This window comes from Vicia villosa, unplaced genomic scaffold, assembly GCF_029867415.1.
Source record: "Vicia villosa cultivar HV-30 ecotype Madison, WI unplaced genomic scaffold, Vvil1.0 ctg.000148F_1_1, whole genome shotgun sequence".
Lineage (NCBI taxonomy): Eukaryota > Viridiplantae > Streptophyta > Magnoliopsida > Fabales > Fabaceae > Vicia > Vicia villosa.
In genome coordinates, this window is record NW_026705039.1 from 1,239,194 (window position 1) to 1,311,282 (window position 72,089).

General features: G+C 34.5%; 1 protein-coding gene across 1 annotated transcript; it reads left to right on the forward strand.

The window, feature by feature from the left end:
- The first annotated feature begins 49,415 nt into the window (after nucleotides 1–49,415).
- Nucleotides 49,416–54,388, forward strand: LOC131624706 (uncharacterized). The gene is made up of 3 exons (XM_058895629.1): nucleotides 49,416–49,617; nucleotides 50,467–51,133; nucleotides 52,439–54,388. Exons 1-3 carry the CDS (start codon nucleotides 49,544–49,546, stop codon nucleotides 54,344–54,346), a joined length of 2,649 nt encoding a protein of 882 aa, XP_058751612.1. The 5' UTR covers nucleotides 49,416–49,543; the 3' UTR covers nucleotides 54,347–54,388.
- Nucleotides 54,389–72,089: the final 17,701 nt, after the last annotated feature.

A 72,089-nucleotide genomic window follows, 5' to 3' on the forward strand; every position in this document is an offset into this window, starting at 1 on the left:
GGTTCGAGTGCGAGTAGCTAAAGTTCCTTGTTTGAGTATTTTAATGAAGTGTTATCTATGGTGATGGTAGCGATTTTTGGTGTGCTATGGTTCCAAGAGAGAATCGATCCTATGGTGGGGATCATGGAGGAAAGTGAATCAGGTGTTCATAAATGGTACCACGTGCATTTGAGTCAATGTCACTGCAATAACATTCTATGTGACATTGCCTATGTTGGATTGATGATATATGATGTGGTGATTAACGATGATTACTATGTGATTATGTGTGAACTATTTATGATGAATGAAGGTGTGAGTATATGTTGATTGATGGTGTTGATTTGTAGACTATAATTGTTGAAGTTTACGTTTCTCTTATGTTGTTTATGATTGATCATTATTACTCACCCCTTCTGTTTGAATGTTGCCTCTACATGGGTAACATGCAGATACTCAGGAGTATACTCCAAGGAAGTAAGTGGAAGCTAGCTATTGGAGGTTGTTTAAGTTTATCATTTTAAGTAGTAGGGATTCTACTCCAATTCATGTAACACTGGGTTGGGGTTGAGGCTTGTCTTTTTATTTCTTTTGTTGAGTATTTTGCAGTATTTGCTATTAATTTCATGGTGATACTCTAAGATGTTGAATTAAGTGTTGACGACACTTATCTTTTGTTGATGTTATGAATGTTAGAGTTTAAGACTCAATCTTAGTTGTGGAAGTATAAATTGAATTTTTATGATGAATCTGCTGTGCTGTTTTTTTATAAGTACTTGATCCAAATCAAATGTGTTGGATGTCGTGTGACATCCTAAGTACAAATCAGACATATTAGATGTCATGTAGCACTGCAAGTATAAAATGTGTAGTTTAATTATTCACTATGGTAACCCGTGTTACGGATTAGGATAATTGTGATGTTTTATAAAGTGTGACACCCTTGTGGTTGTGTTTATATGATTAAATTAATATTTATTTTTGTGGGGTTTTGAAGAGGCAACAAGCACCTTGAATTTTAAAATAGGATCACTGACATTCAATTATCTCGGTTTCCCAATCGATGCAAATCCTAAGTTGAAAGAAACTTGGAAACAAGTGGTAGATACAATAAGATCCAGACTATCAAGTTGGAAAAATAAACACTTCTCCATTGGTGGTAGAGTAGTCATTTTAAAATATGTTTTGACGGCGCTTTTGGTTTACTTCCTCTCGTTTTACAAGGCTCCATTAGGTGTCATATCTAAATTAGAATCTCTTTTCAAACGGTTTTTATGGGGAGGAAGAGAGAAAAATTAATTGGGTAAAATGGAAAAAGGTGTGTAGGCCGGTAGAGGACGGGGGGGGGGGGGTATGGATTAGAAATATAAGGCTTTTTAATGTAGCGTTGCTAGGAAAATGGATGTGGAAAATTAAAATTAAGAGGGGGGTTATGGTATAGGGCTTTGGTATATAAATATGGGTAACTTAATAATGTCCAATTTTGGGGGGCAGATACCACTCTTCATGGTGGAGAGAGCTCTGCAGATTAAGCATAAATTTTATGGAGTTTACAAATGAATACTCAGTAAAAAAAGAATTACAAGGGTTTAATCATGAATCTCCCTAATTATTACAATTCGTTGTGGTCAAGAGCATGGAATAAGGAGGTATCGACAAAAGTCGCGTGTTTTATGTGGAGAATGTAGAGGAGTCGGTTTCATATTTATTTTTTGAGTGCTCATATTTTGCAGGTATCTAGTATTTCATATGTTATTGTTTAAGAATGTCCAGTGTGTTACAAAGAGAAAGGCTGCAACACCTGTAACACCCGTATAATTTTAATTTTTAATCTAATTTGAATATTGAATTAATAATTAGAATTATTAAGGATTTTGTAAAAATAATGGAAAAAGATGATTTATGGCATTTGGGCCATGTGGGAGATTAGTAAAACAAGGGGTGTGGTGTAGTAAAGTCTTTACTAATTTTATTATTATTTTTCATAAAATAATTGGAATTGGGAAAAGAAAGGACAGAACGTGAAAAGAGAGACTGAAGGTTTTGGAACACGAAGAACGTGAAGGAGAACTGAAGAGGTGTTAGAAAGTCAATGATAAGTATTTCTAGTATCGTCTCCTCAGGGATTGATGCGATTCTATCGCCGTTCTACAGCTTAGTGTATTTTGAGTTAAGTTTTGGGTAACAGTTTGGTGACATGAAATATTAATAGCATACAAAGTAAGTAAAGACAAGAAATTAGGGTTTGAAAATAATTTGAGAAAACTGTGTCAAGATTAGTGTTCATTAGTTTGCTTCGTACGTAATCTAGTGATCATATATATGAACCTATTAATGATTAATACAATCACGTATCCTCTCGATACTGTTTATCTCTAAAGCAATATCGTGATTATTATCATATTAACCGTCAGATGATCTCTCATGCCAACAATCAACGTGATAATCTTAAAAGCTTGATACTTATGATTATCAACTCACAAATCTATCTCTAGAGTTTGTTTATTGATAGATGAATATATTTTAGGTCTGGCTTTGAAACATATCTCTCAATAGTGATCCAAAACAACAAATGAAACATAAACAACAAGATATTCACCATGTATTGATCATTAACCAAGTTCATACATACTAGATCAAAGAAACTACATATTTACAAACTAACTACCTCTAATCTTGACACAAGATGAAACTTAGCCCTCCATATCCATGGAAGCTTCAACAAGCAAGAAACAAACCAAGATTTAGTGACATCAAACTCAAGAAGATTGAAGAAAGATGTTTGGAAATCTTGATTTTCTCTTAAGATATGGTATTTTTCTTATTCTCTTGCCCTAGCTTTTCTTCCTAAGTGTGTGTTATGATAAAAGTTATGCTAACTACTCTTAATCATCAATTTTATGTGGTCCGCTGAGAACAAAAGTTGAAAAAGTAGGTCCGCTGAGCGGGACAGGTCCGCTGAGCGGAGCAGCTAAAATATCTGCTTTGTCTTCAAGGTCCGCTCAGCCGAGGGGGTCCACTGAGCGGAGCCAACTTTGTTGCTCATCTCTGCCCATGTCCGCTTGAACTCCGCTGAGCGGACTTGGTGATGGAAACTTTCTGTCCAGGTCCGCTTGGACTCTGCTGAGCGGACCTTCTTGCACAAAACTCCTTCTTTTGGTCTTCCAACCTCATTGCAAGCTTGTTTTGACCATTCTTTTCATTCCATCTTGCCAAAAATTGCTAAAACCTAAAGAAAACATTACAAAAGTTAATAAACTAACTTAATTAGAAAATAAACACAAAGTTATTTATTTACATACTAATATATCAAAAGGCAATCAATTTGGCACAAGAGTTTAAGAAATACCACAAAACTTATATACAAAATATACACAATTGGGATTCTAACAACTCTCCCCAACTTTGATCTTTGTTTGTCCTCGAACAAAGCTAGCTCAAAAAACACACATCAACAAATCACACAAGGTTAGTAACATCAATTGAATGGTTCAAACTTGAGTTACATACCTACAAGATAAGTCTTCCTTGCTTGTACAAGATTCTAACATGACTATGAACCACTTTCTAAACACAAACATTTCAACACAATTGCATTAAAAAGATAATGGTCATGAATGAATCTCCTAGGTTTCACTTCACAAAATAATTGAAGGACAATTGCCATGATAGCATAAGGGACAAGTCACACTCACTAGCAATGATGCACATCCAAAACAATTCATATATTCATCTATACTATGCACACGAGACAATAGAGACAAAGATCACTAAGGACTTCATTCGGTTGTAACTTGACCTGGGTTCCAAACAAGTGATATTATATGTACACGGCCATTGAAACAAAAAGGGTGAATGATCATGGAAAGCATTATTTATGTACAGAACTACTAATATGTTACCCTTTTGTTTTTCACCATACAATGCATTCCTTTCTTTTCTTTAGATCATTAAAATTTTTCTTTTTCTCTTTATCATCTGCTCTTTCTTTCTCTATTCTTTTCATTTATTTTCCTTTTTCAAAGAATGCATTGCACCACCATTTTCTTTCTTTTCTTTATCTTTAAGAAACATCTCTCCCCAACTTTAAACATTTCTATCTATAAAGACATCAATGCTTTCCATTCAAGGTTCAAGTACTATTGGGTTAAGTGTTTACCAAATAAATTGTCAAGTGAATCACTACTTCTCTTCTCTTTTTCAAAATTCATTGTGTTTTTATTTAATTCACTTGACAAAAACAAAAATTTAGGCTCAAAATTGGTTACAAAAGATCACACACTCACGGGTAGCCTTGTTTACGATGGTTTTTCTCATACTACTCAAAAAAAATGCCTCGATCCCTTCTAAGTTCTGATGTCTCATACAAAGCAAGATTAAACATGAATCATTTGAGTTAACATCAATCACTAGAACGCTCTTATTTTTGTACACAGTGGAAGTCCACTCACTTATCTAGTTTTGTCCTAATTTTGATTCAAACATAAACAAGATTTTCAAAATGCAATGTGACAAAAAATTTGTGTAAAGCCCTTAATTCATAGGCACATTATAATCTACAAAGCAACAAAATACTTACCTTGGTATGAACATCATCAAGAATATTATCATCACCATCCAAATTTTGATGTTGACACACCTTAGTACTTTTTTCTTCTTTAGATCATCACTTCTATTCCAAGACAAACACAAAAAAAAATTATGTACACCTTAACAAATATAATATATATGTACACTATTCTACTACTAAAACACAATATCATAACAACAAGGGCATAAATTGCCCACACGAGAACAAATTACTTAAACAAAATACTTAATCAACAAAGGCATAAGTTGCCTACAAAATATGTTCGGGTGGCACCCACGGCCACCAAAGTACATAAAACCTCATCCGCATACGGATGGCACAAAAGTAGTCAATAACAAAAGCAATAGAAAATTAACTTACTAAGTCAACAACTTAAACTAGGATTAAAGTACTATAAAACTAAACAGAAACTAAATAACCAACAACAAAAGTCTAACATTTGTTGACGTGAGGAGGACTTTGTTGAGATTCTGAGGGGGATGATATTTGGACGTGAAGGATGTAATAGAATTTGGATTAAAACCACGAGTTATGAATGTTGTCTTGGTCTTGCAGGTTAATTGTATGGTTCAAAATTCGAAGTGTTTAGTGATCATAAGAGTTGAAGTACCTCTTTGATCAGAAAGGGCTTAATATGAGGCAGTAGAGATGATTAAAGTATATTTTTTTAGGATTAGGATTTTGGTTTGAATTACCATCCTAATGAGGAAAATGTTGTGCTATTGTGTTGCGTAAGAAATCTTTAAAATGTCGGTGCTAATGATGAATGAGTTGGATTTAATTGGACAATTTAGAGACTTGAGTTAGTATGTGAAGGCACTCCTAATAGTGTTAGATTGAGTATGCTAGAGATGACTAGTGGTATTCTTGACGAGATTAGAGAAGGTCAGAAAGATGATGTTGAGTTGATCGATAGGTTGACTTTGAATTACCAAGGTAAAGGCGGTGAATTCAGAATCGACGAGAACGGTGTAATGAGGTTGAGTGATTGGATTTGTGTAACTGATGTTTTGAGCTTCAGAAGGATATTCTAGAAGGACACCGTAGTGAATTATTGGACTATGACGATGTTAATGAGTTTGGTTGCAAACTCGGAAAGGGACACTATTATGTAGTAACGACGGTTTATGCTTAAATATGATTTTCAACTAATATTGACAAATTTAGGACTTGATCACCCTAAATCTCTTGTTGGTAGTAGATGGAATCATATAGAAGAGATAAGCTTGTTTTGTTACCTTAAAGGTTTAAGATGTGATGAATACTAAGCCGTGAGAATAATCACTCACTATGTTGTGTGAACTTATGAAGAAGTGAATATGAAAGAGTGCAACATGGTGGATGATGACTTAAGACGGGTAATCAGAGTCGCGCAGCGAAAGTGTGATGTGGAGTAGTGTTATGAGTACTACTCGCGGGAAGTAAGGAATTAATATGTCGGAAGCCTACATAGAGAATATGTATTGATCTATATGTTGGATTTAGAATCCAATGGATGTAAGGATGTCGTGTCGAAGAATTATAACTCTTTTGAATAATTGCCGAGATGATGAATATGTTATTACGGTTCTACGTAGTTAACGAGTATGTATTCGGCGAAATTAAAACGAAGAGTTGATGCTATATGACGTTGTAATAATTTTGTTTTGTTGTTAAGGGGTTATTGTAGATTCTAGATATAATGAGGAATTATACTCTATGAAGGGAGGAATTGATTTAATTCTTAGAAAAGACCGAAACTCAATTTGAGTTGTTTTGTAAGAAATGGCGTATTGAGGCTGATGAGCGTGATTATAATTACTTGTGTGCACTCGTTCCGATGGCCGGAATGTTTAATAGATGTAGTAACTCAGGAATTTGTTTTGAGTGCGAGTAAGTATTACTGAGTGGTAAATTGGTACCATGAATGATGAAGAATGATTCTTGAACGAATAAGTAAAGAGAGTCGGGATCGGGTAAAGCTCAGAAGTCTAATTGGTATAGATGATTGTGATGAGTAGTCAGAGTAGTGCGGAAAAAAAACGGAATGTAAAGTGTTGGTTAATCGATGGCTTGACTTAAGAGGAGTCAGATAATTGGAATTCAATGGTATAGGAATATGAGTATTGAGTTTCTTGAAGGAAGCGGTTGGTGAAAAGTGTAAGTATTATTTTATCGCTCAGATGGAAGAGTATGTCTAAGGTTGGTATGTTTGGTAGATGGTATGCATTACTACAGTGTTGATCAGTGTGATCATACTATAGATTGTGTAATTGTATTACTCGGCTGTTGAGCATATTGTATAGGTTGTACCTCAATGTTCTGTTGTTGTTAACCTTTTGGAGCTATAGCGAGTGGTATACTTTTGGATAGTCAAATGCGACGTAAGAACTGGGATTTGAATGTATGAAACATGTTTCCTGTTGGTTATGTCAGATGGATTTTGAGGATTGACCGATGGTAATAATAATTGGGAGCTGGAGAGTCAGGTGGAGGACTCTTATACGAGCTGGTTACTTGAGGTATGTTTTCGAGGACGAAAACTCTTTTAGTGGGGGAGAGTTGTAACACCCGTATATTTTAATTTTTAATTTAAATGGAAATTTAATTTATAATTAGAATTATTGGTGGTTTGTGGGATTTAATTGGAAGAAAGATGGTTTATAGTATTGGGCCAAGTGTGGTGTTAGTAAAGAGGGGGTGCTATGTTAGTAAAGCCCTTTACTAATTAATATGTTATTTTTCATAAAAATAAGGAAAATTGGGAGAAAGGAAAAAGGAACGTGAAAAGCAGAGCAGAGGAGATGAGGGATTGGAAAGCTGGTACGTGAAGAGGAGCAATGGAGGGAGAGACCAATCAAGAATCTTTGGCTAAGGTAAGGGGGGACTCTTCGGTTATCATCTATTATCGTATTCTTGGATAATAATATTGATTAGGGATGTTGTTGAGTCAATTGGATTATATGTCGGGTTTAGGGAGGTTATGAATTGATGAAAATTGCATGGATTATTGATTGATTATGTGTTGTTTTGATGTGTGATGATGAATAATGATGCAATTGATGATTAACTGCCTGTATATGACGTTTAGAGTCAGTTTTGGACTCAGATTGAGTCAGATCGCAGGATCTGACGCAGACCCGAAAATCTGTGAAATCGCCAGTTCGCGCCGCGTCCCAGTGTTGGCGCCGCGAAGGCGTACTTGTTTTCTCGTATCGCGCCGCGTGCATAGGTTGGCGCCGCGAACGCGTTTGTGTGGTTCAGGTCGTGCCGCGAGTCTTGGTTGCGCCGCGTGCTATAGCGATAGTTGTTTTCTTGAAAAGTTAAATGATGTGTAACTTTCGAACCGTAGGTCTGTTTTTAGTGCCGTTTCGAGCACGATGAATCTTATGAGATAGCCTATGTTTTAAATGATGGAATGAGGTGTGAATCCAATTATTTTTAAATATGATTTTATTTCTTGGTGAATGATGTATTGTACATATATGTGATGAGATATGTTAAATACATGCTACGTTGAAATATTAATCATGTGACGATTTGTTTAATTGGATGATATATTGTTGACATATATGATGAAATGTAACAATATAAGATGTTGTTTTGAAAAACATTATGATGTGATGATTTGTTGAGAGTTGTATGATGATGACTGATTTGCTTTGGAATGATGTGGATACATGTGTGTTCTTATTATTGATGATGATGATTGATGTGGACACATGTATGTTCTTTAATGATGATGATGATGATGATTGATTGTATTTGAATGATGCTAATGTATATAAACATACTTTGATGATGATGATGATGAAATGGGTATTAGATGATGTTACTCATTAGACATGACGATGGTATAAGTATGTTGTATATGTTGCATTCATTCATGTTCGTTGATGATACTGTATCCATAAGGGTGTGTTGGATCAGTGAAGGGCATGATTCCCATTGTGTGGAATCTGTGCTGGCAGGGCCGTATCTGGATGATGTTGGATCGGTCATGGGTTATTCCCATTGGATGATGTTGGTACCACATGCATAGTGTCAGTTCATACATATGCATACTTTTATAACATGATTGGAAGTATTCCAGTGTTATAAATATTGATGATGTGTTGGTTGTGTGTTTTGTTGAATTAATGTTGAGTATGATTGTCTGTTTGAAAGATGTGTTTTGTTGACGTTTGTGTAAATGATGGATGTTCCTGATAATCTGAATATGATGAAATTGGGTGAATAATATAACTATGATGTGTTGTTATTTAAGATGCAATAACATTTGTTAACTGTGATGAGACTCACCCTTACTGTTGACATTTTCAGATTGACGATAGCTGCTTTCGACTTGGTGAGGATTAGCTCATAAGTCAGTGTTTCAGTGTAGCGTCAGGTGTCATGCTCTGATATTGTAACACTGGGGGAACGCTAGTTTAGAGTTTATGATGATACTCTATCGTGTTGTTATTGTATTAGATTCTGTGGGATATTGCATAGATGATGTTATGCTTATCCGTATGATGAATTTTCCGCTGTGTTAACATGAGGTGTTTATGAGTTATGATGAATTGTTCCTTAGTGAAAGCATGACAATGAAATTTATGATAAATTGTTTTAATTGGAATTGTGGCACCCTTGTTTTCATGTTTTACTCTGAATTATTTTATAAATTTCTGCGGGGGTTTAGAAGGGTGTTACAATAGTGGTATTAGAGCAGGTCGGTCCGTCCGGCCAATTGTCGAGTCAGTTGAGTTGCACGACAGTTGTATACTGTTGGTGTTTTATCCCTTGGTACACGACATGTGAGTGAATCACTGTCGATACTTGTTTGTTTTGTTGCAGGTGTTGGATTGAAACAAGTGGGGGAGAAGCTTGGCTTCTCGGTGATGTTTCAGTTGTAAGATGATTGATTCAGTAGGCTGTTGTTGGCAACAGTGCAAGCGTTGTTGGAGTTGTTGTTTCCCGAATCGAAGGTGACTTGGAATTAAGATTTGACTGGTAATTGAGTTGGAACATCTTGAAGGAAGATGATTAGAGGTATTTGGTGATTATTTGTAGGAGAGGAAAATTGGAAATTTGCGATGTGTCAGCTCTGCTGGTATGCTGCGAAGTTGTCAGTTGAGTAGCATTGGGTCTTAGAAGAGGATCAGTTGCAAGTTTGCAAAGAGGATTGCTGTAGTAACGTTTCAGAAATCGCACTTCGGCGATGGAATGTGTTGCTCAAGTTATAATAATGTTTGGAAGTGAAGAGATATGATAAAAGGCTGTCTGGAATGCGATCGAATTGAAGAGAATGAGTTTTCGAGTGAGATTTTCGTAAGCGAAACGCAGGAAAATTGCTGAATAGCTGCGGAACTTCGAAAATTCATAACTGGAGTTCTGGACATCCGAATTGGGTTCCATTTGAAGCGTCGGAAAGCTAACGAAATGAACTTTGTTATAAAAATAGTTGCAGCAGCTGTAACATATTTAATTGTGACAGGATGACGTTGGAAAGAGGTGGAGTTACGGTTACTCTTGTTCTTATTGAAGGATAGAAAAACACTTAGAAAGGGGGGGATTGAATAAGTGTGACTTTAAATCTTGGACGATAAAAATAAATGCACAAATATTTTTATCCTGGTTCGCTGTTAACGAAGCTACTCCAGTCCACCCCCGCAGAGATGATTTACCTCAACTGAGGATTTAATCCACTAATCGCACGGATTACAATGGTTTTCCACTTAGCCGCAACTAAGTCTTCCAGAGTCTTCTGATCACAACCTGATCACTCCAGGAACAACTGCTTAGTTCACTCCTAAGACTTTTTCTAGAGTCTACTGATCAACACGATCACTCTAGGCTTAGTTCACTCCTAAGACTTTCTGCTCAGCCAACTGCCAAGACTTCCTGCTCAGCCAACTGCCAAGACTTCCTGCTCAGCCAACTGCCAAGACTTCCTGCTCAGCCAACTGCTAAGACTTCCTAGAGTATACTGATCAACTGATCACTCTAGTTCCTTACAACTTAATGTAATCAATTCAAGAGTTTACAAATGCTTCTTAAAAGCGATAATCACAACTGTGATATTTCTCTTACAGTTTAAGCTTAATCTCACTAAGATATTACAACAGCAATGTAGTGAGCTTTGATGAGGATGAAGATTCTGAGTTTTGATTTGAACAGAGTTTCAGCAAGTTAATTTGAATTGTATTGGTGCGAAAATCGTTAACCTTGCTTCTCATCAGAACTTCATATTTATAGGCGTTGAGAAGATGACCGTTGAATGCATTTAATGCTTTGCGTGTTCCGTACAGCTTTGCATTTAATGTTATACGCTTTTGTCAACTACCTCGAGCCTTGTTCACGCTGAGTCTACTGACGTAGCCTTTAGTAGCTTTAACGTTCCTTTTGTCAGTCAGCGTAGTCTGCCACGTGTACTTCCTTCTGATCTGATGTTTGTGAATACGACGTTTGAATATCATCAGAGTCAAACAGCTTGGTGCACAGCATCTTCTGATCTTCTGACCTTGAAGTGCTTCTGAGCGTGATACCATCTTCTGATTTTCAGTGCTTCTGATCTCATGTTCTTCTGATGCTTCCATAGACCCATGTTCTGATTCTGCTTCGACCATCTTCTGATGTCTTGCCAGACCATGTTCTGATGTTGCATGCTGAACCATTTGAGACACATCTTCTGAGCGCTGAATTATGCGTACTCTTTATATATATTTCCTGAAAGGGAAATTGCATTGGATTAGAGTACCATATTATCTTAAGCAAAATTCATATTATTGTTATCATCAAAACTAAGATAATTGATAAGAACAAATCTTGTTCTAACAATCTCCCCCTTTTTGATGATGACAAAAACATATATAAATGATATGAATTTGCGATCAGAAAGAGTAGACGGCAAAAGACAAATTACACAGCTATAGCATAAGCATATGAATATGTCTCCCCCTGAGATTAACAATCTCCCCCTGAGATAAATAATCTCCCCCTGAAATAAATACTCGAAGAACTTTAATAAAAGACTTCCCTGATTATTTCGGTAGAGACGATCATATAAGCTTTTGCCTTCAGAGAATTCATAGCTTCTGACTTCTGCTTCCATTGGACAGCTTCAGAACTTGAATTTCTTTGATCTTCAGAACATTCACAGCTTCTGACTTCTGCTTCCATTCAGGACAGCTTCAGAACTTGAATTTCTTTGATCTTCAGAACATTCACAGCTTCTGACTTCTGCTTCCATTCAGGATAGCTTCAGAACTTTGAATGTCTACCAACATCACTTCATGCTAGATTTGTATCAGAACATTGTTGAATGTACCAGAGCATCATCTGAGCATCTCTACATCCTGAAATGTTACAGAACAAAAACTAAACGACAAAAGTCAGCATGAACGAGTTAGAACATAAAATGTATATTCAAATACATGATATGTATCAGAGCCAAATGTATCAGAGCATTTAGGCTAAAAACATGTATCAGAGCAAATAATGTATCAGAGCCATAACATTATATGTATCAGGGCAAATAGAATTTTGTCATAACAGGATAGACAATGATATTCAAATTCTATTATCAGTGCTTCTGATTCATTCTTCTTTCTTGCTTCTGATCTCTGAAGCTTGACAGCATTCAGCTTGCTTCAGTTTCCATGGTTTTGCTTCTAGTGTTTGCTTTGAAGATTCACTTCACTTCTCTGTACCTGCAAAACACTTAAACCATATAGAACTTGCAGTTCTTGTTAGTGAATGTGTGGGAGCCTTTACCCAGCAACTGATGGATTTAATCAAATCATTTATCATTTATCTTTCTCCCCCTTTTTGTCATAACATCAAAAAGAATATAAAAAAAATTCAGATGTATAAAACAGAACACATGGAGGAAGAAGATGATTTCATTAAGGTTCAACCAATGGATACAAAAGTACAGGATGAAAAGATCAGATGCACAGAAACAAAACAGATGCAAAGAAAAGAAAGAAACACCACAGACTCAATCTAAGATGGCCCTAGTCTTGATAAGATCTTGGCCAGCATCTCTTTAACATCGTTGTTGTGTCCTTCTTGCCTTTCAATGAAAGCATCATACTTGTCATTGAGTGAGCTTTGCTCATCCTGTCTCCTCTGAATTTCTTCTAGAGTCCTTGCGAGACGAGAAGGTTCATCAAGAGAAGTTTCACCGCTTTCAACCACAGGAATGACATGTTGATCTGCAGCTTCCATAGAAGTATCATTTGCTGGGATATCCTCAACAGGGTCTGATTTAGCAACATGATCTTCAGCATCTGCTTCTTGCATAGAAGCATCTCCATACTCTGCAGCAGGAATTTCCGAGTCGCCATTCTCAAGTGCCTGAAGAATGGCAGCTAGATTCCTTGGAGCAGAGGGACCTTCAACTTCTGGTGGGTCAACAACTTCTGGAATGACTAAGCTAGGGTCTTTCTTAGAAGGGTTTTCCCTCAGAAAGTCAAATAAGGTCTTGAAGTCTCCAAGCAGAACAGGATACTCAGGAATCCAGATAACCATGTCCCTGCATGGGTTTGCTTCCATTGCAGCAGCCAGTCTCAATACTTCCAATTCATCCACAAAGGGCTTCTCTTCCAAAAGATATCTTCCTTTGAGGCGAGCAAACCAGAAGTCTTCATAATTCCTCAGAATTCCACGAGGCCTTGGAGCAGCAGCTACACAGGCTTCTTGAAGTTCTAAAAACAGAGCATCTGATTTTCTGCGAAAGATCCTCCAGAAGTTCCGCATAGCAACATCATTCAATCCAGAACTTTCAGCAATTCTGAGAGTATCAAAGGTACTTCTGAGATTCTTCTTTATGTTTTCAAAAACTACACCAATAGGATATACAGGGCTGGATTTTATTTGGGTTTTTGAAAAGGCAGGGTTGGAGGTGAAGTATGGAAGAGGTTCTCTATCCAACCTATAAGAAGATTCTGCTTCAGTATCAGAATCTAACACTACCACTTCAGCTTCAGGACGAGGCTTGGGAGTGTAGTTGCAATCACGGAGCAGTTGCTCATGTGATGCAGAGGTTGGAAAAGGAGAATCACACGGATTGTTTTGAGAGGTGGAGGGAGTATGTTCAAGAGTGGTATTGGGAGAAGGTTGAGATGGAAAGAGAGTTTGAAGGGGTTGTATATTCAAAACCAGATTGTCAACAGCTTGGTCAGAGACAAGATTAGTGGAGGGTGAAGGAGACGGAATGGATTGAGGAGATGGTGGAGTTTTTGTAAGGGGAAATGGTGAGGGAGGAAGAGAATTGGATTTGTTTGCATGTGAAGAAGGAATGGTTATAGGGGAAGATGGTGGTGTAAGAATATGGACAACAACGGGTGATTCTGATGAGGCTTTTTCTGGTTCAGGGGTAGGTACAACTTCTATTGGTGTAACTTCTGATCGAACAACAGGAACAGAAATAGGTTCAGAGATGCATATACCTTTGGAACCTTTCAGAAGCGCTTTGGTCACATCCTCCGTTTTCTTCAGCTTTTTACTCTTCGGCTCTTCAATAATCTTTGCTTTGCCTCTAGAGATTTCTTTTCTTCTGGCATAAGCCTGAACTTCTTGTTGATTTTCAGCTTCTTGAGGGATATTGTCTTCATCAGAGCTTTGAATAATCATTTTCCTCTTCTTGGTTATCTTCTTTTCAACAACTTCAACTATCTCATCATTTTTGTTTGACTTCTTCTTCTTTTTCTCTTTCTCAAAGTCATCAGATACGGCCTTAACAACATTAGCAATCACCTTTTTAGAAACCTCTTGTTTCTTAGAGACAACAGAAGGATAATCATGCTTTCTTTTAGTTCTTTCTTCCCTCTTGCGATTTACTTTGAAAGGGGCACCTTTGTCTTGATCTTTAAAGCTCTTATTCTCTTCAAGAGATTTCAGATAAACAGTTTTTACTTCAGGTACCTCACTATTGAAGAAGGTTTCAAAGTCAGCCAGAACTGGTTCTCTTATGGTTCTTGTTCCAGCTAGAGGTTCAGGAACTTTGAGAAAAGTGTCAATGATTTTCATCTTCTTTAAAGAGAAGGCATTCAGACAAGATCCAGTGGTGACAGCAAGATCTTTGATGATACCTTCAGACTCCAGACTTTCCACAATCTTGGAATGTATCAGAAGGTTTGTAATAATCCTACCAAAAGGAATGGTTGTTCCAGCATTTTCCTTTCTGAAGGCATTTCTGGAATCCTTTACTGCTTTCCACATATGGTTGAAGATAATGTAAATCGCATCAACCTTCTTCTGAGTGGCAATGCAATAAAGAATATACCTTTGATCATTACTGATGAAGTCCGGGGCATGAGTTGATTTCCTATGGTAGAAACACCCGAGAAGGATCTTTGTCCAGATTCTAGGTCGGCGTCTTTTCAACTGCACGCTTTGTACAAACCGTACAGACACGTGTTCATCATTTGATAATAGATGACAGCTGTAAATATCAGAGAGATTTTACGCCTTCAAATTCTGATCACTGCTTCTGAGTTGATCAAGTTTCTCTTCTGGAAATACTCCTTCTGAAGTGTGCTGATATAAGTCTGAATGATCTTCAGATCCATTACTTCAGATGTACACAGCTTCTGGAGGTTTACTTCATTGTTCTGCAGCTTCTGATAAGACAAAACTGTATCTGCAGAAATTCTTAAGCTCTTTGTTTCATCAGAAACAAGTTTATCATCAAAACAGATGTTTACTGATTTGTCCACAATTAATGTTTCAATGTTGTATATTCTGTAGCATTTAGAGCAAACAGAAAAATCAAGAATGAAACACCAAAGCTATAGAGACAAACAAAACAGATGGTTCCAAGACTAATAAACTTTCTTTTCTGAATGCCTACAAACAAAGTTTCTTCAACAGATTTAAGAACCAGAACTTGAAAGACAATCTTTCTTCCCTTCAAGTGTTGAGACCAACTTGAATCCAGGTGTCAAGTCATGTTGAATGTTGTCTTCTTTGTTATCAAGAGAATCTGCAAAAGAAATAATCTTTTTCTTTGGTACCCACATCTTCTTGGGTCCTTTCTTGTTAGATTTTCTCAAGTTCTGATTGAACTTGGGTTTGACATTATAATCAATAGGAGGAACAGCATGATAATTCTTAATGTGAGTTTCATGATATTTCCTAGGTTGTGTCACATGCTTCCTAGTGTGTGTTATGTGAAAACTTTGTGCATGTGAGGTGTGCCTAATATCATGAGAGTGGCCATACTTGAACTGATCATACAATGGCTTGTATGTAATTTTCATTTCATCAACAGGTTCAAGTTTGTATGGGGTTTCACCCTCATAACCAATGCCAACTCTTTTGTTTCCAGACACAGCATATGTCATAGAAGCTAGCTGACTTCTGCCAATACTCCTAGATAAGAACTTTCTGAAACTTAAATCATATTCTTTCAGAATATGGTTCAGACTAGGAGTGGATTTTTCTGAATCAGAAGGAGATCCAACATTATTGGATAATTTTAAAAGTTTTTCTTTTAATTCAGAATTCTCCAACTCAAGCTTCTTTGTTTCAAATTCAAATTGCTTTTTCAGCTTTTTGTATTTGAGACTAATCTGAGACTTGAGTTCCAGAAGTTCAGTTAGACCGGAAACTAACTCATCTCTAGTAAGTTCAGAAAATACCTCTTCAGAATCTGATTCTGATGTAGATTCTGATCCGTCATCTTCTGTCGCCATCAGCGCACAGTTGGCCTGCTCATCTTCTGAATCATCTTCTGACTCATCCCAGGTTGCCATAAGACCTTTCTTCTTATGAAACTTTTTCTTGGGACTTTCCTTTTGAAGATTTGGACATTCATTCTTGTAGTGTCCAGGCTCATTGCATTCATAGCACATGACCTTCTTCTTGTCAAATCTTCTTTCATCAGAAGATTCTCCACGTTCAAATTTCCTTGAACTTCTGAAGCCTCTGAACTTCCTTTGCTTGGTCTTCCAGAGTTGATTTAGCCTTCTGGAAATCATGGACAGTTCATCTTCTTCTTCAGATTCTGATTCATCAGGATCTTCTTCTCTGGCCTGAAAAGCGTTAGTGCATTTCTTGATATTTGATTTTAATGCAATAGACTTACCTTTCTTTTGAGGCTCATTTGCGTCCAGCTCTATTTCATGACTTCTCAAGGCGCTGATAAGCTCTTCCAGAGAAACTTCATTCAGATTCTTTGCAATCTTGAATGCAGTCACCATAGGACCCCATCTTCTGGGTAAGCTTCTGATGATCTTCTTCACATGATCAGCCTTGGTGTATCCTTTGTCAAGAACTCTCAATCCAGCAGTAAGAGTTTGAAATCTCGAAAACATCTTTTCAATGTCTTCATCATCCTCCATCTTGAAGGCTTCATACTTCTGGATTAAGGCAAGAGCTTTTGTCTCCTTGACTTGAGCATTTCCTTCATGAGTCATTTTCAAGGACTCATATATGTCATAGGCCGTTTCCCTGTTAGATATCTTCTCATACTCAGCATGAGAGATAGCATTCAGCAAAACAGTTCTACATTTATGATGATTCCTGAAAAGCTTCTTTTGATCATCATTCATTTCTTGCCTTGACAGTTTTACGCCTCTGGTATTTACAGGATGTTTGTAACCATCCATCAGAAGATCCCATAGATCACCATCTAGACCCAGAAAGTAACTTTCCAGTTTATCTTTCCAGTATTCAAAGTTTTCACCATCAAATACCGGCGGTCTAGTATAACCATTGTTACCGTTGTATTGCTCAGCAGAGCCAGATGTAGATGCAGGTGTAGGTATAGTCCTTTCACTTTCATCAACCATCTTTTAAATGAAGCGTTTTTCTCTTCCTGAATCTTTTCTAAACACGGTTAAGTGCTTGCACCTTAGAACCGGCGCTCTGATGCCAATTGAAGGATAGAAAAACACTTAGAAAGGGGGGGATTGAATAAGTGTGACTTTAAATCTTGGACGATAAAAATAAATGCACAAATATTTTTATCCTGGTTCGCTGTTAACGAAGCTACTCCAGTCCACCCCCGCAGAGATGATTTACCTCAACTGAGGATTTAATCCACTAATCGCACGGATTACAATGGTTTTCCACTTAGCCGCAACTAAGTCTTCCAGAGTCTTCTGATCACAACCTGATCACTCCAGGAACAACTGCTTAGTTCACTCCTAAGACTTTTTCTAGAGTCTACTGATCAACACGATCACTCTAGGCTTAGTTCACTCCTAAGACTTTCTGCTCAGCCAACTGCCAAGACTTCCTGCTCAGCCAACTGCCAAGACTTCCTGCTCAGCCAACTGCCAAGACTTCCTGCTCAGCCAACTGCTAAGACTTCCTAGAGTATACTGATCAACTGATCACTCTAGTTCCTTACAACTTAATGTAATCAATTCAAGAGTTTACAAATGCTTCTTAAAAGCGATAATCACAACTGTGATATTTCTCTTACAGTTTAAGCTTAATCTCACTAAGATATTACAACAGCAATGTAGTGAGCTTTGATGAGGATGAAGATTCTGAGTTTTGATTTGAACAGAGTTTCAGCAAGTTAATTTGAATTGTATTGGTGCGAAAATCGTTAACCTTGCTTCTCATCAGAACTTCATATTTATAGGCGTTGAGAAGATGACCGTTGAATGCATTTAATGCTTTGCGTGTTCCGTACAGCTTTGCATTTAATGTTATACGCTTTTGTCAACTACCTCGAGCCTTGTTCACGCTGAGTCTACTGACGTAGCCTTTAGTAGCTTTAACGTTCCTTTTGTCAGTCAGCGTAGTCTGCCACGTGTACTTCCTTCTGATCTGATGTTTGTGAATACGACGTTTGAATATCATCAGAGTCAAACAGCTTGGTGCACAGCATCTTCTGATCTTCTGACCTTGAAGTGCTTCTGAGCGTGATACCATCTTCTGATTTTCAGTGCTTCTGATCTCATGTTCTTCTGATGCTTCCATAGACCCATGTTCTGATTCTGCTTCGACCATCTTCTGATGTCTTGCCAGACCATGTTCTGATGTTGCATGCTGAACCATTTGAGACACATCTTCTGAGCGCTGAATTATGCGTACTCTTTATATATATTTCCTGAAAGGGAAATTGCATTGGATTAGAGTACCATATTATCTTAAGCAAAATTCATATTATTGTTATCATCAAAACTAAGATAATTGATAAGAACAAATCTTGTTCTAACACTTATAACTAGACTTGTTTATTGGTACTGCACGGGATGTCAGTGTCAGTGTTGAATGGATCGAAGGAATAATTAGAAGGTTTGTTGAGGAGTAATTTTAAGAATTGAATTTACCAATTGAGGAGTTTTGGATATATCGTATAGAGTGTCGCTGCATGATGTCAGTGTTGCATTTTTCGGGCAGTGATTGGAAAATTCATATCTTGAGTTCCGAGTGTCGGATTAATGTGCCGTTTGAACCTACGAGGAGGAGGGATTGTGTTCTAATTTATGGAAGAGTTATAAATACAGTAGAGTCACCCTATGAGGAGAGGTTCTGAAGTCGGTTATGGAAGCGTGAAACTGGTTGAATAGGAATGCCTACTACCGTGATTGTTTGAAACAAAAATTGAGTGGAACATGTTGTTGATGAATAGGTTGATGAGATGTTCGGTAATAAAGATGGTTTGAGTGCCGATGAATTTTAGTGAAGAGTGCATTAGTAGTAAAGATGGAATAAACTTTAGAACTCTTGGAATCGTATCTGTGAAGGCAAAGTAACGATAAGTATAAAAGAAGAATTGTAGGGAATTTCTAACATTTGTTGACGTGAGGAAGACTTTGTTGAGATTCCGAGTGGGATGATATTTGGACGTGAAGGATGTAATAGAATTTGGATTAAAACCACGAGTTATGAATGTTGTCTTGGTCTTGCAGGTTAATTGTATGGTTCAAAATTCGAAGTGTTTAGTGATCATAAGTGTTGAAGTACCTCTTTGATCAGAAAGGGCTTAATATGAGGCAGTAGAGATGATTAAAGTATATTTTTTTAGGATTAGGATTTTGGTTTGAATTACCATCCTAATGAGGAAAATGTTGTGCTATTGTGTTGCGTAAGAAGTCTTTAAAATGTCGGTGCTAATGATGAATGAGTTGGATTTAATTGGACAATTTAGAGACTTGAGTTAGTATGTGAAGGCACTCCTAATAGTGTTAGATTGAGTATGCTAGAGATGACTAGTGGTATTCTTGATGAGATTAGAGAAGGTCAGAAAGATGATGTTGAGTTGATCGATAGGTTGACTTTGAATTACCAAGGTAAAGGCGGTGAATTCAGAATCGAAGAGAACGGTGTAACGAGGTTGAGTGATTGGATTTGTGTAACTGATGTTTTGAGCTTCAGAAGGATATTCTAGAAGGACGCCGTAGTGAATTATTGGACTATGACGATGTTAATGAGTTTGGGTGCAAACTCGGAAAGGGACACTATTATGTAGTAACGACTGTTTATGCTTAAATATGATTTTCAACTAATATTGACAAATTTAGGACTTGATCACCCTAAATCTCTTGTTGGTAGTAGATGGAATCATATAGAAGAGATAAGCCTGTTTTGTTACCTTAAAGGTTTAAGATGTGATAAATACTAAGCCGTGAGAATAATCACTCACTATGTTGTGTGAACTTATGAAGAAGTGAATATGAAAGAGTGCAACATGGTGAATGATGACTTAAGACGGGTAATCAGAGTCGCGCAGCGAAAGTGTGATGTGGAGTAATGTTATGAGTACTACTCGCGGGAAGTAAGGAATTAATATGTCGGAAGCCTACATAGAGAATATGTATTGATCTATATGTTGGATTTAGAATCCAGTGGATGTAAGGATGTCGTGTCGAAGAATTATAACTCTTTTGAATAATTGCCGAGATGATGAATATGTTATTACGGTTCTACGTAGTTAACGAGTATGTATTCGGCGAAATTAAAACGAAGAGTTGATGCTATATGACGTTGTAATAATTTTGTGTTGTTGTTAAGGGGTTATTGTAGACTCTAGATATAATGAGGAATTATACTCTATGAAGGGAGGAATTGATTTAATTCTTAGAAAAGAGCGAAACTCAATTTGAGTTGTTTTGTAAGAAATGGCGTATTGAGGCTGATGAGCGTGATTATAATTACTTGCGTGCACTCGTTCTGATGGCCGGAATGTTTAATAGATGTAGTAACTCAGGAATTTGTTTTGAGTGCGAGTAAGTATTACTGAGTGGTAAATTGGTACCATGAATGATGAAGAATGATTCTTGAACGAATAAGTAAAGAGAGTCGGGATCGGGTAAAGCTCAGAAGTCTAATTGGTATAGATGATTGTGATGAGTAGTCAGAGTAGTGCGGAAAAAAAACGGAATGTAAAGTGTTGGTTAATCGATGGCTTGACTTAAGAGGAGTCAGATAATTGGAATTCAATGGTATAGGAATATGAGTATTGAGTTTCTTGAAGGAAGCGGTTGGTGAAAAGTGTAAGTATTATTTTATCGCTCAGATGGAAGAGTATGTCTAAGGTTGGTATGTTTGGTAGATGGTATGCATTACTACAGTGTTGATCAGTGTGATCATACTATAGATTGTGTAATTGTATTACTCGGCTGTTGAGCATATTGTATAGGTTGTACCTCAATGTTCTGTTGTTGTTAACCTTTTGGAGCTATAGCGAGTGGTATACTTTTGGATAGTCAAATGCGACGTAAGAACTGGGATTTGAATGTATGAAACATGTTTCCTGTTGGTTATGTCAGATGGATTTTGAGGATTGACCGATGGTAATAATAATTGGGAGCTGGAGAGTCAGGTGGAGGACTCTTATACGAGCTGGTTACTTGAGGTATGTTTTCGAGGACGAAAACTCTTTTAGTGGGGGAGAGTTGTAACACCCGTATATTTTAATTTTTAATTTAAATGGAAATTTAATTTATAATTAGAATTATTGGTGGTTTATGGGATTTAATTGGAAGAAAGATGGTTTATAGTATTGGGCCAAGTGTGGTGTTAGTAAAGAGGGGGTGCTATGTTAGTAAAGCCCTTTACTAATTAATATGTTATTTTTCATAAAAATAAGGAAAATTGGGAGAAAGGAAAAAGGAACGTGAAAAGCAGAGCAGAGGAGATGAGGGATTGGAAAGCTGGTACGTGAAGAGGAGCAATGGAGGGAGAGACCAATCAAGAATCTTTGGCTAAGGTAAGGGGGGACTCTCCGGTTATCATCTATTATCGTATTCTTGGATAATAATATTGATTAGGGATGTTGTTGAGTCAATTGGATTATATGTCGGGTTTAGGGAGGTTATGAATTGATGAAAATTGCATGGATTATTGATTGATTATGTGTTGTTTTGATATGTGATGATGAATAATGATGCAATTGATGATTAACTGCCTGTATATGACGTTTAGAGTCAGTTTTGGACTCAGATTGAGTCAGATCGCAGGATCTGACGCAGACCCGAAAATCTGTGAAATCGCCAGTTCGCGCCGCGTCCCAGTGTTGGCGCCGCGAAGGCGTACTTGTTTTCTCGTATCGCGCCGCGTGCATAGGTTGGCGCCGCGAACGCGTTTGTGTGGTTCAGGTCGTGCCGCGAGTCTTGGTTGCGCCGCGTGCTATAGCGATAGTTGTTTTCTTGAAAAGTTAAATGATGTGTAACTTTCGAACCGTAGGTCTGTTTTTAGTGCCGTTTCGAGCACGATGAATCTTATGAGATAGCCTATGTTTTAAATGATGGAATGAGGTGTGAATCCAATTATTTTTAAATATGATTTTATTTCTTGGTGAATGATGTATTGTACATATATGTGATGAGATATGTTAAATACATGCTACGTTGAAATATTAATCATGTGACGATTTGTTTAATTGGATGATATATTGTTGACATATATGATGAAATGTAACAATATAAGATGTTGTTTTGAAAAACATTATGATGTGATGATTTGTTGAGAGTTGTATGATGATGACTGATTTGCTTTGGAATGATGTGGATACATGTGTGTTCTTATTATTGATGATGATGATTGATGTGGACACATGTATGTTCTTTAATGATGATGATGATGATGATTGATTGTATTTGAATGATGCTAATGTATATAAACATACTTTGATGATGATGATGAAATGGGTATTAGATGATGTTACTCATTAGACATGACGATGGTATAAGTATGTTGTATATGTTGCATTCATTCATGTTCGTTGATGATACTGTATCCATAAGGGTGTGTTGGATCAGTGAAGGGCATGATTCCCATTGTGTGGAATCTGTGCTGGCAGGGCCGTATCTGGATGATGTTGGATCGGTCATGGGTTATTCCCATTGGATGATGTTGGTACCACATGCATAGTGTCAGTTCATACATATGCATACTTTTATAACATGATTGGAAGTATTTCAGTGTTATAAATATTGATGATGTGTTGGTTGTGTGTTTTGTTGAATTAATGTTGAGTATGATTGTCTGTTTGAAAGATGTGTTTTGTTGACGTTTGTGTAAATGATGGATGTTCCTGATAATCTGAATATGATGAAATTGGGTGAATAATATAACTATGATGTGTTGTTATTTAAGATGCAATAACATTTGTTAACTGTGATGAGACTCACCCTTACTGTTGACATTTTCAGATTGAGGATAGTTGCTTTCGACTTGGTGAGGATTAGCTCATAAGTCAGTGTTTTAGTGTAGCGTTAGGTGTCATGCTCTGATATTGTAACACTGGGGGAACGCTAGTTTAGAGTTTATGATGATACTCTATCGTGTTGTTATTGTATTAGATTTTGTGGGATATTGCATAGATGATGTTATGCTTATCCGTATGATGAATTTTCCGCTGTGTTAACATGAGGTGTTTATGAGTTATGATGAATTGTTCCTTAGTGAAAGCATGACAATGAAATTTATGATAAATTGTTTTAATTGGAATTGTGGCACCCTTGTTTTCATGTTTTACTCTGAATTATTTTATAAATTTCCGCGGGGGTTTAGAAGGGTGTTACAATTTGAGCCACATCCACCTCTCCACCTGTCATAATCCAAAACAAAAGACAAGACATGTCAATGGTCAGGTCAGAAGTGTGGCTTCTCGGCATGACGTTGTTTAGGAGGAAAACTGTATACAGCTGCGCCATTTGAGTCATAATCTTCCTGTCCATCTTTTGGATATAACCGGAAGGGTTAAGAGTGAACCCTCAGTGCTCAAAAGATAACACATCCGCAATCTCCTGCATATTCCAAGATCTTGCAGCCTTTTTCCTTACATAAGCACACTTATCACCTGCAGCAAGAGGTGAAGGTCTTCCCAAAAAAGTGTTAACTGCATCCCTTGAAAAAGAAATTGCCCTACCTCTCACATAAGAAGTGTACGTGTATACCATTCCCTCAACCGGAACCGCATTAGCGTATAACTCACGTACAATATCCGCATTGATTTGAGTTTCATGGGAGATCAAGGCTTCCCACTTGCGTTCCGCAATGTTTTCCAGAAACTGATAAAAGTTACCGCTTTGTGGGAGATCAAACACTTTCTCGGGCCAAATCTTCCGACTACACAACTTCTCGAACCTTGCCTGTTGCACTGGACCTAGGAACCTATGGGAGTCGAAGGGTGGTTGTGGAGCAGTGCCAGAGCTTGAACCGGTCAATTGCCTAGCTCTCTTTCCCCGATCACTTCTTGACGACATCTGCAAAAAATCAATACAGCATCGAACAAACATCGTCAAAACAGCATTTATAGAATATTACATGTCCATTTGTAGCATTACACAAGGCCCTAAACCATTGCACAACACACAGATCACAGAGCTGAGATTCTGCACTCAGCAGGGTCCGCTCAGCGGAGGGGGTCCGCTCAACGGACCTGCGCAGAAAACCAAAAATTCTGTAGAACACAAGTCTGCACCAGAAGAACTATGGGGTTTCAAACCCCACTCCACAACACATGTAAGCACGCAAACAAGTAATGAAATAGAGAATATTAACATGCAATTGATGAAACCCTAAAATCTAAAATCTAATCTAACCTAAATCTAAAATATAAACAAGATTCCTTACTAAAATCAAACCTAAAACGCAATCTAATAGTAATTCTACTACTAAATCACACTAATTCCTAAAAGAAACATATCTATACAACCCTAATATACTTTAAACACAAAATCATAACATCAAACACCACATACCTTGTCTGGAACTGAAGAAAAACAAAGCACAACACTTGATTGAAAAGAAATTGGGACTTGAAGGTTTGAAAATGGTGGAGATGGAGAGGAGAAGAGGTGAGCACACAAATGTGGTGAGTTAGGGTTCTGAACCCGCTCAGCCACTGATTTCTGCCTTAAATGGGCCTTTGGACCGGTTTGGTCCATTGGGCCCTTTTTTATTTTTTCTGGTTTTTAGCAGGTCCGCTGAGCGGAGGGGGGTCCGCTGAGCGGATGACAGAAAACTGCATTTTTCTGGTTTTTTAGCAGTCTGTCTCACTCGATTCTTTCTCCACCGACTTTTCAAACGTCCCAAAACACATAAAACAGAGAATACTTACAATGTTGGGGTGTCTCCCAACTAGCGCTTTGTTTAACGTCGGTTAGCTCGACGGTCCGAGGCGGCTTTACGGATCAAAAATCGGAACGGCTTTCGAACTTCGATCGACTTCACCACCAAGATACGGCTTGAGTCATTGACCACTCACAGTCCAACTTTCATTTGTTGTCGGATTTTCAAGCACAACCGCTCCATAGTCTTTTACTTCCTTGATTCGGAACGGACCCGACCACTTCGACTTTAATTTGCCCGGAAACAACTTTAACCTTGAGTTGAACAATAGAACCATTTGTCCTTCCTTGAACTCCTTCTCCACAATCTTTTTATCATGATATCCTTTCACCTTTTCCTTGTATATTTTGTTGGATTCATAGGCTTGTAACCGCAATTCTTCCATCTCAAGCAATTGTAATTTTCTCTTTTCACCACTTGCTTTTGGATCAAAGTTAAGCAACTTCAAGGCCCAAAATGCCTTATGCTCCAATTCCACGGGTAAATGACAACTTTTCCCGTAAACCATTTGAAACGGAGTAAAACCAATCGGTGCCTTGAATGCCGTACGGTAAGCCCATAAAGCATCATCCAACTTGTGAGACCAATCTTTCCTTGATGAAGAAACTGTTTTTTTCAAGATTCTTTTGATTTCTCGGTTGGACACTTCGGCTTGACTATTAGCTTGCGGATGGTAGGCCGTTGTTACTTTGTGCTTCACACCATATTGTTCCAATACTTTCTCAAGTTGAGTGTTGCAAAAATGTGAGCCACCATCACTAATGAGAATCCTTGGTGTTCCAAACCTTGTGAAAATGTTTTTCTTCAAGAACTTGATTACGGTATTTCCATCCGCCTTCGGACACGCTATTGCTTCCACCCATTTTGAAACGTAATCAACCGCAACCAAGATAAACTCGCAACCAAAAGATGAAGGAAATGGTCCTACAAAGTCTATTCCCCAACAATCGAACACTTCCACTTCTAACATGTTTGTCAAAGGCATCTCATTTCTCTTGTTCACTCCACCACTTCTTTGACAATTGTCACAACTTTGTGCATGCAAGTAAGCATCTTTGAATAACGTTGGCCAATAGAACCCGGATTGGAGAACTTTTGCCGCCATCCTTTGTCCACCATAGTGTCCACCATAAGGTGAGTTATGACAATGCCACAAGATTCTCATTGCTTCTTCCCTTGTCACACATCTCCTTAACACACCATCCACACCAATTTTGAACAAGTATGGATCATCCCACACATAGAATTTGGCATCATGAAGGAACTTTTTTCTTGCACTTTTACTCCAATCTTCCGGTATCCATCCCGATGCCTTGTGACTAGCCATGTCCGCAAACCACGGTCTTTCTTCTACCATGAACAACTTTTCATCGGGGAATGATTCCAAAACCTCTTCTTCTTTGTTTGTTACCTCCTCATTCACTAACCTTGATAAATGATCCGCTACCAAGTTTTCCGCTCCTTTCTTGTCTTTAATCTCTAAGTGAAATTCTTGTAACAACAATATCCACCTAATGAGCCTTTGCTTTGAATCCGGCTTGGTAAGCAAATACTTTATCGCTGCATGGTCAGTGTAAACAACAACTTTCGAACCAATTAAGTAGGACCTAAATTTTTCTAATGCATATACAATAGCTAGTAGTTCTTTTTCAGTTGTTGCATAATTAGCTTGTGCTTCATTAAGAACCTTACTAGCATAATGTATAGCATGAAAAAATTTTCCTTTTCTTTGACCCAACACCGCTCCTACCGCATAATCACTAGCGTCACACATTAGTTCAAAATCAAGTTTCCAATCGGGCGCTATGATTATGGGTGCGGTAGTCAATCTTTGTTTCAATTCATTAAAAGCTAAAAGACATGCATTATCAAAAACAAAAGGCTTATCTTTGTTGGGCAAGTTGCTCAAAGGCTTTGCAATCTTTGAGAAGTCCTTGATGAACCTCCTATAGAATCCTGCATGGCCTAAGAAGCTTCGAATTACTTTGACATTTGTTGGTGGTGGCAACTTTTCAATAACCTCCACTTTTGCTCGATCGACTTTAATTCCTTTGGAAGAGACTTTATGACCAAGAACTATGCCTTCGGTAACCATAAAATTGCATTTTTCCCAATTGAGGACCAAGTTGGTTTCAACACATCTTTTCAACACAGCATCCAAATTTTTCAAACAAAGATCAAATGAAGCTCCAAAAACGGAGAAGTCATCCATGAAAACTTCCATTGTCTTTTCTATGAAGTCCGAGAAAATAGCTTGCATACATCTTTGGAAGGTGGCCGGTGCATTACACAATCCAAACGGCATTCGCCTATAAGCAAAAATTCCAAAAGGACAAGTGAACGCTGTTTTCTCTTGATCTTCCGGATTGACCGAAATTTGGTTGTATTCGGAGTAGCCATCCAAGAAACAATAAAACTCTTGACCCGATAACCTTTCCAACATTTGGTCAATAAAAGGTAAAGGGAAGTGATCTTTCCTAGTAGCTTGGTTAAGCTTTCGGTAGTCAATGCACATCCTCCATCCCATAACGGTCCTTGTCGGAATCAATTCATTCTTGTCATTTATGATCACGGTCATTCCTCCTTTCTTTGGTACCACTTGGACTGGACTCACCCATGCACTATCGGAAATAGGATAAATCATTCCGGCTTCCAATAGCTTTACCACTTCCTTCCTTACAACTTCTTTCATTGTAGGATTCAATCGGCGTTGAGGTTGAGTGACCGGTTTAAAATCCTCCTCCATCATAATTTTATGCATACAATAGGTCGGACTAATCCCTTTTAAATCGGAAAGAACCCATCCTATTGCTTCCTTGTTAGCTTTCAACACATGAATTAATTTCTCTTCCTCCTTGTTTGACAATGAGCCACTAATTATCACCGGCTTCTTACCACCTTCTTCGAGAAAAACATATTTCAAATGGGATGGTAACATTTTCAATTCTAACTTGGTTTCCTCCACCTTTGGCTCATCTTTCAACTCTTCCATCTTTGCTTCAAAAGGACTTATTTCTTCAAATGCATCAAGATCTCACAAGCACTCCTCAATCTCTTTTTCTTCTTCTTCATTGAGAACATCAAGAGCGTTGGTCAATGTTTTCTCAAGAGGATTGAACACATGAGCTCGACTTTCAACTTGCATGATAACTTCCTCCATAGCATCAATTCTAAAACAATCACCTTTATCATTTGGATGTTTCATTTCTTCCGAGAGATCAAAACACACTTCCTCATCTTGGAACCTCAATTTCATCAAACCATCATCAATGTCTATCATCATCCTTGCCGTCTTCATAAAAGGTCTTCCTAGAATCAATGGGGTATCAACATCTTCCTCCATATCAATGACAACAAAATCAACTGGAAAGAAGAACTTGTCGACTTTCACAAGCAAGTCTTCCGCTATCCCAAAAGGCATAGTTGTAGACTTATCGGCTAATTGAAGTGTCATTCTTGTATTTTTCATATCAACAATGCCTAACCTCTTAACCATGGATAAAGGAATCAAATTGATACTTGAACCCGTATCGACCAAACCTCTTCCAATATGAATGTCACCAATAGTAACTGGCAAAGTAACTCTTCCCGGATCTCTTTCCTTCCTTGGTAAAGTACTTTGAATGATTGCGCTACACTTAGCATCCAGGACAACCGTTTCGGGCTCAGTGTAACTTCTTTTCTTTGTGAGGATGTCCTTCATAAACTTGGCATATTTTGGCATTTGCTCTAAAGCTTCCCCAAAAGGGATATTAATTTGTAATTGCCGAAATATGTCCAGAAATCGAGCATATTGCCTCTCATTATCTTTCTTTGAGGGAGCATGAGGGTAAGGTAGATTACGAACGGGAGGACTCATAACTTTCTTCTTTCCCTCTTGAATCTTTCTCTTTTTCTCTCTATTTTTTTCTTTTTCTACCTTACTTTTTTCTTCACTCTCATTTTCAACTAAAACTCCCTCATCTTTCTTTGGTTCTACTTCACTTTCTACCTCTTTCTCCTTTTCTATCCTAACTTCCTCCTCCTCAACCTCCTTCTCCACTTCACTTTCAAGCACTCTTCCGCTCCTAGTTACAACCGCTTTGCAATGCTCCTTAGGATTGGTTTGAGTGTTTGCCGTGAATGATGGTCCGGTTTGCTTTTCGGCTAGTTGTTTCGCAAGTTGGCCGACTTGAGTCTCTAAATTCTTTATTTCAGCTTCATTACTCTTTTGATTCGCCATTGATGCTTGCATGAATTGATTTAGAGTCTCCTCCAACTTTGAAGACTTGTCTTGAGAAGGTGGTTGTTGTTGATAAGGACTTTGTCTTTGTTGATAATTGTCTTGCCTCCACCCTTGACCATATTGTGGTGCATTTGGCCTTTGTTGATATCCACCTTGATTTTGGTAAGGAGCTTGTCTTTGTTGATAGCCTCCTTGGTTTTGATTTGCCATGTAATTCACTTCATTCACCGGTGGACAATATCCGGTAGGGTGGTCTCCACTACAAAGCTCACACGAAGCAACTTGTTTATTCTTGTTAGGATCTTGTAGCTCTTTGAGTTGTTGAGGTAACCTTGCCATTTGCTTAGTAAGCTCCTACACTTGTTGAGAAAGAAGCTAATTCTGAGCAAGAATAGCATCATTGGTTCCTAATTCAATAAGCCCCAGTTTCTTTTGAACAACTCCTCGGTTATGTTGCACCTGATGATCATTTCTGGCCATTTTCTCAATTATTTCAATTGCCTCCTCTGCTGTCTTAGCCATCAAGGAACCTCCAATAGTAGCATCTAACAGAAGCTTAGGTTGTGGTTGTAAGCCATTACGAAAAATGTGAATCTGAGTGAGTTCATCAAATCCATGACTAGGGCATTTTCTCAACATTGACTTATATCTTTCCCATGCCTCATTGAGAGTTTCATTCACACCTTGAGAGAACACTGAAATTGCTGTTTTTGCTTCAAGTAACCGTGACTGAGGAAAGAACCTATCAAGAAACTTTTCTTCTAACTCATTCCAATTTGTCATGGTTTGAGTGGGTTGATCAAGGTACCAATCCTTTGCTTTGCCAATCAAGGAGTGAGGGAATAATCTCTTAAACACCTGCTCTTCCTCTCTTTCAGGGGCTCCGACTGCTCCGGCAATTTCATAGAACTTTGTCAAGTGTGTATATGGGTCCTCATGATCAAGACCTGCAAAGGGACTAGCATAAAGTAGTTGAAGAATGCCAGTCTTCATTTCAGAATTTCTAGCATTATTGTCATTTCTTACGAACTGGGCTGCTCTTCTTGGACTGTTAGCACATGATGGTCTAGGATTTGGTGGTGGTGGTGGTGGTGGGTCTTGGTCTCCATGCCCTGCCATCTCTTCTTCTATAACTTGTGGTGTTGATGAAGTAGTTGCTTCTTGGGCTAGTCTTTGTTCTTTGGCTAGTTTCCTTCTTCTCCTGGTTTTACTGTTCAGTCTCCTTGCAGTTCTTTCAATTTCTGGATCAAAAAGAAGCTGATCTGCTGGTATACTCCCACGCATAAACCAGAGCTGAAACACTAACCAAAAATTGAGGCAAGCCTAGATAATATTAATAATAATTATACTCAAAACACACAAAAGCTATTGCTATGCTTATAATATCTTAACGCCAATCGCCGACAACGGCGCCATTTTGTTAGAAAGTATATGATAAGTATTTCTAGTATCGTCTCCTCAGGGATTGATGCGATACTATCGCCGTTCTACAGCTTAGTGTATTTTGAGTTAAGTTTTGGGTAACAGTTTGGTGACATGAAATATTAATAGCATACAAAGTAAGTAAAGACAAGAAATTAGGGTTTGAAAATAATTTGAGAAAACTGTGTCAAGATTAGTGTTCATTAGTTTGCTTCGTATGTAATCTAGTGATCATATATATGAACCTATTAATGATTAATACAATCACGTATCCTCTCGATACTGTTTATCTCTAAAGCAATATCGTGATTATTATCATATTAACCGTCAGATGATCTCTCATGCCGACAATCAACGTGATAATCTTAAAAGCTTGATACTTATGATTATCAACTCACAAATCTATCTCTAGAGTTTGTTTATTGATAGATGAATATCTTTTAGGTCTGGCTTTGAAACATATCTCTCAATAGTGATCCAAAACAACAAATGAAACATAAACAACAAGATATTCACCATGTATTGATCATTAACCAAGTTCATACATACTAGATCAAAGAAACTACATATTTATAAACTAACTACCTTTAATCTTGACACAAGATGAAACTTAGCCCTCCATATCCATGGAAGCTTCAACAACAAGCAACAAACCAAGATTTAGTGACATCAAACTCAAGAATATTGAAGAAAGATGTTTGGAAATCTTGATTTTCTCTTAAGATATGGTATTTTTCTTCTTCTCTTGCCCTAGCTTTTCTTCCTAAGTGTGTGTTATGATAAAAGTTATGCTAAATACTCTTAATCATCAATTTTATGTGGCTAAGAACAAAAGTTGAGAAAGCAGGTCCGCTGAGCAGGACAGGTCCGCTGAGCGGAGCAGCCAAAATATCTGCTTTATCTTCAAGGTTCGCTCAGCCGAGGGGGTCCGCTGAGCGGAGCCAACTTTGTTGCTCGTCTCTGCCCATGTCCGCTTGAACTCCGCTGAGCGGACTTAGTGATGGAAACTTTCTGTTCAGGTCCGCTTGGACTTCGCTGAGCGAACCTTCTTGCACAAAACTCCTTCTTTTGGTCTTCCAACCTCATTGCAAGCTTGTTTTGACCATTCTTTTCATTCCATCTTGCCAAAAATTGCTAAAACCTAAAGAAAACATTACAAAAGTTAATAAACTAACTTAATTAGAAAATAAACACAAAGTTATTTATTTACATACTAATATATCAAAAGGCAATCAAATTTGGCACAAGAGTTTAAGAAATACCACAAAACTTATATACAAAATATACACAATTGGGATTCTAACAAGAGGGAGAGACCAATCAAGAACTTTTGGCTAAGGTAAGGGGGGGACTCTCCATTTAATCTCTATTATCGTGTTATGGATGATGATGTTGATTAGGAGTATTGTTTAGATCAATAGATTCTCTATTCTAATTTTACAGTTTGTGTTCATCATTGGGTTGAAATCTATGACTATAAATCCCTAATAACTAAGTAGAATTAGGTTGTGATGAGTAAAATCGAATATAGGGTCATATACTATTGATGTTGGATGACTCCTATGCTGTTTAGAATGTGGAATTTCTGGTTTTAGACCCAAATCGCAGGCTGAAACGAATGGATTCGCGAAGAAGACGAATGCGTAAGTTGCAGGTTTTGGAACTGCTGTCCATTCACGTATGGTACGCGTATGGGGGGGGGTGGTACACGTATGGTACGCTCCCCATTGTGCACCAGAATGTGTCCTTCTGCTGGTACGCGTATGGTAAGGTGCTGGTACGCGTATGGCTTTGTGATACGCGTATGTGCGTGTTTTTGTGTGGAAATATGATTCTGTTCATACGCGTATGGTGCGTGTGTTGTGAATTTTTAGCCCTGTTGGTACGCGTATGGCCAGCGTGAAATGCAAATTTTGCTGTTTGTGAATTTAAAAGTTTGATGATGAGTAACTTTTAACTGCTGATCTGTTCGGAATGATGTTTGGATTATGATGATTAGAATGAGTTAAATCGTATAATTAATTAATATATGATTTTATTGAATGATGTTTATATATATATATATATATATATATATATATATATATATATATATATATATATATATATATATATATATATATATATGTGAACATGCTTATGATGATGATGAATGATGATGATGAAATGAGTAAAGATGATACTACTCATAAAATGATGGTGATAAAAGTATGTTGTATATATGTTTGCATGCATTCATAACCATTTGATGAGGGCTGAATCCTAATGATGAGAGGATTCAGTGAAGGGCAAGATTCCCACTGTGTGGAATCTGTGTTGGCAGGGCCGTATCTGGATGATGTTAGATCGGTCGGTGGGTGATTCCCATTGATGATGTTTGGTACCACATGCATAGTTTCAGTTTCATACATATGCATAACTTTTATAATATGAATGATGTATTTTGTGTTATGGCTTGATAATTGATGAAGATGTGTATGGCGGGATGTCTGAATATGAAACGATTGGGTGAATGATATAATTATGATATGTTGTTATTTATGATGCAACAACATTGGTTAACTGTGATGAGACTCACCCTTACTTGTTGTCATTTTTCAGATTGAGGATAGCGGCTTGACTTGGTGAGGATTAGCTCATAAGTCGGTTTAGTAGTTGTGTCAGGTGTCATGCTCTGGTAGATGTAACACTGGGAACGCAATGTTTTGAGTTCTAGATGATAACTTTGTTTGTTTAAATTGTTTTTGAAGTCTGATACATTAACGATGTGATGTTGACTTAACGATTTATTTCCGTTGTGTAAACATGATCATTTGAATTATGAGTTATGTTTAGATGTTCTTGGTGAATGCATGACACATGACGAATGTGGTTTTCTTTATTTATGAATTGTGACACTCTTGTTGCATGTTACTCTGATTTATTTTTGTTAATTGTCGCGGGGTATTAGAGGGGTGTTACAACACCTGGAGCAATTTGAAGGTTTAATTGGTTATGGCATATTGATGTCAAGGAATATTGTAGTTGTGTGGTTTGCGTGTGTCTGGATTATATGGAAAGCGAGAAACAATAGGATCTTTTGAAACAAAGAAATATGTGTTGAAACGATGGCATAAGAGGATAAATGGCTCTCTTGGAATTGGTTGCGAATTGAATGTGATAATATCCATGTTAATATGTCGTAGTGGTGCATGAGTCCTAAAGCTTGTCTCGGAATTAAGAATGAATAAAGATTTCCTATTGGTAAAAGGTTCGGACTATTAGTTGGCTTAGGGCTTCATTTGCTTTATAAATCATCGAAATGAATAACTCAAGTGAAGAGTCAAAGTGGTTGTATTGAAAATGTCTTCGTAATTATACAACACAATTGGAGTTTTGGATTTTTTTCGATAAACATGAATTCATGGATTTGTGCCTTTATATGCATATGGGTTGATGTTATATCAGGGGGTTTATCTGTGGTTTTGGAGGTGTCTGGAATTTGTACATCGTACGAATTTTACTTGGATATGTTGTTTTTCTGTTCAGCTTGGCGTCGGCGCTATGACTTTGGTGCTTATTTATTTGGCGTGAATTGGTGCAGTCAAGGGTATTAAATTTTCTTCCACTGTCGAGCAAACTTGGATGATCGAGATCTGATAGTGACGTCTCTGTTTTTGTTCTGACTGTTCGATGAAGTATTTAGATGAGCTAGTTATGATTTTTATCTGTTGTGAGGATTTTCAACTTAACTTCGGTGTTCTGTTAGTCAATCGTTGTGGCGTGATTCTTGGGTTAGGTGGATAGTGTGTTTACAGTTTTGGATCGAGTTTCTTTTTTAGAATCAAAAGTGTTTGGAGTTTTGGATTATTCCGGTAAAGCTCTAATCTTGTGCAGGATATATTGTTTTCTGCAATTTACTTTTAGCAATATCCTAGTGATTTTAATTTTTAGGATATGGGTTGGTGTATTGAGATGCTTAAAATGTACTCCCTCCGTCCTAAAATAAGTATTGCATCTGATAAAATTATTTGTTCCAAAATAATTGTCGCTTTTTGTTTTGAATGTAATTCTAATTTTAATCTTTCAATTCTATCCTCTAATTAATACTTTGTATTTATATTTTTTCATTTTATATTTATGATAATTCAAATATACCAATAAAAAATAAGAATAGTTTGATAAAAATACTATTATTTTTTATTTATTATATTTTTTAAGCAGTATAAAATGACTAATATGACAATGAAATAGAGGAAATAACTCTTATTGTATCCCTGTCTAATGCCGTGTTAATAATATCTTTGGTGTTTAAAAAAAAAATCACAAAAATCCCTAAAAACACTTCTTATAAAAGACAGATTTCTAAACTTACTACCGGAACTCAAATTCTCTATTTAAATAAAGAGAGTGTAATTCGCTGAATTTAGCTTAATTAGCCATGTGACAATTTTTGAAAAATTAAAAAAATGGCATAAAAACAAGAAACAAAAAAGCGTTTATACAACGCAAACGGCGTATTCGAGGGAGAATTTTGTTTCCCCATGCACACTTTTGCATATAGCTGTTCATTTGTGTACACACCCAAAACAAACATTAGCTGTTTACGAGATCATATTTTATTTTATTTTTGCAACTCAAACTACAATCTAGAAACAAGATTTTTATTCTTTCCTATTACAACTATTAATAACCAATTCATTATTACACCAACCGAGTTGATAAAGTCTAATATAACTTACTATTACATTTTTCTTAAGTTATATGTTTTGTAAAAAAGTACTTTATTTTATCAATTTTAAATTATTTAATATGAATCATTATTTTATGGATAATATTTTTAAATCTTGTTTTGCAAATAGAAAAATATGGAAATTGAATAATTAAAAATTAAAAATATTATAAAAATAATTAATTTTCTAAGTAATTAAAAAGAATTTTGAAATCAATATACTTTAAACTTCATTTAATACTCCATATACTCAAGTTGGTGATGTGGCTCAAGTACAATAGTTTCCATTCATTTCATTTTATTTATTTTTTGCTTTTTTTTATCGACCCTTATTTTTTACTTCAGCTAATATATTATTTTTTAAATAAATGTTAATTAAACTAATTTGATATTTTTTAAGGTTTAAATAGTCAATTAATTTCTGTACGTTAGTGATTTTTGTTTTTTGTCCTTGTATTTAATAATATAAAATTCTTAAAAGTTAAATTCTATTTGATTTTAGTCTTTAAAAATAAAATTTGCAAATTATTATATTAAAATAACCAAAAAAAATTATAAAAAAACTTCAAATAATCAAATTTCCCGCTAATTTCTAAAATAATCATTTTTCAAACAAAAAATATTGTCAACAAGAGTATGCGTCAATCCAATTGGCAACAATACAACGCATAGGATGAAGCCTCATTCCAATTGGTGACAGTGTAGAAGTCAATCCAATTGGTGACATTGTACACTCTCTCCTATGTGTTTGTAGAATGTCGTCAATTGAATTGACGTCTCCTCTTATGTGTTGTACATTATCGCTGATTAAATTGATGCCTCATCTGTGTTAACAATTTTTTTTTGTTTGAAACATGATTACTTTGGAAATTAGTAGAGAACCTTAGTTATTTGAATTTTTTTTTTTGAAAAACTTAGTTATTTTAATAAAAAAAATCTAAATCCGTAGAAAAATTTACCGATTTCGAGATTAAAGCCGAAAAAACTTTAGTATTTAGAATTAGTTAAAAGATATATAAGGATGAAAAACAAAAATACGCTACTTTACAAAGACCAATTGACTATTAAAATATTTCTTAATAATTTTGTTATTGTTGGATGATTATAGAATAGTCTCATTTTTTGTGTTTATTCTTGATTATCATTTTTAATTGTTTTTTAAATAGAAAATGAATTTAATTTAATATTCTAGAGTTTACGACTAAATATATAAGTAAATAATTTAAAAGTTTAAATCGATGTATTTTAAATTCTATATAATTAAATCATAAGAATGTAATGACGAGGGTGAAAAATAGTGATTTCAATCCAAATCACTTTCTTCTAGATTATTATTTTTTTCATGTTGCTTTAAGTAAATTGTTTGTATTAAACTATAATTTGTTTTATAATATTGATAATTTATTTATATTATATTTTAAGTATTTATTATTACTATTTATTTATCTTTCTCATACTATTATTATTAAAAAATAAATTTTTAATTTTTAGTAATTTTTTATTTCCATACTATAATCATTTTATTTCTTAATATTCCTGAAAGTGTTAAATCAATTTAAAATAAAAAATTGAGAGAGAGAATATTCGTGTATTTGTATATCCATGATTGATGATCATGTCTAAAATAAAAGCAAAACCACACTCCAATATCATATTTTGTAGAGAAAGTGAGAAACTATAAATTTTAACTTTTGTTACATGTGTAGATGTTGACGGGGGAGATGTGGAAAAAATACTCATTATGTTTATGAATAAGAATTGAAATAAGTATTTTAGAATTTACATTTATTATAAATAAAAAAGACACCGAAGTAATAAAATCTATGCAATAATAAAAGACATGATAGTAATTAAAAATAAATTCAAAAATAAAAATATATTTTGAAATCTTTATGTACATTTTTAAGAAGCGACGATGTGGTGAAGAATCATAATTCGAGTCTTGATAAATATCCATTGATTACAGGACTTTAAGTTAAGAATAGTCATTATGCATTTGCTATTTGTATTATAAACAATTTTTAAACAAACACTCACTGTGTTTGTTTGTAATTGAAATAAATTAAGCATTTTAGAGTTTATGACTTTCACAAATTAAAGTAATTAAAAAAGAATTTTAACATAAAAAAATATTTTAATATTAATAAAAAGTTAATTCAAAAGTATGTTCTATTTTATGGTGAACAAGCGTAAAACAATGATACATAGTATGCCTTTATGCATAGGATGGTGATTTATCCTTCAAATGTTTGAAAATATGATAAATTCTAACAAACTAATAACAAATTTATAAAATAGGATAAACTCTAACCAACTAATAACAATTCTTGAAAATAAGATAAATTCTAACCAACTAATAACAAACCTTGAAAATAGGATAAACCCTAACAAACTATTAAATATATCTCTAATATTCCCCATCAGGTTGGAGGGTGAGGATTACAAACACCCAACTTGAACATGAGGCCTTGAAAAACATTCACGCCTAAGGACTTAGTAAAAATTTCAGCATTTGGTTTTTGGTGGGCAAGTAAGTTGTGCTTATGGCACCTGACTGTATGTGTTCCCTGATAAAATGATAGTCCATTTTAATGTGCTTTGTTCTTTCATGGAAGACTGGGTTTGCAGCTAAATGAAGAGCTGCTTAATTGTCAAAATGCAGAAATGTTGATTTGGGGCATGGAACTCGCAGAGTCCCTAACAGATTACGTAGCCATAGTATTTCACTTGTGGCATGTGCCATTGCACGATATTCATCCTCACTTGAGGATCGAAAGACTGTGGCTTGTTTCTTTGTTTTCCATGATATTGGAGCCTTGCCAAGTTTCATTAGATAACTTGAGATAGACTTTTTGGTGATGGGACACGATGCACAATTTGAGTCACAGTAGCCAACTAGTTGTAGATTATTATGTTGTGGAAGAATGATACCTTGACCAAGAGAAGGTTTTAGATATCGCAAGACTCGCATAATAGCATCCCAATGGTCTTGGAGTGGTGTTTGCATGAATCAATTTAGAATGTGAACTGAGTAGGTTAATTCAGGCCTAATGATAGTTAAGTAAATAAGGCAACCAACTAGTCTCATATACCTTGACGGTTCTAAGAGTGGTGGTTGCTTTGCCAAAGCAAGTTTGTGATTTTGCTCCATGGGAAACAAAGAAGGTTTACAACCAAGCATTCAACATTCTTGTACAATGTATAAGGTGTATTTTCTTTGATAAAGGGATATCCCTTCTAATCCTTGTGCTAGTTCCAGGCTTAGGAATCATCTAAGGGAACCAAGATCCTTCATGTGGAAACATTAACTAAGATAATGCTTGAACTGATCACAAGCCTCAAAGTCATTACTACAAATGGTCAAGTCATCAACATAAATCATAGTACCAATAAAAATTGATCCATGTGAATAAGTAAATAGACTATGATCAAACTGGTTGTCGTGGAAACCATATTTTATCAATGATTGAGATTGTTTGCTATACTAATTTCTAGATGCCTGTTTCAAGTTATACAATGAATTTTTCAATTTGCATACCAAATCTTTGTTTGGAACTATATCCTTGTGGAGGACTCATATATACTTCTTATGTCAATTCTCCGTGTAAGAAGGCATTGCTAAATCCATTTAGTGTAACTTTCATCCTTTTGCCACTACAATTGTTAACAAGCATATGTTTGTAGTCATTTTGGCCACTAGTGCAAAATTTTCATTGAAGTAATCACCTTTTATTTGTGTGTATCCTTTTGCAATCAATTTGGCCTTGTAATTTTCAATCTCACATGTAGCTTTATGTTTGATTTTGTACACCCATCTTCCTCCTATCGATTTCTTCCCTGTAGTAAATGAGTTAGTTCCCGTGTTTCATTGTCTTCCAGAGCCTTAATTTCTTGAGCCACGGCCTCCTTCCAAACTGTGTGCTTCACTGCTTAGGTATATGATTGAGGTTCTTCGTCACTAGTGATAGATGCAAGATAAAGTCTATATTTTTGTGAAAACTTATCATATTTTAAAATTTTTGAGATGGGATATGTGATACCTGAAGAGGATTCTGGAACTGATGCCATGCACTTGGGGTTTATGTTTAATTTTCCACAATCATAATCTTTTAGATAACTTGGAGGTCGTCTTATGCGTGGCATGCCATGAGGCTCCCCCTCATTTGAGGTTTCTCTTTCACCTTCACTTGGTATTATTTTTTAAAATGATTAGTGAGTTCCTCGTTCACGTCATTTATGGATGCATGTTCTTGCTTTATAGGCTCACTCTCAGTTTGATTTATGTATTCAAACTCCTTAATAAGTAAACTCTCTATAGGATCTGATGTTTGTTCATTAAGAGGGATTTCCTCAAGGATTGTTGCTCCCCAATTCTATATCATTATAGAGTGAGGGTTCATCATTGAGGTTATCACTTGATGAGTTATTTTCAAAATTAGTAGGCCCATTATTGTCTTGCACATATTAAGGAAATATATGCTCATAAAACACTACATCTCTTGATATGCATCATTCACGAGTCTTTGAATTATAAACTTTCCCTAATTGTTGTCCTTGTGGATAGCCAATAAAAATACATTTTTCAGATATGGGATAAAAAAATTGATTCCTTTTGAGTTATTTTTCTTGTAGCACAAGCAGCCAAAAATTCTCAAGTGCTCATAGTTTGGTGCTCTCTTAAAGAGTAACTTGTTTGGAGTGATCCCCTCATTTGCTATTGTAGAGATTCTATTGATTAGATATACTACTATCAATACACAATCTCTCCAAAAGCACAATGAGAAATTTGCTTGAAAACGCAAGGCTCATACTATGTTTAAAATTTGTTTATGCTTGCGTTCCACACGTCCATTTTATTGTGGTGTGGCAACACAAGAAGTTTCATGCATGATCCATTCCTTTTGAATGAAACACTTAAAATTAGAGTTACTAAACTCTTCCCCATTGTCACTCCTAATCCTCTTGATATGCATATTAAACTTCCTTTTGACCATGTTTCTAAAACTAATCAAATACTGTAAAGTTTATGTATTGTGCTTCATTAAATATACCCATATGTCACGAGTGTTGTCTTGTGTTTCATTAAATATACCCATGAGCCACGAGTGTAATCATCCATAATGGTTAGAAAGTAATGTGACCCATTGTTTGTAGCAATGTGGTATTTCCCCATAAGTCATAGTGAATCAATTTAAAAGGTGCTTCAGATTTATTAACACTTAAAGGAAAAAGGGTTTCTACATTGTTTTTACTTGTGGCATACATCACATCAATTTGTTTTATCAAAGTTACAATTAACTAAATGTGAAATATATTGAAGAACTTGATTTGGGGAATTTCCCATTATAAGATGCCATAAGGTTTCCATGTCCTTCTTAGCTACACCCATGAAGTCTTGTTGATGTTGTTTTGTGAACACATAAACCCCTTCATGCAGGTCACATGATCCAATCTTCCTCTTCGAGGCTTGGTCTTGTATTATGAAAGAATTTCGATCATAAGTTACATAATAATTTAAATCATATGTTAATTTATGAATTGAAATCATATTGCATTTAAAATCAAGAACCAATAACACATCTTTTAACATAAGGGAACTTGATAAATTCACATCCCCCATATTTTTTAACTAAGGTTGAAATCCCTATTGGTGTAGTTATGTAGAAAGGTTTATCTAATTTTCTGATTTTATTTTATATTGAGGTCAAATTAGTCATATGGTGTGAAACACCACTATCAAGTATCCTATTGAAACAATATTCAAATTTACCAATCATGTTTTCATGTGAGTTTGTATAATTTTTGGCACAAACTCCATACAGTGCATGTCCTGATGTTGATGCTTCTGGATATTATTTTCTTACAGCTGCTTGAGCATGATTTGCTACTTGTTTCCCTCCTGGTTTGAAAAGTTCCCGCCTTTGAGTTCTTTGTGATTCCCAATTTGCTGGATATCCAATAATCTCAAAAAAAATTGCCTTGACATATGCAATTTTCCCACATTGATCACTTTTTAATCTTGAGTGATATTCCTTTCCTCTCTTCATATCTGCACCTGAGTAAAATGAAGACGCATTTTCACCCTTAGAATCTCTTTCCCAATTTGCTACAAACGAGATTCTTCCCTTTGCATTTGCCTAAAGAGGCACATAAATGAGGGTAATGAATCAGTATTAAGTATGGTTGCCTTGACACATGAGTATTGTTCACTGTCAAAGCCTCAAAAAAAATATAGGCTCACTGTTTTTCTTCCCTTTGTGTCAACATTTTAGTAGCTCCACAACTGCATTCAGGTAGGGTTTGCAGTTCACTAAATTCATCAACAAGAATTTTGAATTGAGTGTAGTAATTAGTTACACTTGTTTCTAGTTGTTGTTGCATTAAACACAAGTTTCTCCATAACTGATGGATTTTTGGTGCATTGGGCTGATCAAAGCATTCTTCAAGATCTACCCATACATCTTGAGTCGTTGAAGCATGTGAGATATTGTTGTGTAGATTTATTTCTGTCACATTGATCAACCAAGTCGTCACCATTGAACCCGCCTTCTCCCACTCATGATATACTTCAGATTGACTTGATGGTTTCTTGATGCTTCCATCAATGAAACCCAGTTTTGTCTTCGCACGCAAAGCCGTCTTGATTGATCTTGACCATGTGCGGTAATTCTCTCAATTAAGTAGTATTGTCACAAGTGGAGTTTTAGGATTATCAAAGTTGTTTAGATGATAGGCTTGTCTATTCTTTGTTGTGTTCTACATTTCAGGTTTGGAGGTATTTTTACTCCAATATCTCTTCCGAATCAGAATCGTGCTCAGATGCCATAATAGAAAGTTAACTCGAAAGTATGTTGTATTTTATGGTGAACAACCGTAAAACAATGATACATAATATGTCTTTATATATAGGTTGATAGTTTATCCTTCAGATGCTTGAAAATAGGATAAACCTTAGCAAACTAATAACAAACCTTAAACATAGGACGAACCCTATATTTATTTATAATTATTAATTAAATTAAATACTCTATTATTTATAATTATCACAAATAAAAATAAGAAAATAATTAAAAATGATATTAAATTAAAAATATATATATTTTATCATCTATGTGATTTCATTTCCAAAAAGTGGTGGGCGAACTAACGAACCATAATTCTAGTATTGATAAGCATAAACTAAATTTATGTGTTAGACTTTACAAGTGTCACATCTGAGTGAAGATCTGCAATTTTATTATTGGTAAGCATAAATTGAATTAAGTGCATTAGGGTTTACAACGGTCGCCCCGCATCCATTATACGTCACCCTTACCTGTTATTTTTTCTTTCAATTTTTTAATTTATCTTTTGCATACTATTAGTAAGGAATAATTTTATAAAATATTTAATAATGTTTCATTTTCATACAATAATCATTATATTTTTTAATACTTGCAAAAGTATCAAAACGACTTAAAATTAAAAAATTGAGAGAGTATTTATGTACTTGTATCCATGATTGATAACCATGTCCAAAGTAAAAGCAAAACCATAATGCAATGCCGTAATTTATAGCGAAATTGATAATTATAAATTATGACTTTTGCTAGACACGCAAATTAAATGTTGGTGCAGAGATATGGAAGCAAACACTATATTTATAAATAAGAATGGAAATAAATACTATAGAATTTAATTTAATAAGATAAAAAAGAGGCAAAAGTAACTAACAAAGATTTAAAAAATAAAAATATATTTTGAAATTTGTGATTAAAATTACTGAAAGTAATTAAAATAATTTAAAAAACAAAAATAAAATTTGAAATCTATGCAATTACTTTTACAAGAAGCTTACAATAGTTGCTCTTGCTCTGCACTCGTTATTTGCGTTTTAAACATTACTTAACAAACATTTACTATATTTATTTATAATTGAATTAAATTAAGCATTAAGGGTTTACAACTTCACAAAAAAAATAGTAATTAAAAAAGAATTTTAAAATAAAAAATTACTTTAACATTCATACATATCCAAGAAACTAATGTGTTGTTTAAGATAATTCTGATCTTTAATAGGTATGCATTAAATTCAGTGCTCTAGAATTTACCATGACTCTACACATGTTATTTGTGTTATAAACAACATTTAAAGAAACACTCACTATATTTATCAATAATTATGAAATGAACTAAGTACAATATGATTTACAGCTGTCACAAATAAAAAACAAGAAAGTAATTAAAAATAATTTTAAACTTTAAGACATACATTTGTTATATATACGATTTCATTTCCAAAAAGAGGTGGCTTGGTTGAATAACCATAATTTCAACACTGATAAGATAAATTGAATTCGGCACATAAAGATTTAAATATGCCACCTCTAACTAAAAGATCTGAAATTTCAATATTGATGAACATAAATTAAATTCTGTGCATTAGAATTTACAATTGTCACCCCACACTTGTTATTTGTGTTATAAACAACACTTAAACAAACACCGACTTTATTTATTTATAACTATGAATTGAACTAATTACTTTAAGGTTTACCATTGTCACAAATAAACAAAACAAAGTAGTAATTAGTTTTTTTTTTAAAATTAAATATATATTTTGACACCCGTGTGCCCAAGAAGTGATGACATGATCAAAAAACTGCATTTTCATTATCGATAAGCATGAGTTGAATTTAATCATCAAAAGTTTACATATGCCACTCTGCATCCATTATTTACGCTATAAACGACACTTATATTTATCTAGTAAAAATAATTTAATTGTATCTGTTATTTGCATTATAAACGACACATATATTTAGTTAAAATAACTTAATTACAACAATAAAATTCATTTAAAAATTATCGAACACACACTCTAACATATCAAATACATGTTGGTACTCATATACGCGTGTATCGGTTGTCGTTGATAATTATTAAAATTACTTAAATATTATTTTGTTGAACCTACAATTATTATTATTATTATTATTATTATTATTATTTATTTATTTATTTTGTTTATAATGAAAGTATTTTTATTATTACTATTATTATTATTATTATTATTATTATTTTGTTGATTATGAAATTATTAATATTGTTATTATTTTGTCGAATATAGTATAATTATGTAAATAAAGAAGAAATAAACTAAATGTGATTTATTATTATTATTATTATTATTATTATTTGGTGTTAAATTGGAAATTGTTTTTTATATGTTCTTAAAAAGAAAATAAAGTCATTTTAGTTAATTTTAATTTAAAATATATATTTAAATAATAGTATTTATGGATATTTTTAAATATTATGTTGATATTTTAAAATTCACAAATACTCTTCTAATGCATACTGACACAAGTATAAGACGGGTATAAATATTATATTTATTTAACGTGTTGGATTACAGAAAACTAGTACCTATTTATGAATATTTATATAATATACACAAGTTTGTGATGGCGATCAAGTAAAATAATTTCAATCTATTTTATTTTTTAAATATATATATATATATATATATATATATATATATATATATATATATATATATATAATTTTATTAATATCAATCATTTTTAATAGTCTCAAAATATTAGACATAAAAAAGATTTTAAAATAAAAATATTTTTTGAAATCTATGTGATTAAAAATGACACAAAAGTAACTAAAAATGATTTCAGAAACAAAAATACATTTGAAAATCTGTGTGATTGCATTTGTAAGGAACAGTGACATGGTGAAGAATCATAATTTTAGTATTGGTAAATATGTATTGAGTTCATCGTTCTAAGATTACAATAATTATTATGCACCCCTTATTTGTGTTATAAACAATTCTTAAACAAACACTTACAGTATTTATTTATAGTTAAATTAATTATTTTAGAATTTACGACTTTCACAAATAAAAGTAATTAAAAAGAATTTTAAAATAAAAATGAAAATTATTTTAACATCCGTGAAATTACATATGTAAGAATCGATGATGTTGCTTAAGAACCATAATTCTGATATGTGATATGTATGAATTGAATTCAGTGCTCTAGGATTTGTCATGGTTACTCCACACATGTTATTTGTGTTAGAAACAACAACACTTAAACAAACACTCACCATATTTATTTATAATCATGAATTGAATTAAGTACTCTAGGGTTTACAAATGTCACAACTAAAAAACGAGAAAGTAATTAAGAAAGATTTTAGATTAATAAGACACTTTTCATCTATGTACTTTTATTTCCAAAAATCGGTGGCCTAGTTGAAGAATCATGATTCCAGTATTGATAAACATAATTTATATTTGATCCATCAAGATTTACAAGTGTTACCTCTGGTTGAAGATATGTAGTTTTAGTATTGATATACATAAATTAAATTCGGTGTATTATGGCTTACAATTGTCATCCAAACCTATTATTTCTTCTTTCATTTTTTAATTTATCTTTATTGTTTAATAAAGAATAATTTTATAATATTTTTCACAATTTCTCTTTTCATATAATATTCATCAAAAAATTTAAAACTCATGAAAATGTCAAAACAACTCATAACAAAAAGAGAGAGCATATCTATGTACTTGCATCCCTGATTGATAACCATGTACAAAGCAAAAGCAAAACAAAACTAATGTATCCTAATTTGTAGTGAAAATGAGAAACTATAAATTATAACTTTTGCGAGATAAATATATGTTGGTGAGGAAATATGGAAACAAACACAAACTATATTTATAAATAAAATGGAAATAACTACTATAAGATTTACATTTATTACAAATAAAAAGATGTGAAAGTAATTAAAAAGTATTTTAAAAATAAAAATATATTTTAAAATCTGCGATTAAAATGACCAAAAGTAATTAAAAATGATTGTAAAAACAAAAATATATTTTGAAATCTATGCGATTACTTATGCGAGAAACAATGACGTGGCTGAAGAACCTTGATAAGTATGTATTAAATTCAAATCTTTAAGTTTACAAGTGTCACTTTGCACTTGTTATTTATGTTATAAACAATGCTTAACAAACATTCACTATATGATTAAAAAATAATTTATAAATAAAAAATTATTTATTTTAACTTCCACGTGTTACACATGCAAAAAATGATAATGTTGCTTAAGAACCATAATTACGATCTTTGATAAATATGCATTGAATTCAGTGCTCTAGGATTTATCGTGGTTACATTGCACATGTTACTTGTGTTATAAACAACACTCAAACAAAGTTTCACTATATTTTATTTATAAATTTGAAATGAATTAAGTACTTTAGAGTATGTTTGAATGAGGTAATTGAGAATTTTTAAAGAATTCAAAATTCTATGCAATTTAAATGATTCAGCTGAAATTATTCATTTTTAAATTCTTTTGTTTGTATGAAGTATTAAAATGATTCATTGTTAAATTTTTGAGTTCATTTAATAAATTTTAAAAATTTTGGGCCAAATTTAAAATCTAAAAAATAGGAACCAGTTTGCAATTTTTAAAATTTTGAAAGATTAATTTGTAAAATTTGAAAATTATTAGGGAGTGATTTGCAAGTTTATGAAAATTTTGGAGGAGACTTTGAATTTTTCATAAAATACGAGGACCATCTTATAAATTTTGAAAAATTAAACATAAACAATTTAACATTCGTATTATATAGAGCGAATGAACAATTTTAAATTCTTTACTTTTTGGTGTCATTTGAAATTATTTATATTTAACTTAAATAAAATACTTTATAAATTTATATTATTTTAACATTCTCCATATTTTTTATCCAAACAAAGAATTTTGATCAAATCATTTTAAATTTTCTCAAAAAATTACTTTCTCTCATTAAAATACTTCATCCAAACACACTCTTAAGACTTTAAATTAACTTAAATTAACACTAGATAGTAATTAAAAATGACTTTAAATTTTAAGAAATTACATTTGATCATATATGTGATTTCATTTCCAAAAAGTGGTGACCTGACTGAAGAACCATAATTCTAGTATTGATAACCATAAATTGAATTTAGTGCATCAGGATTTACTAGTGTCCCCTCTAATTGAAAATCCATAATCCGAGTATTATTAATAAACATAAATTAAATCGGGGCATCAAAATTTACAATTGTCACTCTGCACCTATTATTTATATTATAAACAACTCTTAAGCAAACACACACTATACTTATATTTTTAACAATGAATTAAATTAAATACTCTAGGGTTTACGATTGTCACAAATAATCAAGACAAAATAGTAATTTAAAAGCATTTTGAAATTAAACATATATTTTGTGGCTCGTGTACAATAGAAGTGATAACAAGAACTAAGAACCGCAATTTCAGTCTTAAATAAACATAAATTGAATTAAGTGTACATAGTTTATATATGTCACTCTGCATCTATTATTTGCGTTATAAACGACACTTATACTTATCTAGTCAAACTAATTTAATTGCAAAAATTAAATGCATTTGAAGAATTATCGAACACGCAACCCAACCTATAAAATACATATACTTGCCACTATCATTTAAATTGTGATTATAGACTAAAAAACTATTAACTTATTCCTAAATTTTTTATTATTGGTAATTGATAATAATTTTGAAAACAAATATATATTTTGACACCCGTGTGCGGAAGAAGTGATGGCATGACCTAAGAACCGCAATTTCAACCTGGATAAGCATGAATTGAATTCGGTGTACATAGTTTATATATGTCACTTTGCATCCGTTATTTATGCTATAAACAACGCTTATACTTATCTAGTCAAACTAATTTAATTGTAAAAATCAAATGCGTTTGAAGAATTATCGAACACACAACCCAATCTATCAAATACATATACTTGCCACTATCATTTAAGTTATGATTATAGACTAAAAACTTTAGCTTATTTCTAAATTTTAATTATTAGTAAATGAAAAGAATTTTGAAAACAAATATATATTTTGACACCCATGTGCGCTAGAAGTGATAACATGACCTAAGAACCACAATTTCAGGATTGGATAAACATGAATAGAATCCACTGCACAAAGTTTATATATGTCAATCAATATCCGTTATTTGCGCTATAAACGACACTTATACTTATCTAGTCAAAATAACTTAATTGTAAAAATCAAACGCATTTGAAGAATTATCGAACACGTAATCCAACCTATCAAATACATGTACTTGTCACTATTATTTAAGTTGTGATTATAGGCTAAAAACTATTAACTCATTCCTTAATTCTAATTATTAGTAATTGGTAAGAATTTTGAGAACAAATAAATATTTTGACACCCATGTGCGCAAAAGTTCTAACATGACCTAAGAACCACAATTTTAGTCTGAATAAGCATGACGAATTAAGTGCACCAGAGTTAACATACGTCACTCTGCATCCGTTATTTGCGCTATAAACAACACTTATATTATTAACCTAGTCAATATAACTTAATTGCAAAAATCAAATGCCTTTGAAGAATTATCGAACACGCAACCCAACCTACCAAATACAATGTACTTGCCGCTATTATTTAACCTGTGATTATAGACTAAAAAACCATTTACTCATTTCTTAATTTTAATTATTAGTAATAAAAAAGAATTTTGAAAACTAATATATATTTTAACACCCACGTGCGCAAGTAGTTCTAACACGACTTAAGAACCGCAATTTCAATTTATATAAGCTTGAATTGAATTCAGTGCATCAGAGTTAACCTACGTCAACATCCGTTATTTGCGCTATAAACGACACCTATATTTATCTAGTCAAAATAACTCAACTGCAAAAACCAAACGCATTTGAAGAATTATCGAACACGCAAACCAACCTACCAAATATAATTTACTTGCCACTATCATTTAACATTGATTATAGACTTAAAAAATTATTAATTTATTGCTAAACTTTAATTATTATTATAATTATTAATTATGGAAAATGAGAATATAATATTGGTTTGTGTAAAGAAAATTATAATATGATAGTATACTATATTTTGCTTTGGTCTTGGTGAGAAGAAGATTGGAGTATTTTTATTTGTGAAAAAAGCTAATACAATATTCTTTCTTTTTCGTCCATCCATTTCATTTGCTGCAACATTTCATGGGTCTTGTTTCTCTATGGAGCTCCGAATCCTAATCCTCACTCTTTCAAACCTACTCGCCACCACCATGTTCTCTCACCACCACCACCGGTAAACCACCACTCTCTCTCTCTCTATCTCTTTCTCTCTCCATTTTTTATACATATTTTTCTCCGTTTTTGTCTCTTCGCTTCACTCTTCGTTGCTCACGTTTCTTTCTTCCTTCCATCACTTTCTCAACTTTTTTTTTTCTTCTTTTGTTTGTTTTTTGCTTAAAGACTTGATTTTTATTGTTGGGGTTTATGATTCTGGAAAAGTTGAATACAATGCTCTTCTCACTGGAAAAGGGTCTTTGTTTAATTTAATTTATTTTTTTTCTGAGTTTTTTGATTACTTAGTGTAGTATATGTACTATGGTTTAGTGTTAATAATGTTTTAATGTAGTATTTATGGTAATAAATTTAAGTCTATGTAACGGTTTGAACAAGGGTTAATTTCCCTTCCTCTTCAAGTAAAAAAATCATTACTTCAACTGTTGTTCAACCATGTTTTATACGTTTGTTTCTCTGTTTTGTTAATATGTATGACACATGAAATTTGTATGGAGAGTGAAAGTTTCTGTTCTGTAATCATTTTACATTTTTAATCAATGTTGTAGTGTAGTAGTAGTAGCTTTTATCTGTTAGTACTTCTTTTAGTCAAAAATAGGTCCAATAACAATTTTGAAGATTTGTTTTATTTTGTTTAGTGATTGGTGAATTATGATATTCTGGGTTTGTTTGGTTTCGATTCGCTATTTGAATTTGGGATGTTGTGCTGAAATGTAAGTGAAGGAGGTGATTGGTGTTTGCTGGAATTTTTTTTTTGAATGGTTTATTTGTTGCGAATGAAGTTTTAGTTTGAATATTAATTTAGTTGATTATTGAACTGATTTTTTAATGTGTTTTTTGTTTCGAATAGGGGATTGTGCAAGGGCAAAACATTCAATTGTTTTGTGCTTCTGTTATGTATGTTCTTTTGTGTATCCGCGTATGGGATGTGTTCTACAAATTTGAGACCGAATTCGCCAGAATATGATTCTTGCGAGTCTTCAGTGAAAAATTGCGCTGTTGTTGGTGTTGACGGTTTAGGTTCTGCATCTCCTCCAATCCACAACAGTTTTCAAAATGTGTGTCCTGATACACATTCGTTCCGTGCTCCTTCGAAGGTATATGGATTTAACGATAGAGAGAAAGGTCTTAAAGCAGCTTCTGATAATCAGTGCAATGGTCCGTTTTGTGTGGGATTAGCTCAAGCTAGCGAGGTGATGAGTAACATGAAAGGCTTATTGCTATTCCCTAATGCTGTTATTCATGTTGGCGTTATTTATTGTAACAATCTGCGCACTGATTTACATAACATGTCACCTGAAGTATCAAACTTGCAAGAGAACTGCAAACTGGTTGTTCTTACGAATGACACAACTAGTCCCCAGGTTGAGATTCCGTGTGAAGATGCACCGCATATTTGTTTTGAGCATCAAAGGCTTTCATTTGTAGGAAGCAAAGACAACACCAAACCTGTTGATTCTGGCAGTATGAGGGCTGAGTATGCGGTCAGAAACAAGAGATTGGCACCAAATGTCAAGGTATGGATATCTCATTGTAGCTTCCTTTGTCTATGTTTTTTCAATATATTTGTTGATGAATTGTTTTCAGTTTTATAAATCGAAATTTTTATCACTTAAAACCTCGAGTATACTATTATTTTCCCTCTATAAAATTTTCCATTATAAGTTTCAACATGAATCTAGTAGCATATTTTGTCAATGGTTCAGTATTATGCTCACGTGATGCATGAAAGGCATGATGATTCCAGCAATGCAAGTGAGAACTGATCAGTGGCTTGTTATGTCTTGGTTATGGATTATTGAAGCTATAACCTCAATGCTAAGACTGCCCTGTTTTGATTTGCTAAGATGTTTAGACCATGGCCAAGAAAATGTACTCCAATGGTTTTTTCACCCGCTTCTATAACATCGTTTCTAACCTAATCGCCCTTAGAAGACAAGATATGGATGTTTATCTGTTTCTTTGCCCATATGCCTTTCAATAACACTATAGATAAACATCCTGCACATGGAAGGTTTGTCATGGTCCTCACATTTGTTGGTTTGGCCCTTGAACCTGACTGATGCCAATCTAGGATCCATAGGTATAGTTTCCGTACCGGGTACGAGATACGGAAGTTTAAAGACAAAGTAATGAGGAAAACTGGAGTACCAGTTTAGTACCGATACCCCATACCCCGTACATATCCAGTATGGGTACTTCCCTGTTGTTCTACAAGTACCCATGCTTCAAAGCATCCAATAGAATTGCCTTAATACCTCTAGTTCTATTTTTTGATACTATCTCATAGCTACTGTTGACGTTTTTTCTCTACACGTTTCGCATGTTTGCTAGTATTCACTAGCTTTGCAATTCAGCAACCGTGAGGACTAGTGCATAACCATGGCTAACTAACTGTCTGAAACTGTTATTGTTGCTTGCTTAAGCTATCCCAACAGTTCTTGCCACCTTACTCTTCTATCCTTGCTAATCTGTTCTTGTATAGGCATGAGATATTTAGTAGACAATAGGGAGTAACATGAGTATCATAGACTGCATCTCCTCACTACATCTCTTGGAGCTTGTTTTGCGATTTAGTCACCATAGGTTCATCAACATTTGGGACATCTAGTCTCTAGTAATTACAGGTCATGATTCATAGCATGTTTAAAGAATAGACATAAGATGTGAGTTTTTTTCGTTGGGAAAACATGTCTATAGTTTCTTTCTTTCCTGATAGATACTAAATAAGCTATGTCTCCTTTTACTATACTGTCATTTTCCTGCAAATTGCAAAACTCCTTTCGTATGAAAATTAATAATTTTGCTACTTGTATATACAGGTTACAGAGACAGCAGATGTAGATGCATTAGTTTTTGGAAATCGGGTGTCTCTGCTTGAAGACGTTGAGGTGCTGTTCCCAATGGTTCAAGTTGGAAGTTATGTCTCTAAGTGGATCACTGTAAAGAATCCTAGCCATCATCCTGTTAAGGTGCAGCTTATCTTGAACACCGAAGAAATAGTCGATGAATGCAGAGGTCCGGATGATATATTACAAAACTTTTCAGCTGCTAATTTAGTCATAGATGAAGTTATTTCTGCCGCAAAGTATGGATTTTCAGTTACAGAGAGTGCTGTAACAGAGGCATATGTGCACCCATATGATTATGCAACCCTAGGGCCGATAATTTTTTATCCATCCAAGCGATGTAGATGGAATGGTTCAGCGTTGATCAGAAACAATCTCACAGGGGTAGAGCAGATACCTTTAAGGGGCATTGGAGGGTTGCGTTCGTTAGCTTTACTTGAGAGGTCTGAGCATGTTCAGAGTATTAATTTTGATCTTAAAATGCACAATCTCCTCGGTTTCTCTCTTTCGTATTCCTTACTTCACATGAAAGACATGATTTCTGTCTGCTCACAGCCTTACGTGAAAGAGATATATGCGAAGAACACAGGGGACTTGCCGTTGGAGGTGAAAACAATGAGAGTTTCCGGGAGAGAATGCGGGTTGGATGGTTTTAAGATACAAGATTGCAAAGGTTTTTCTCTTGATCCCGGTGAGTCAATAAAGCTTCTGATATCATACCAAACCGATTTCTCTGCAGCAACGGTACATCGAGATCTCGAACTTGCTTTGGCTTCCGGCATTTTTCTGATTCCAATGAAAGCAAGTGTCCCTTACGATGTACTGTGTAACTGTAAGAGGTTCTTGTTTTGGACGCGAGTGAAAAAGTGGTTGCTCGGATTCATACTTTTTGCGTCCTTATTTTTCATGGTGTCGTTGGATTACTTGTGCAAGAATGATAGTAACTCCATGCACATCACCTTACAACATTCCGGGAAAACTCCGATAGTACTGCCTTGTAATCAGAGAAAGGATAAGTTATCATCCATGTCTGGTAAAATGACTAATATGGTTTGCTCCAATGGAAAAGGCACAACCTCGCTGATTCGAGCCACCTGCGTCAGATATTCATATGATCTAAGTGAAACCTCTGACCAGGATTCAGAAAACCATAAACAGTTTAATCGATTGTTGGATACTCAAAAGAAAGAAAAGTCGCCTACAACCGCGGTTCAGAGCTCCGAAGTTACGAAACCGCCTCAACAGGGTGAAATAAAAATCAAAACAGGAAAAGAAAAAGGTCGGCGAAAGAAGAAGAATAATAAGAGTTTAGGTGCAAAGTTAACCGCAGTGTCCGAAGTATCAAGCAGTCGAAGCGGAAATTCTACACCCTCGTCACCCTTGTCCCCAGTCGCCCCAGCATCAAAAAAATCTAGCTGGCAATCGTCTCCAAATGTAGAGCAACATCATAAAAAATTTCAACCTTCTGCATCCAAGGTAAATACATTGAAGAAGCATAGGGTTCCGGCAAATTCCGATAGTAAGAATGTTTCTTCTCCTAAAGTTTCACATTCACCTTCATCAAGTGATGCTAGTATAATACCCTTTAAGATGTTTCGTCCAGCTTCTCCTCCCATGCCGACCATACCTTCTCCGTCGTTGGTGTCAACATCGAGTGTTAACTTAAGTTTGCGAGCTCCGGGATCGAAACTCGACAAGCAAAAGAGTGTATTAGCACCGAAAAAGGTAGGAGTTGCAGAAGAGTATACATATGATATCTGGGGTGAACATCTTTCAGGGCTTCATTTGTTAGTTCCAAACGATGTTACTTGCATGAAATCTAGTCCTGGTGAAAAGAACTTCAGTAGCTTCTTTGTTGGGGAGCCACAGTCAATAAAATAAAAAAAAAGGCTATTAAGATGAAATTCATAATTCTATGGCTTATTCTTCACTTGCACTAACACCTTGCTAACTTGAAAAAGAAAAGTAGGTTCAAACACTTGATAATCCTCAGCAGTCAAATCATCGGTTGATTGCTGATGATTATCGAAGTTGAAACACTCAATAATACTTGAGTAAAAAAAATCGATACTAACCATACCCTCATATACGCCATAATTATTTTTAGGGATTTTTTCTAATCACACTCTAAAATCAAACAATTTTTATGGAAGTGTATTTTCTTTTCTTTTTTTTTTTTCTTTTTCAAATTCTGAGTATAAACTAATTAGTTCACTCTAAAATCAAACAATTTTTATGAAAGTGTATATTTGCTAATTTGAGTATACAAACTTTAATAGGTAGGATTGAATAACTCTTATTTTTATACAAAAATAGGATAACATTCAACAAATTAGTGGAAATTTCAAAAAGAATTAACACATTTAGGGTAAGTAGTTCACACTATTAATGTTGTTATCCTACAATATAGTAATGGACATGCTATGAACGAGTTTAATGAACATTTCTAATAAAAAATACTACTATACTATGCCATGTAAGCAATTTTAAAATATTTTTATAATTTAATAGAATATACCACCTATTTTCTTTATATATATATATATATATATATATATATATATATATATATATATATATATATATATATATATATATATATATATATATATATATATATATATATATATATTCTTTATTTTTGTCGTAGGTTATATATGTGTTTATATAATATATAAAATTATATTGTTTGAAAAAAGTCAGTCTTTTTAATTTGATAAACTAAATTTTTTAAATTTTAAATATTTAACTTGATGTCTTTTTTTTTTTTTTTACGTTGTTTAAATGGTTCCGTATATGTATTTACGGAACAATTCAATGTAAAATAAAAAAAAGGTCATTCCATAACTACATCTACGAAAGCGGAAGACAAAAATGAAATTTCGTCAGGTCGCTAAGAGTATCATGGGTAAATATTATCTTATTTTGGGAAAGAGGAATAATTTGATAATTAAGTTAAATTTTACACTACTTTTGTAAAACAAAAAATACCAAATAAACATAATATTAATTTATTTTTTATTAAAAATTTCCTTTAATTTGAGCTCTATATAACAAATGATAATCCTTTATTTTTTGTTTAAAAAATCCTTTGATTTGAACTCTTTAGGAAATAAAATAATGCCACAAAAACAACTAAGTTGTTTTGTTTGTTTGGAAATGGGGTTAGAATTAGACATATAGTTTGTGGATATTTGTCTGTATGTTAGTGTAATAACTCGAGAAATTAGGTTGCTTAAAAAGTTAGGTGTAATAATTGTCCAAAAATAAAGAAATTAGAGTGAAGACTATAAAATAGGGAAAACTGATAGGTTTATTTTCCCTTTTAATTGGACTGTTATCTCAATGGCCCTACCACTTTCCAGCAGATGGGAAATAAATGGTGAACACAAATTGACATGATTGTAGCAACTAGTTTTCATGTGTCATGTGTGCATATACTATAGTTTGTATATAAAGGACTAAACCTTTTGTTTTTTGTTATGGCATTTATCCAAATGCATGCTGTGATCTTGGATCTCTGATGTTTGGACTGGTCTAAGCCTAAATTGTGAGGTAGTAGTATATATTAGAGTATTTACAACAATTTTTTTTTTTAAGCAAATGAAATTAAGAAATCGCACTAGAGGTGCAACCCTTACACCAGATTACAAATTATCGAAACAATTCAGCAGTAACTTGTACCACTCATAAAAACTAGAAAAAGAAATTGGCTCTCTTGTTCTAGCTAACCAACTCCAAGAAAAAAACATTACATTATAAACCACTAACTCAAAACTAAACGAAGCTTGCTCAAAGATGATAGAGTTTCGCATAAGCCATAAGCTCCAAATTAAAGAGATCCAAATGAATTGAATCTTCAATCTTTCCTTAGCTTTCTTCACCTTCTCTTGAACCACTTGAAAGACTTTAAATTCTTCCAAAGAGAACTGAGTTTTATCTCCAATCCAAGAGTAAACCCACTCCCACACATTCTTCGATACTTGGCAATCAAAAAAAAAATGCATAATAGTCTCCAAATGATCCCCGCAAAAAACGCAGCTCAAACTATTAATATTTTCAATACCTCTAGCAATGAGGGAGTCAATAGTTGGAAGCCTAGAAACAAAAAACCTCCAAGCAAATATAGCGATCCTAGACGGAAGATCCAAACGCCATAAAGATTTCAAAATACTAACCATTAGGGGCTGCCAAGCACAAGACTTGGCTCGAGAACACAAAACAGAAACGCTGGCCACCGAAAAAAGCCCATTAGAATTCAGATTCCATCCGAAACGATCCTCATCACCCTCCCTCGGCTGAACCGAACCCAGCAACTCCACACAGTTTCGCCACTGTGTCGCCAAACCAGAGCTGGACGTGACCACTGTCATGGTTTCAGCATTGCCCATGAAAACAGAAGGCTGCCAGCAAATGCCAAGATCAGACCTGGAAAAGGCACTAGCAACAGAACATAATTTATTTAGTGACTCAGCAAACAGGCCCGGGAAGGAGAGGCATAGCGGTTGATCTCCGCACCAAATGCTACTCCAAAACAAGATATTGGAGCCATTGATAAATAAGCATTTAGTGTTACTCTTGAACCCTTCAACACCATCTACCGACTTAACTTCATTAGCAATAACATCCCTCCACCACAAAGAGTCTTTCGATTTAGCTCCTTCCACTCCTTTACCTTGCACCTTTAATTTAGGCTCTACATATCTCTCTCTTTGATAAACCTACTCCAGATGGCTTTGTCCTCCGTAATAATTCTCCATTTCCATTTGAGAAGGAGCGCCTTATTTATTTCTCCAACATCCCTAATTCCCAAACCTCCCTTATCTTTATTTTTGAAACCGTGTTCCAATCGACCCAATGAATACACCTATTTTTCTTGCAACCACCCCAAAGAAAGTTACTAATAATGCCTCTTATTTCTTTGATAACCCTCCTCGGCGCTTTGTAAAAAGAGAACATAAACGACGAAATGGCATTAAGAACCGCATTGATGAGCGTCACTCTACCACCTATGGATATAGATTTCCCCTTCCACGTCGAAAGCCTATTCTTAATATTTTGAATAGGTTTCAACCAAGCTTTCATTCTTCTATGATTGCCCTCACTAGAATTCCAAGAAAGACAAAAGGAACCTCACCTCTTTTACAACCAAGAAAATAGGTCGCCGAATTCAAGAACCATTCTCCGACATTAACACCATAAACGTTGCTTTTCGTAAAATTAATTCTCAAACCCGACACCAATTCAAACCCTCTCAAAACCACTTTCAAACTCCATAGGTTACCGGTTGTCGGCTCCCCAAGCATAATAGTATTATCCGTAAATTGTAGTATGTCCACAACCCCTCCTTCTTATAGGTTTAAAATCCCCTAACTCCACCGATTTCCTTACTAGAGCGGTAAGGCCTTCCATAACTAGCACAGAAAGAAACGGAGCTAAAGGGTCCCCTTGCCTTAAACGCTTATGAACTAAGAAGTCTTTCGTCGGACTCCCGTTCACAAGGATAGACATAAAGCTCTTGAACACACTTTCTTCCAACCACATAAGCCATTTATCCCCGAAACCCATTTCCTTTAACACGAATCTAATATAATCCCAAGAAACGGAATCATACGCCTTTTCGAAATCAACCTTAAGAAGAAAAAAACTTTTCTTGAATCTCTTGGACCAATCTAGAATTTCATTCACCAACACCACTCCATCCATCATATTCCTACCCGGAACAAAGGCGGTTTGATTAGAGGACACCAACTTACCAATCACCTTTTTAATTCTAGAGGCCAACACTTTCGAAAGCAATTTATAAATACTCCCCACTAAACAAATAGGGCGGTATTCACTAAAATCTTGCGGATTGTTGGATTTTGGAATGAGAGCTATAAAAGAAGACTTGATCGACTTTACAAGCTTTCCTTTGGAATGGAAATCCCCGAAAAAACTCATTATGTCTACTTTCAATAAACTCCAAAACGACTTAAAAAACTCCTTCGTGAAACCATCCGGTCTCGGACTTCTACTCCCATCACAAGACCATAAAGCCTCCCTCACTTCATCTTCCTCAAAAGAACCTCCCAAGAACTCCCTATCCACACTAGACAACTTAGCGAAACCAAGATCCAAAGGAACCGGCCTACTACCCACTTCCTCCTCAAAGAACCCCTTGAAGTGGTTAAAAACAAAATCTTTAACCTCTTCCACCTCTTCTACTAATCCACTACTTGAGTTGAGAGAACACAAAGCACTCCGGCCCTTCCTACTCCGTAAAGAGTTATGAAAAAATCGAGAATTGCTATCTCCCTCCTTAAGCCAAGTTTGTCTAGACTTTAACCGAAGTAACCCTTCTTTTTTAGAAAGACTATCCCAAAATATTTCCACCTCTTTAGCTCTTTTTTTAACATTTTCCTCCGTAGCATTACCTGCACAATTAACAAACTCGTTATCTAAAAAATGGATCTCCTTGCTAGCCTCATTGATTTTTAGATCTATCCACCCGTACACCGCTTTGTTCCACCAAGAGAGCCTAACTTTTAGCGCTTTCAACTTCTCCACCAAACAAAAATCTCCTCTTCCTTTCACTTTAATTAAGGACCACTCCTTCTCCACAAAGTTATAAAAATCTTTATGCTTCAACCAATTATTGTTGAATTTAAACGGTTTTGGACCCCAGTTTTTTCTATTATCTTTGATCCAAATAGGAGCATGATCAGACAAATCACGACACCCTATCACTTGAGCACCCACATTCCATTCCGCCATGAGACTTTCAGAAATCAAGAATCTATCTAATTTACTCATAGCTTTCCCATTACTATTCTGCCAAGTAAACTTACCCCCCACTATAGGTGGATCCACCAAATCCAAGTCCTCCAGAAAGCTCTTAAAGATATTAATATCATTGCTATTTCTATTGGAAATCCCTCTCCTTTCTTCAACATGGGCAATGGAGTTGAAGTCTCCTCCCACACACCAATTACCCTCTGGGTAATCCTTTTTGATATCTAACAAAAGTCTCCAAGTCCTTCTCCTAGAAGATAACTCGCACAGGGCATAGACATTAACAAAGTAGATCGTTTTGCCTTTCATAGAAACGCACATGCCTAAGAAACCCTGACCCCTGAAGCTGTATAACGGAATGAAAAGGTCCTTTTTCCAAAGATTCAATATACCTCCCGAAGCACCCACCGCATCAGACGAAGACCACTCTACAAGATCATTACCCCACAATTCCTTTACCACACCAGGCTCCAACTCCCTCAATTTTAATTCCTGAATAAAACACACATCTACATCTTCTTGCTGAATCAAATGACCGATCCTCTTTCTCTTAATCCTACTACCACCACCTCTAATATTGTAAGAAACAATAATCATAGCAACCTATTTCCAGCCTCCTTCAGAACCATTTTGCCTTTGACTTTCTTCTTCTCCAACTCATCCAACTTAGCAACTGGATCACACTCCCTCCTAATAACAGAGATACCCAAATTGTTGACTGACCTCCATAATCCCTCTGCAGAGATACCCAACTCACCCTTCAAGTATCTAAAATTGCAATTCCTAATATCTGAATTGGCTAAAGAATCACAGGACAACTGAACCCCACCAGACAGATAATTGCTTTTAGAGAATAAAGATATCGCACCTGATTCTAATTCCGGAGGATCATGAAAGAGACACGACCTATCTCCCACCGGAACCACAAAATCCACCACCTTCTCTCCAAGCTGCATAACCTCCCTCATCCTTCGCCTCACCGTCTTTGAGTTTTTCAACTTGCTACAGTGTTCGTCAAAGGAGATAGGTTTGCAAGAGGTATCACAATCCTTTCCAGCCGTGTGTTCGCTTTCCCTGGGCAAAAGGACGGGATGAACTGGATTGTTGTTTTCTGCCACAGGCCCAACAACAACACTAGGCCCACTCTCAATAAACCGATTCTTATTATTTTTCTCCTTGTTAAAAGAAGAATTAATAAGTAAGCCACCTGGACCCTTCCTATTAGCCACGTCATCGAAACTGTTTAGACTTTGAATAGGTTATATAGGCCTGTCCCCTTTACAAGGAGAATTAGCGGAAATACTATCTGAACAAATACTTTTTAGAGCAGAGATATCTTCTCCCATGCAAGCGCATTTAATGATCTATGTTCCTTCACAACCTACGAACACCTTTTCCGGCTGGTCCACATCAACCTCTGCCATCTCTTTGGAAAACGATCCAATATTCAAACCCTTCGTCTTCACGAATGCCTCCGGTCTACAGCTTCGCTTCGATGACACAGATAGAGAATCCGATACACTACAAAAACTATTAGATCCTGATGCGATTTCATCATTATCCAACAAATACGTGGTGTCCTCTATGATCATCAGCTTGAACCAAACACCATCCAAGCACACTTCAACATTTCTTCTAATGGACTCCACAGATTTAGTAAAGACCATAAAAGTTAACACATCGAACCTAACCGGAGTATCCTCAAGGAAGTCCATATTAGCCACAAATAGACTCACTCGGATTGGAGAGAGCCTGCCCAATGTTATCCTGAAGAATAACACTCTGCAGGAGGTGGCTTCACATAAGGTCTCTGAGCTAAGAAAAGATTCAAAAGAGGTTCAAAAATCTCCAAACTACCAACAACACGAGCGTCGTACTCCTTCCACGATCCCGGAGGAGGAAGAGGAAACCACACTTATCCTGAAACCGTCTGCCCGAGGGGAAGAGAAAGGAAAGAAGGAAAGACCTCATGCAACCAAGGAAAAAGAATCCTCTGACCGCCCGCATATTGGGCGATAGAATTTCAAAGTCTTTGGAGGAACCCCTAAAACTCTAGAGTTACAACATAAATGGAGACTAAATAGGCTACTACCACACTAACGAATACGTGAAGTGCAAGCTTTTTGCACTAACCTTAAATGTGTGTGCTAAAGCATCATTTAAGTCCCTCTGAAAGGAATCATAGATTCCTAGTCTGACCTATGCAAGATTTTCACTACCTAGTTCAACGCCAAGAAAAGACAACAAAACACCATGATAGCTCGTAGTGGAGTTACTTAGGAAAAATAGGAAACACTACACATGTATATCGATCGCTTCACTAAGGTGACAATAGCTTTTGGAGGCTCGGACGAGATCCTAAAGTGTCGGACCTTTGAAAAGAGACTTAGACCAAATTATACGTTCTAGGAAAGGTTAGGCCGCAAAGAGGCCCACAATCTGAATGACTTGTTAAGTAGGGAACAAACCTACATTGAGTATGAAGAGAAACTACTGGTCAATGAAGGTAACTTGAGACTAGAGAACTTTAGATCTAGTCGAACATTAGAAAAATATTCTAGGCAGCAAAAAATGGAACATTAACGAAGGAATCATTCAAAATTGGAATCCTACACATCCTTGAACATCTCACGAGAGAGGATTTAGACGAAGTGCGCTTACAAAATTCATCGAGGCCTAAATAAGAAACCCCTATCCATTCAAAGAATCTGCTCGAACTAGCAAGTCCAAATATCGTCGTTTTCACAAGAGTCATGACCAAAACGCTAATGATTGCATCCAATTGAAAAAATTGATTGAGGGTTTGATCAAGAAGGGGCAACTGTCTGAATATACCAAGGATGGTGATAGATGTAACACCCTGAATTCTAGATTAATTATTTATTTAAGTAATTTAGCGTGAATAAATGAGTCATTGTGAAGTATTTGATATATATATATATATATATATATATATATATATATATATATATATATATATATATATATATATATATATATATATATATATATATATATATATATATATATATATATATATATATATATATACATGATGTTTTGGTGATTTATTTGACGATGTTGATGTGTTGGGGAATTATAGAGTATTTTAGATGATATATAATAATTAAGATGATTAGTTAATATTATTTTAATTAGTAAAATAGAATAATATTAATGTTATATGATGATTGTGGTATCAGAGGGTATGTATCCTTAGAATAGAGGGTAGTGCCTTTGATTAGAAGTTGTAGAATTAATTAAATAAATATAATTAGTTGTAATTATTTATTAGATTTGATTTATTAGAAAATTAGATGATTTAATACGATTAGAATAAGAACGATTATTTAGATTTAATAATAATAATATTAGATATTATTTGGTAATAACAATAATAGATTAAATAATATAAAGTGTGTAGAGATCTTGAGGGCAAGTTAGTATTTGCATGAGGTTAAGTGAGAGTAAAAACAGAAAGTTGTGAGGGTTAAGGCTTTTGTTGCTGATAGTTGAAGAGAAAAGGCTAGGGCAAACAGAGGCAAGAGGAGAAGAGGGATCTAGGTAGAACACGAAGAGGATTCAAAATCAAACCATGATTCTAAGGTAAGGGGAGTTTTATCATTGTTATTATAAATGATTTAAGGCTTAGATAACTGTAGGATTATTGGGGTTTTGTGTAGTTTTGATAATAAGATGAACATAATGAAATTGATAATGATTTAATGTGCTAATTTCTTCCAATTTATGCATAGGATGAATAATAATTTGAGTTGTTGTATGATATAAACATGAGGAAATATGATGATTTTGAGGTTGTAATGTGATGAATTCGAATAAGGTCTGCTTAGATGCAAAAAACCGCAGCAAGGAAGAATACCAAACACCTCATAAAGATGAACACAATGCAAAAAGAATCAGATTCATATGCCTCATGGATTGAGAGATACCATCTTGGCAACTTGGGTAAAAACAAGGCATTCTAGGGAGGTTATTTTATCAAACACCTTGATGCATGTCTCAAAAGTGTGCTTTAGAGCTTGAATTGATAAAAAGTCCCAACATGAAAGTTGTAGAGAATGGAAGAATAAGCTTATGTAGGAGAAAGTTAAAGTTGAGTCATTTTGCCTTGGGGTCAGTCTTGCACACAAGGCATGCCTTAAACCCTAGGCACCCTACCATGACCTATAATGTTTCTTCTCCATACATGGTCTTCCACTCAAAATTTGCTCTTGATATTCAAAGATAGATTAAGGTAGACTCATTCAAGATCACTATGCAAAAAGAATGAGCTCAAGATGATAAAAAATGAGCAAGTTATGATCCTTTGAAGTGGACACACTATTCCATGAACTTCCAAAGAGGCCTATAATGTCTTTTCACTTTTGATGACTTTCTTCATAAAATTTCCTCTTGACTTGTAAAGAGAAGTTGTTGATGATGTCAAGGAGAATAATTTGCAAAAAGAAGCACCCAAAAATGTTGAAAATTGAAATAATTATGCCTTTGAGAATATAGAATCAAGAACTTGTCAAATTAGGTCAAACTTCTTGAATTAACTTTGAATCTCTTGAAATTTCCTTGCATGATAAGGCATGAGGAAGTATATAAGACCTTGAAATGATGTTCTATTGAAGCAGACTTACTTATAAGCTCGTGGTTTGAGGAAACTTATTGAAGAATGCATGTAAATAAACACATGAACCCATGAAGTTCCTTGATGAACCAAGCCACATGGTCTTGAGATATATTTGTTCAAATGAAGTTAAGATATGCTTAGAACATAGCACTTGATGATGGGGATATCTCTCTTGAAATTTAAGTTATCCAGCTTCCATGAATGATCAATGAGTTAAGGGTTGATCCTCAAAACCCTAGCTTTAGGAGAGAGTATGATAACTCTTGATTCAATCACCTACGATACACAAAGCTTTAAAAGGAAAAGATATCTTTTTGTATTTTGGTTAGTGTAACATAAGAAGAAGCATTCACAAATTTAAACAACCATGGATGCTTGGTGATTCCCCCCAAAGGTGAGATAAGCACAAAGATATAGTTTGAACTTCAAGATTGTGATCTTGACTAATGATTGGAATGCAAATGATCAAGCACTCTTAGGATAAAAAATTGGGGTATGACATGGGGGAAAATTATTCACTTCCAAGAAGGTGTTAGATTCGAATTAAAACTTGTCTGATTCAAATCAAGTTTTTTCAAAACATTGATTTAAGACTTCTAGCTTGTGATTCAAGCTACACTCAATATTTTGACTTATATCAAATTGCAATGGTTGATAAACCCATTTTTATAGGTCCAATTCCAATAGATTAAATGTAAAGGTGTGTACATGTCTAACAAGTGAAGGCTAAATTTACAATCAAACTACAAATGAATTATACCAACGTGATAAATCAAATTACATACACACAGAGATAAACAATTTGATAGAACATCAAAATAAACGATATCGACTGCAATGCAACGTCAGCTCAAATCCAAGGTAGAATAGGGGAAACTTACGAGAAATAAAATGTTTCAGGAAAAAGGTGAAATGATCGTTCATAGTAAGGGACCACCCTTATATTGGAAGACAAAAGGGACAAATCTTGACCTATAATGAAGGGATGCTTAGAAGACGAAATTGACGGTGGAGAATCGAACTCGAGATCGCAACGATACTCAGGTGCACTTGAGTACTCTAAACACAATTTTCCATCCCTAACCTATTGAACTGAAGCCACGCATAAGAATGTCATTACAAAAAGTTTTGATGATGAAGTCTATCATTTAATTCACATGTTTCAAAGACTATCTACTACCACTCACCAGGTTTTTTCACTTCCACCTTCTTAAAGCAAGGGCTTTCCCGGAGAGTTTAAGACGACAATGGAGGATAATCCCACAACCTTAACCCTTACGTTATTGTATAACAACAAGGACTTGAGGGCAACTATTATAGGCTTACCAAAGGTCCAGAGCAGAAAGCCTAATAAGGCCCTGTCAAGAACTTCGCCTAGTAGAATGAATGGACAGGTGAAGCTTTTTGGAATGAGACATCTGATCTCAATCCCAAAATATTTTCTACTGTTGGATACGATCAGACAACTCCCCACATCACACGCCAAATTATACGAGGGCAATTCAACCAAATGACATGTATAAACCACCCCATGTGCTAATTATAGGTATTATCTCATTTTCTCTCTTAAGCTATATATTTGAAACTTCACAGACTTAAATGTTGGAGTGTTAATCTTACAAGTCCTCTCTATTCCTCCGTATCGGAAACTCTCGCTACCGCACCAGAAGAGCTCCTTCTTACGTCACCCCTATTCCTTATTCCGCCTTAGAACAAATGTTAAAACATATCGGTGTAGGGTATGTTTGTGAAGAAAGTGTGAATCGCAACGATAGCGAGTCATAAGTGTCATTTGGACCCATTAGATTCCTCTGACATACTGTAGCTTGATGTTTACTATTGGTGTTGCTTCTTCTGTTTTACTTGAGACAAAGGGTAAGGCCTGTGTGGCTCATTCCTTTGCTGAGTTTTTTAGCCTTTGTTTTGTTGCTATAGTTAGTCTTATGAATAAAGGAGGAACCGTTAAAAACTTTAAAATAAATAAACATTGGTAGGTTTTTCATATACTTTAGAGATATATAAAATTCCCATGAACATGCTCAACCCACAAGTAACAAGTCAGGTCTAGTCCTAATTCGTATATATCATTTTAGACAAAAGGATGCACAAGAACTTGTCCCAACAGAAAGAGAAACATGGTCGAGGTTGACACATGAGTAATCTGTTCCTATCCCATTGATTTGTGAGTGTGAGGACATGATATCTTTTATTTATTTGCAATCCGTGTCGCACTTGCTTCATATTATGACTATACATTTTACAATGTATGTTGTTTTAGTAGGTTTATTGAATGTAACTTGTTTTATTTTGTTATGTAAAAATTCATTATAAAATTTCTGAAAGTAGATTGTATTCCAGAATATAGTAGTTACATTGCACCTTATGCTAATATATGACTGTATTATAGGATCAATCTGATTTTTTTATATAAAAGGAAATGGATGATGTATTGATACTATAAAATATTTTTACAATATCAACCAATCATCACAATGTATTCAATTAAATTATTTTTTATTAAAAAAAAATTTAATAACATGATAAATTGATGACTTTCTATTGAATGACAGTATAAGTTATTTTATGCTGTCAGTACACTACCTTTTAACTCCTTATATAAATCTATCGTTGTGAAGTGAAAATTTTGAATCTTTATAGAGAATTTTAAAATGATGGTCACAACATTCTCTCTTTTTCTTTTCTTTTTTTAATTTTTTCTACAAACTAAAAAATTATATTAAAATAATGAATTTTAAAATATAAGAATATAAAGTTATTGAGGAGACTGATCTAATAAAATTTTTAAGAGAAGAGTCAGAAAGATTGAATATTTATTATATTATTATATTAAGATGATGCTAAAGTCTAACGTTGGTTGAAGATAGAACATTAAAATAGTTTATATAGAGTGACATTGTTCACCTTATCAGCCAAATTTTATAAGGATGAGATATATCAAACTCTAATACGGTATTAGAGTCAATCGATCAGATCATATATTAAATACCAATATATATATATATATATATATATATATATATATATATATATATATATATATATATATATATATATATATATATATATATATATATATATATATATATATATATATATATATATATTTCAATTTTTTTATTGGATTTGATAAACAAGTCATGATCAATTCCATGGCAACGGTTGTCAAAGGATTTGCTATTTGCATTTTAACGGTATCATAAATGAGAAAAAATCAACAATGGAAGACTTTGATATTTCTCAATACACGTGACTATGAATAGATTAATAATTAATTATGGTGTAACTTTTCTATTTTGGTAGTTGGGAATGTGCATGCAATAACTCAATCTCATAAAAAAAAAATCTTTAAAAATTTTGAACACAGAACTATCAAAGAGCATTTGAATAATGAGAAGATAAAAATCTTTTTCAACTTAAATAAATATCTTAGGTTCAAATTTAATTAGCTCTAAATATAAAAAATTAATCTCTACAATTGTGTGCATAAGATACTCATTTATACAAATGAAAAAATAATCTATTTGGCCCTAACGAGCATGCGCATGTTCTATTCATGCTGAGCCATCAAAAGCATGTAAACAATATATATGACAAATTAATCAAGCTCACAAAAAATTTTGGGACCATAAATTTCCATTCACAATGGGCACAAAAACTGATTTTTCAAGCTAGACATTGTCGATATATACAACAATAGTTAGACGTTGACCTTGACAATGGCCAAACAGCCAAATACAAATCCAAATTCATGATTGTACTATTGTATCCACATAAGTTAACATTGATAACTATAGATACTATCATACTAGTAACTTCTATTTCAGAAGCAGAATCTACATGCATGCGTGAGTGTGTATGCATGTTCTAATTTTTCACAAAACAGTTAAAATATTCATTGTTAAAACAAGTGGATAGCTACTATTCACCAAGTCTTTTTCAATTGGTCCACACTATCAATTGGATTTATTTAGGTGGTTGTCCACTTTTTTAATTTTGTGTTAGGACCATTTTTCACAGCAATGCATTGAATAGGACTTGTGCTACCACTATGAGCTACAGATTGATAATAATCCATGTAAACTCACGAGTGCATATAACTAACACAAATAGAATTCTTGTGTTTGTAGTGTGTGTGTGTATATTTGTTTTCTAATGGTGATTCTATTATTTATTTTGGATTTTTTTATATGATTTTATTGTTTTCTATGGAAACCTTAAGTAAGATGTATATAGGGGAGTTTTTTGTTATTTTATTTAGTTTTGTTAATTTAGATTGTTGGTTGATTAGGACTAATTATTGGATGTATACAAAAGTGGAAATGGGACTTTAGATAAAGATATTATGGGTAGAGGTGTGACCACTGGTGCAGCAAGAAAGCTGGTTCTTTTGCATGTGTAGTCATGAAAAGAAGATCAAAACATGTTCTATTTCATATGTAGGCATATGTTTAGCAAAAGCCCATAACAAATCCAAGTCAAGACTTTAAAACTGAAATCATTTTCACCTACATATCTTTAAAAAAATTTAAAATTGTCAAAAATATTATTTGAATTTTAAAATATAAATTGTGTTTTTTTTTTAAACTACTTCACCGATATAAGTGACATAATTTTTCTTTTTCCCTCTTATTAAGGGTGGAAATAGGCTGGGCCGAATTAAGCTAGTCTGTAAAAAAATCGAAGTCTAAGTCTGTAGTTTGTCGTAGGCTTATTTTTAAGTCTGAATCTGGTCTTTTCGAAAGCCTAGTTAGTCCATTAGCCTACATAGAAGCCTATTTGTTTTAGACATATGTAAATAAGCAATTAAAATACTGTTTAAATAAACTAACTAACTAAAAGACCAACAAACTAAAAATTTATTTGTATTGACTTATTTTAATTTACCTATTAGCATAAGTTATGTAAGACTATTTGTTTAAGAGAACTTATGAAAACAATGTTCATCATGTATTTTCATCTTATTTTCACAAGTTCTTCATGATAATCAAGTTTATATATGTATTTTAATTCAAAGTACAAAACATAACATAATGATAATAAAAAATTATTCATATTTATTTAAATAGACCGGTCTGATGGGCTTAAAAGGATTTTTTTGGAGTCTTAGGCCTAGCCTTTTTAATTAAATAGGCTTATAAAAAAAACCTAGGTCTTTTCTATTTTAAAAAAATCAGTTACCTGACCTGAGCCTGTGTAGACTAGCCTGCAGGCCCCCTGTTATCGACCTGACCTATTTCCACCCCTACCTCTCATTTTTACATTTTTTTCATTTTGATTAAAAAAATCTTTAAAAATTTTGCAGTCTTATTTCCCATTGTATTTTGGCAGAATAATCATACATTCAACTATTTAAGAATATGTTAATTAGTAGTACATATTTGTTTAAATTTTTTTTATCTTTTTTCTTCTTGTTTGCGGCTAATATTGTTCATATTACAGAATCAGACCCATCAAATTCTATAATCTAAAATTTAGCTTATTGTATTCATTTTTTATTTTTGTGAGATTTTAGATCGAACTCTAGTATCTCGACAACGATAGCTTCTTGGTTCGATAGAGATTGAGCATGTTGTCGAAGTATGTTCACTTGTTGATGTCGAAGTCATTTATGTTGTAGTCGAATTGTGTTCTAGCATGCAATAGTCAATAATATTAGGTTTGTTAACATGTCAAATTGGGCCTGTTTGTTTAGTCAAATTGTTTAAGTTAGCTTGTAGCCTAAGTTAGCTTAGTAATATGTAAATAAACTAGTTCTCTCAGGTTGTTGATAGAGGTTATTTGTTGTTATTCACTTGTAATCTATAAACCCTAGTAGAGAAAGTGAATAGAAAAATAGTTACAACCAATCCTAATTTTTCTTCTTCTTCTTCTTCCCTCTTATCTCTTCCGTGAAAACCTAATAAGGTTTCTTGTGTCTGTTTAAGAAACTCAATCTTTTTCATAGTTTTGGTTTGTTCTTGACGAAACTTTAGTATAATAATTTTCCAATTGTTTAATTATTTGTAAGGTGATTTATATGTGTGTTGATTTGTTCACCTGTTTGTCGATTGTTAGCATTGGATAGAAATAAAATGACGAGGGGAAGTATTAGGGGAACAAAGACTCAATTGTTTCTTATGTCTGGCAAAAACATTCGTAACATCCAAGAAGATAGAGTTAGACCATCTGAGCAACAACCATGACATGAGCCACAACCTAAAATGCAAGAACATGAGGTTCAGGAGCCATAGGTTCAAGTAAATGCATATCTAAAAGGCCGATACGACACATCAATATTGATACTTTATGGGGACCATGTGGCTATCCATACCTGAGAGGAAGAGGTACAATATGTCTTTCCCTTTATTTTTACTATTTAGTTTCTTTTCTTGTTTTATGTTTCTTTAAATATTATTATTTTTAGTTATGTAACCTACTATTTAAATATTTCATTAGCAAAAAAAAAATCCTTAATTTGACTCCTAAAGAAGATCATGGGTTTCCCGAGCTTGCCATTACAAAATACAACATGGTTGATCATGGTCTGGTGATAATTTTTTATGAGAGGTGGCATGAGGAGACAAACAACTTCTATCTACTAATGGAGAAGATGACAATGACATTGGATAACATATCATGTATGTTGCACCTGCCCATCTGAAATTGTCTTCTTGAGTACAATTTATCAAGAATATTAAATTGTTTGCAGAGAATATTAAAGTAAAAATTAATTTGTCAGTGAAGATGAAATGTTGGATCTTCGAATTATTGAATTTTGGGGAAGATCAAATGCTGGGTGCCAGGATATTTTCAATTGCTTTTGTTTGAATTTGTTTCTGATATAAAATAAAAAAAGGTTAGATCTATAATTGATATTTCCTCAAATAAATATTTAAGAACACAAATCTTAAACCCAAATAATTGTGTCTGCTATTGCAATCCATCATAGAGAACTTTTCATGACAAATGCTTTAACAAGAAAGAGAACAAGATATATAGTGGTGGATGTAAATAGTTTCAAGCGCTTCATGATGTTTCAATATCAATTTTTATATTTTCACACAGATAAGTAATGGTAGTGTCTTGAGTAATGATAAGTCCCAAAATGTCATGTTTTTAGTCGCATTTTGTGGCACTTATCATTCTGTTTCTGTGTATAAATGAGTAAAATCTCGACTTATGTGTAAATAATAGTATAATCTTGTTTTCGTGTAAATATAGTATCGATTAATATTTTTATCCTATTTTTGTAGGATTTATCGCATGGTTGAAACATGGAGCGTTCGAGATCAAATAAAGCTTCAAAGATGTGAGTGTCGGAAGAATTGCATAAGTTGAAAATTGGGATAAGTGCGGTTTGTGCACGCTTAGGGCGCCCTGGAGCTGAGGAATTAGTTTGGTAGAGAGTTTTGCGCTAAGCACTACTTGAGGACGCTTAGCGCACGTTAAGGCAGTTTGAGTAATAAATGAGAGTGTTCTTAGTGCGGTTTTGTGGGCTTAACGCGGTATGCGATTTTAGTTTTGTTTAAATACCATTCATTCAGGTTTTAAGGTTATGGTTTGGGTATTTTTGAGCCCCAACTCCATCACCTTCATTCTTTTGATGTTAGAGCTTAGAAAATAACATTTGGAGGTTGTAATCGGATAATTCAGAGTCGAAGCTTCTTTGCTCGTGATTGACACCGCGAAAGATTTGGTTTTCTTATCTATTCTTCTTTTTGTAAGCTTCATTTGTCGGGGTTTGTTTGTAAGTATACCTTGTTTGTATGTATATTTATTGCTCATGGTATTGTATAAAACTTCTTTTACAATTCAATATTTATGTTTATCCTTGTTTTTGCTTTGGTGCCAGGATTTGAGTTGCTTTAGACATAAACTACTCAAATCTTGTTCTTGGATGAATATTTTTGCTAGGTTCTAGACTCTACAGATAGATTTAGGCTTAGTATTCTCTTTAGGCATCGACTCTTAATGCCTCCGTGTTAGCAGAGTTGCGCGAGACATCGCCGACGAGAACAAAACGGTTGATATCTCACTTTGCGTTAGACATAACCTCTGTGTGAGTGATACGTGATGATATTGACGAGTAAATTAAGTTGAGTACAAACGAGTAATAGGTATAAGTATTTGACGTGTATATGAAATTCAATTCTGAGAGTTCTCTCATATCTGAAGAATGTATTTATTTTATGTTCATATGTTTTATTTTCT

Excerpts from the sequence above, each read along its gene's own strand:
- LOC131624706 (XM_058895629.1), top strand. The coding sequence starts at position 49,544 with ATGGAGCTCCGAATCCTAATCCTCACTCTTTCAAACCTACTCGCCACC. Across the intron at positions 49,618-50,466 it reads TTCTCTCACCACCACCACCG|GGGATTGTGCAAGGGCAAAA; the intron begins GTAAACCACCAC and ends TGTTTCGAATAG. Across the intron at positions 51,134-52,438 it reads GATTGGCACCAAATGTCAAG|GTTACAGAGACAGCAGATGT; the intron begins GTATGGATATCT and ends TTGTATATACAG.